Source organism: Arabidopsis lyrata (assembly GCF_000004255.2).
Source record: "Arabidopsis lyrata subsp. lyrata unplaced genomic scaffold ARALYscaffold_3, whole genome shotgun sequence".
Lineage (NCBI taxonomy): Eukaryota > Viridiplantae > Streptophyta > Magnoliopsida > Brassicales > Brassicaceae > Arabidopsis > Arabidopsis lyrata.
This window is the reverse complement of record NW_003302553.1, coordinates 8,696,701-8,763,849: the sequence shown is the minus strand read 5'-3', so window position 1 is coordinate 8,763,849 and position 67,149 is coordinate 8,696,701. Positions and strand designations below refer to the sequence as shown.

General features: G+C 35.4%; 11 protein-coding genes, 1 long non-coding RNA gene and 1 pseudogene across 18 annotated transcripts in view; 2 read left to right on the top strand and 11 right to left on the bottom strand.

Moving 5' to 3' along the window:
* The window catches only part of LOC9321420 (hexokinase-4), a 3,478-nt gene extending 3,062 nt beyond the window's left edge, over window positions 1-416 (bottom strand). The window contains exon 1 of the mRNA XM_021030618.1: window positions 1-416. This exon is cut by the window's left edge and continues 392 nt beyond it. The gene's annotated coding sequence lies outside the window, so the exon portion shown is untranslated.
* Window positions 417-3,820: 3,404 nt separating this feature from the next.
* Window positions 3,821-7,530, bottom strand: LOC9319291 (beta-glucosidase 24). Its single transcript, XM_021032949.1, is given in 13 exon segments — window positions 3,821-4,195; window positions 4,284-4,392; window positions 4,474-4,576; window positions 4,659-4,693; window positions 4,795-5,012; window positions 5,087-5,202; window positions 5,292-5,562; window positions 5,657-5,744; window positions 5,854-5,890; window positions 6,024-6,101; window positions 6,995-7,050; window positions 7,173-7,242; window positions 7,347-7,530. Coding segments are annotated over 13 exon segments (1,563 nt in total). The 5' UTR covers window positions 7,521-7,530; the 3' UTR covers window positions 3,821-3,987.
* Window positions 7,531-11,267: 3,737 nt separating this feature from the next.
* LOC9321419 lies at window positions 11,268-12,629 on the bottom strand (annotated as a pseudogene).
* A 1,375-nt stretch (window positions 12,630-14,004) lies between these two features.
* Window positions 14,005-15,512, bottom strand: LOC110230309 (putative F-box protein At3g20030). 2 transcript variants are annotated; one of them, XM_021032852.1, is made up of 2 exons: window positions 15,106-15,512; window positions 14,005-14,834 (listed from the first exon to the last, which is right to left on the bottom strand). In XM_021032852.1, exons 1-2 carry the CDS (start codon window positions 15,475-15,477, stop codon window positions 14,028-14,030), a joined length of 1,179 nt encoding a protein of 392 aa, XP_020888511.1. In that variant the 5' UTR covers window positions 15,478-15,512; the 3' UTR covers window positions 14,005-14,027. The 2 variants fall into 2 exon arrangements, with proteins under 2 accessions (XP_020888511.1, XP_020888510.1); XM_021032851.1 differs by having other exon boundaries at window positions 14,005-14,837; window positions 15,109-15,512.
* Window positions 15,513-16,143: 631 nt separating this feature from the next.
* On the top strand, window positions 16,144-20,772 carry LOC9321418 (probable protein arginine N-methyltransferase 6). Its single transcript, XM_021033378.1, has 13 exons — window positions 16,144-16,598; window positions 16,927-16,992; window positions 17,161-17,229; window positions 17,450-17,485; window positions 18,139-18,204; window positions 18,469-18,537; window positions 18,665-18,742; window positions 18,847-18,925; window positions 19,377-19,471; window positions 19,555-19,639; window positions 19,745-19,953; window positions 20,179-20,297; window positions 20,374-20,772. The coding sequence occupies exons 1-13, from the start codon at window positions 16,305-16,307 to the stop codon at window positions 20,414-20,416; spliced, it is 1,308 nt and encodes a 435-aa protein (XP_020889037.1). The 5' UTR covers window positions 16,144-16,304; the 3' UTR covers window positions 20,417-20,772.
* A 4,502-nt stretch (window positions 20,773-25,274) lies between these two features.
* LOC9319290 (protein ASPARTIC PROTEASE IN GUARD CELL 2) lies at window positions 25,275-27,301 on the top strand. The gene has a single exon (XM_002885305.2). The coding sequence runs from the start codon at window positions 25,634-25,636 to the stop codon at window positions 27,047-27,049; it is 1,416 nt and encodes a 471-aa protein (XP_002885351.1). The 5' UTR covers window positions 25,275-25,633; the 3' UTR covers window positions 27,050-27,301.
* Window positions 27,302-28,956: 1,655 nt separating this feature from the next.
* LOC9319289 (helicase-like transcription factor CHR27) lies at window positions 28,957-35,023 on the bottom strand. Of its 3 annotated transcripts, none has more exons than XM_021032926.1 (12): window positions 34,947-35,023; window positions 34,777-34,868; window positions 34,168-34,340; window positions 33,371-34,062; window positions 32,786-32,857; window positions 32,634-32,711; window positions 31,558-32,536; window positions 31,054-31,184; window positions 30,588-30,809; window positions 29,904-30,467; window positions 29,571-29,780; window positions 28,957-29,398 (listed from the first exon to the last, which is right to left on the bottom strand). In XM_021032926.1, exons 3-12 carry the CDS (start codon window positions 34,268-34,270, stop codon window positions 29,294-29,296), a joined length of 3,156 nt encoding a protein of 1,051 aa, XP_020888585.1. In that variant the 5' UTR covers window positions 34,271-34,340; window positions 34,777-34,868; window positions 34,947-35,023; the 3' UTR covers window positions 28,957-29,293. The 3 variants fall into 3 exon arrangements, with proteins under 3 accessions (XP_020888585.1, XP_020888586.1, XP_020888584.1); XM_021032927.1 differs by having other exon boundaries at window positions 34,777-34,831; window positions 34,947-35,012; XM_021032925.1 differs by lacking the exon at window positions 34,947-35,023 and having other exon boundaries at window positions 34,777-34,914.
* Window positions 35,024-35,074: 51 nt separating this feature from the next.
* On the bottom strand, window positions 35,075-38,481 carry LOC9319288 (mitochondrial import receptor subunit TOM40-1). Its single transcript, XM_021032929.1, has 11 exons — window positions 38,164-38,481; window positions 37,526-37,607; window positions 37,342-37,441; window positions 37,167-37,262; window positions 37,008-37,058; window positions 36,831-36,896; window positions 36,105-36,206; window positions 35,903-35,971; window positions 35,734-35,817; window positions 35,532-35,627; window positions 35,075-35,447 (listed from the first exon to the last, which is right to left on the bottom strand). The coding sequence occupies exons 1-11, from the start codon at window positions 38,288-38,290 to the stop codon at window positions 35,394-35,396; spliced, it is 927 nt and encodes a 308-aa protein (XP_020888588.1). The 5' UTR covers window positions 38,291-38,481; the 3' UTR covers window positions 35,075-35,393.
* A 493-nt stretch (window positions 38,482-38,974) lies between these two features.
* Window positions 38,975-40,713, bottom strand: LOC9319287. The gene is made up of 2 exons (XM_002883174.2): window positions 39,730-40,713; window positions 38,975-39,495 (listed from the first exon to the last, which is right to left on the bottom strand). The coding sequence occupies exons 1-2, from the start codon at window positions 40,636-40,638 to the stop codon at window positions 39,127-39,129; spliced, it is 1,278 nt and encodes a 425-aa protein (XP_002883220.1). The 5' UTR covers window positions 40,639-40,713; the 3' UTR covers window positions 38,975-39,126.
* Window positions 40,714-42,241: 1,528 nt separating this feature from the next.
* On the bottom strand, window positions 42,242-45,774 carry LOC9319286 (phytochrome-associated serine/threonine-protein phosphatase 3). Its single transcript, XM_021031758.1, has 10 exons — window positions 45,415-45,774; window positions 44,991-45,137; window positions 44,834-44,901; window positions 44,375-44,432; window positions 43,790-43,900; window positions 43,653-43,703; window positions 43,403-43,546; window positions 43,217-43,312; window positions 43,051-43,122; window positions 42,242-42,684 (listed from the first exon to the last, which is right to left on the bottom strand). The coding sequence occupies exons 1-10, from the start codon at window positions 45,493-45,495 to the stop codon at window positions 42,601-42,603; spliced, it is 912 nt and encodes a 303-aa protein (XP_020887417.1). The 5' UTR covers window positions 45,496-45,774; the 3' UTR covers window positions 42,242-42,600.
* Window positions 45,775-45,849: 75 nt separating this feature from the next.
* On the bottom strand, window positions 45,850-48,861 carry LOC9319285 (transmembrane protein 53). Of its 3 annotated transcripts, none has more exons than XM_021031755.1 (6): window positions 48,672-48,861; window positions 48,007-48,111; window positions 47,099-47,902; window positions 46,903-47,008; window positions 46,499-46,707; window positions 45,850-46,398 (listed from the first exon to the last, which is right to left on the bottom strand). In XM_021031755.1, the coding sequence occupies exons 3-6, from the start codon at window positions 47,833-47,835 to the stop codon at window positions 46,128-46,130; spliced, it is 1,323 nt and encodes a 440-aa protein (XP_020887414.1). In that variant the 5' UTR covers window positions 47,836-47,902; window positions 48,007-48,111; window positions 48,672-48,861; the 3' UTR covers window positions 45,850-46,127. The 3 variants fall into 3 exon arrangements, with proteins under 3 accessions (XP_020887414.1, XP_020887416.1, XP_020887415.1); XM_021031757.1 differs by having other exon boundaries at window positions 48,007-48,106; window positions 48,672-48,687; XM_021031756.1 differs by lacking the exon at window positions 48,672-48,861 and adding an exon at window positions 48,393-48,657.
* Window positions 48,862-49,605: 744 nt separating this feature from the next.
* Window positions 49,606-57,952, bottom strand: LOC9319284 (myosin-1). 2 transcript variants are annotated; one of them, XM_021031704.1, is made up of 24 exons: window positions 57,612-57,952; window positions 56,551-56,893; window positions 56,279-56,380; window positions 56,053-56,196; window positions 55,781-55,931; window positions 55,649-55,676; window positions 55,244-55,409; window positions 55,061-55,124; window positions 54,954-54,967; window positions 54,767-54,851; window positions 54,300-54,403; window positions 54,060-54,198; window positions 53,679-53,797; window positions 53,196-53,348; window positions 52,908-52,997; window positions 52,694-52,771; window positions 52,371-52,529; window positions 51,979-52,185; window positions 51,534-51,739; window positions 51,311-51,446; window positions 51,105-51,234; window positions 50,846-50,992; window positions 50,670-50,737; window positions 49,606-50,565 (listed from the first exon to the last, which is right to left on the bottom strand). In XM_021031704.1, exons 2-24 carry the CDS (start codon window positions 56,887-56,889, stop codon window positions 49,894-49,896), a joined length of 3,501 nt encoding a protein of 1,166 aa, XP_020887363.1. In that variant the 5' UTR covers window positions 56,890-56,893; window positions 57,612-57,952; the 3' UTR covers window positions 49,606-49,893. The 2 variants fall into 2 exon arrangements, with proteins under 2 accessions (XP_020887363.1, XP_020887364.1); XM_021031705.1 differs by lacking the exon at window positions 57,612-57,952 and having other exon boundaries at window positions 56,279-56,393; window positions 56,551-56,641.
* Window positions 57,953-62,827: 4,875 nt separating this feature from the next.
* Window positions 62,828-63,738, bottom strand: LOC110230375. Its single transcript, XR_002333472.1, has 2 exons — window positions 63,240-63,738; window positions 62,828-63,145 (listed from the first exon to the last, which is right to left on the bottom strand). It is a non-coding gene; the product is annotated as an uncharacterized LOC110230375 (long non-coding RNA).
* Window positions 63,739-67,149: the final 3,411 nt, after the last annotated feature.

Here is a 67,149-nt window from a genome sequence, read left to right as displayed (position 1 = left end):
TAACACGAAATGCAAATGACAAAGCTTCAACCACCGATCAGAATAACTCTCTACGGCTCCATTTCAACGCATATTCCTTTCTATAACCACAGATACAAATTAAACCGTCTCAGCATAAAGGGTCTCTCTTTTTGTTTTTTTGCTCCTCCGTGACTCCAAATTCTTCCGATTAAATAGCCTTGCGCTCGAAGGTCCGTTGTAGACGACAAATCCCGGCGAAAGTTATGTACTTCCGGCGAAAAGGCGCGGCGAGAGAGAGATTGATGAATTTTGGTAAATGTCAGAAGAAGAACGCTGGAAAGGCCAAACGAATCGATGAATAATACATGAATATTGATGAAATGACATTTATACCCTCGTGTACTTTTAGAGTATGGACGGTTTCGATTCGCTTGTTTTTATTTGTTTTTTGGTTGACTCGTTTATTCATGTATATTGTTTGATTAATTATTATTATTATTATTAGGGAACTCCCATAACTCAAACTACTTAATGACGTTTTTTACTAACAACATATTTGAGAAGCAATGACGTTTATGAATTATATAGTAAGAAGATGTGATTAGACTAATAATATAAATATTCAACCAGCTGATTATAGAAAGAACTGGCGGTTTTGTCGGCGATTTTATTATTTTACGTAGAATTAGACATGTTAATTTTTTCCCTTTTTTTTGTCATCACATGTTATTTTTTTCTGTTTTTATATTCTGAGAAAACACCTTACAAGTCTGAAAAAAAACAATCACACCCTCATTCACTCTATTTTGCTCATATTACATGGAGTCATAATTTACAAAATCAACCATTGCTATATATATGATCCGACACATTTTCAAGTTCATGACTTTTACGAAAACAAAACTTCTCATCATCATTCATCAATACATGAAATAAATAAGATTACAACAAGAGACTTACATACATTGGTGGATGATACAACAACTACTTACTGGGACGGGAGGACTCGCAAAGTTCATCGATAACTTGGGATAGTACTTGTTGTTGGTGCATACTTGTTTTAATAATCACACGCAATTACGATAACTAGATTCTCAAACCATCAAATAAACTAAGAAATTATACTAAGTACTATAATATCTAAACCTCACGCAAAACTCTCCAACCATAAAATGAATCATTGCAAGATTGAACCCAAATATTCAAGCAGATCATGTCAAAACATATATCAAAGTAAAGATAGTTTATGCATAATATATACTAAATATAAAAGTAAAACCTCATACATAAAGTAAAACTAATAATTAAGCACATAATCATGTGCTACTATCATTTTTTCATCTAATCGTCAATGACTCTGTAGTGAACAAGAGCCAACCGACCATATATGTACTAATACAAAACAATAAATAAATAAAAAACTAGTTAAAGAAACAATATAATATATAATATAGCAATCATTGAATAAATCAATGGATTCCGTCATGCCCACGGAATATCCGTTATGGCTTATGGGACTCCTCGGTCCTAGTTTGTTTACGCCGAGTTACTGCTACAAACTAATTGAAAAATATTAATAAATGAATTTGTAAATATTGTATAATAATAAATAAAAAGAAAAAAGTGTTTACCCACGATCGCGATAGGTAGGAATGTCGTATAGGTATAATCTGGCAGTGAGTGGAGATCGACAACCAATAGTAATAAGCCAATATCAAACTAACCACTTCGGCGTTAAGCCACTTAATCATTTAATCTACGATGAAGGACTCATAATTTCTACATGTAAAATCAACAAACAAAATCACCACTAAATATCTATAACAAGTTTTTGACAAATTAATAACCACTATAAATTTACAGTTTTTTTATGATTTCAAGTTGGACGAGTAAAATATTTAACATAATTTGATAAAATAGTAAGATAATAGTTTTTTTAAAAAAACTCTGTAAAGAAATGGTGGGTTATTTACGTATCATTCTAATAATGTGATTAATATACTTAGTTGTTAATTTAAATCGATATATCTCAAGAACGATATTGATGTAAATGCCTTTTTCATCTTACATCGTCACATGGCTGAATTACGGTGACATGGTTCTAATTTTGCACAACTAATCGTATGACAATGCGTCTTAAACAATTGACTCTTTTTTTTCATCGCGTCTTAAACAATTGACTATACATTATCATTATGCATAACTATTCATATGGACAATTGCTTTGTTTTTAAAAATTTAATTTAGTGAATTTTTTCTTTCAATTCCAATTTATTATAAATGTTACATGCAAGTAAGGTGTTAGTCGGATAGTAGATATTTATGCAAGGTGTATACGGTGGATGTGTATTTTTATGTGAAATATATACAATGAATATATTTTACGAAAATATATAAGAACAATACTATTTACAAGTATAATAGTACACGTATTTTGAGGAAATCTGAATTAAACATAACTCAATATTGTATGTAAAGTTCTGTAGAACCTAGAAAAAAATAAGCCAATTCAACTTTTTACTAATCCAAATTATATAAATCAATAATGGTCCATATTAAAAACGAATGAGAAACCAATAAGGTAACAATCAGGAGAAAATTATCGAAACTCTATCAATTTCCTAGATTACAGTCACACTTTAGTGCTTGAAGCTAATGTCTTTGCTTCCTATGCGAAATCATTTTCATATAGAACTGTGGATATTACTATCTTGTTGTGGCTGAAGGTGGAATGAAGTTGGATAGAGGATCGGTGTTGAAGGAGAAAGGAGTGAATGAGAGTTTAGGGATGGTTGTTTTGGTCGTTAGGCCGCCGAGTGATGATGATGATGATGATTGGCAGATAAATGATGAAGATTGGGATTAGAATTCAATTATAGGAATAGTTAGTAACTTTCCATGAACAAATACTTTGTATGCTTTTGGTTTTGGCAATTATGAAATTTTTTGTTTGATTGCTTCTTATCTCATTAATGTTTCTTTCATTGTTGTGTTAGAGTCTAGCTAAATCAAGATTCTCACCATAGTTATGTAATGTGTATGGGAGTTTGTGAAGAGGAAAGAGGGAGTAGTAGTTGGGGAGCTCAGTTTGTGTCAAATTTGTTTGAAGTGCATAATGGGAAATGGTTTGTAAGCATTTACCATGCTTCTCATGTTGATATTTGATCAAAGAACCAGAGAAAACGTGATATAAGATCGGGAGCTGACATACCGGCTGACGTACCAGCTCTATGATCAATGCCATCGACCATCAAAACTTTGAATCTTTGCTTCCGTTTGATTAAATCATTGGGTGGATTCCCGTGTTTGCATCAAACCAGTACACAAAATCAAAGCATTTTCATTAATGTGCGTTTGGAGTGGTGGTGTGATGTAATATTGGCAGTTGCTTAATGCTTATGAGTGATGAAGCATTGTTTTAATTTTTATGGTTGGCGATTCGTACCGAAAACGTTAGGCAAACAAGAAGTGGCATAAGATAACAAAAGTTAGATAATTTTTATTTATTTTATAACCTTTGAAAAAAATGAACTGCCATTGTTTCTACTTTCTATTAATCGCTTGCTAATATGTAAGTTGTTAGATACCATAGAAGAATTTGTCATATGGTCTGATCTAACTTTGTATGTGTAGAGGTTAATCAGTATTTCCGTTCTTAAAGGTTGATATATTCTTCTACTATCATTTTCGAAACACTCTTTTTGAAAACTATATTTTTGTTTTTGTTTTTGCTTTTAGTTATAGAATGCAATTGTTCTTCACGTTTTCAGAAATGAAAAACAACACTTTTATTATTCGAACCAAGACATAGCTAATCTTGGTTATAGTCACATATACTAAACATAAAAAAGGAAACATTGAAACGAATTCAAATCCTCCAAATATAGCACAAAGCTTATCACTGATCTTGATCATGGAAGGACGAACGTTTTTATTATCCTAACCAAGACCTAATGAATCTTGGTCAGTCACACACTAAGCATAAGAAATAAACATTGAAACGAAACCAAACCCTCCAAATATAGCTCAAAGCTCATCCTTCTTGATCGCGGATGGACGAACACCTTGACTAAGAAATTCTCTATAATACTTGCCTGAAACTTTCTCATGACGTGTGAGGTTGTTTTTGAAGTCAATGTAATATAGTCCAAATCTGGTTTTAAAGCCTTCTTGCCACTCGAAGTTATCCAGCAATGACCATACAAAATATCCTGTAACATTCACCTTGTCTTCGCTGAAGATTTTACACATTTTTAATTAATTAATTAGATTTTTAATACAATTGTTACTCCACCATATATATTAGAAAAAATATGACTTACCAAATAGCTTCGTACATACTCAAAAGATGCCTCTTAAGATAAGTTTCTCTGTTGTAATCAGCAGTACCAACTGCAACTGTATCGTTGTCTCCAAGTTTCTCTCCATATCCTAAACAACAACATCAAGATTTGATTTAAAACAAAAGGTAAAATAAAAGACAAAAAATTGTTAAAATTAATCTTTAGTTACCATTTTCCATGATGATAATTTCTGGATTTGCGTATTTATCCTTGACGTACTTCAAAACTTTTCTAAAGCCTCTAGAATAAACCGCCAGCTCAGCGGTCGCAGGCTGAAATACAACAAAGCCGAAATGGTTACATAATATAAAATTTATCGAATAACATTGTTTTTACTCTAGTTCAAATTCATACCTTGCTACCAATACTGACTTCGTTTATATTTTTATCTGTAAAGAAGATATAGTAATAAATTAGTACCAACTAGAAGTACCAAAGACAAAAAAAAAAAAATTGGTTTTGAGGTAAGTACGTATAACGAAAAACTTACCTTTCCATTCAACAAGAGAATCTTGTTTAAATCTTAGTTCTGCATGATTTGGCTTCTCCATATGGTTTGAAAATGTGGAAGTATAGTAGTTGATCCCTACGAAATCAGCTGAGTTTCTCAGTTTTGCTTTCTGCTCAGTGGTAAACTTAGGTAATCTATGTCCAACAATGTCTTTCATTATTTAAGGATAATCCCCAAACATAGTTGTGTCCAGATGCCTAAAAAAAAAATTTCAATTAAATTCAGATTCCAACTTTTTCAAAACATTTCAATATACTTATTAATTACTCACCATCCCATTATAAAGTCAAGTGCACGGTCAACGGTCGCACCATTTTGTGCATCCTTAAAGTCATGTGGTTCAAACCAAGCCGGACTATGTGCGATTCCGATCTTCCCACCTTTACACTATGGCCATAAATATATCACAAAACAAACTATTTTCAGATTCGGAAGACGATAAAATAGCTATGATGATTTATATATTACAAACATACTTTTTCGCATTGTCGAAAAGCTTCAACGGCTTCTGCGTGAGCGTTGAGCAGGTTGTGACTGACTAGATAAGCCTCATAACCTGATCTTCCACCTAGGCATTCTCCCTTGACGGTTCTTTCCTTGGCGTAAGGAGAACAACGTCCTGGAGCTTTCTTACCCACGTCATAACCGGCGTGTGCGAAAACCCATGGCTCGTTAAAAGTGATCCAATGCTTCACTTTTCCACCATACTCTTGGAAAACATACTCAGCATACTCCCGAAAATCTTTCCTATTTTGGCAAAAGGATATTACATTTATTTAAATCACGTTATATTATGGTTATATACTTTATATTGAAAAAAAAAAAAACCTTTTTTACTTACACAATGTTTGCGCTTAAGAAGCCGCCATATTCATTTTCTAGAGATTGTGGAGTGTCCCAATGAAAAACAGTCACAAACGGAATTATACCTAATTATACAATATTAAACAATGAACTTAATTAGTTAGGGGTAAACAATATATATATGTAAAGGTAAATAATATGTATATGTTTGTCGCTAATTAATCTGTATATAACTATTTCTGTTGAGCTCGTCGATTAAACTCCAGTTTCCCTCCAAATCAAAAGTTCGAAACCTTGGTCCCCAAAATTTTGAATTTCGTGGTTTATCTGTATTTGGAATTATATACATAAATTAAACACACTAAACTTTATTCACACTAAATCAATCTAAAGCACATATACACACGAGGAAAAATTCTCGTCCACGAGATAGATAATCTGAAGGCGTCTGTGTTGAGATTCTTCATTAATTGGACATCTTCCTACACACATATTTCAGTAAAGACAAAATTGCAACATCACGTATTAGTAGACTCATTAACGGGATATAAATTTAGATTTAGTAGATATACGTGGTAATTGTATTGTCTTCTCGTTTCGTTTTTTCAAAAATTAAATAAATTCTTTTTCAAAAAAAAGTTAAAAAGTATCATTTCAAGCCTTGAAACCATTTTAAGATATAAATCGATTTCTGGATATATTAATTCACATCGGATCAAGATGAGTTTGTCGATATTTAACAACACTAATTGTTATCTTTATATTAAAAGAAAATTAGAATTTCTATTTACATAATAAGTAATATTTTTCTAATCAAAGTATATTATGTTTCTCTTTTGCATATTGTTTAGTTTTAAAATACTTGATATCTTTTATTAGTTATATATATATATATATATATATATATATATATATATATACAGAAAAAAAAAAAATATATATATATATATATATATATAAATTTCATTATCTGTAAATACATGTATTAAATTTTAATAGATTAATAATGAGATATCTATCATTATGTAAGATAAATAATTCCACCTTAACTTACAAAATAAGCACTTTCATATGTATCCAATTACGATTATAAAATCCAATCAATTTTTAATTATTAACTGTGTTTAAAATAAAGGAAAGAAATTATTGTAGCTTCGTTGTAGAATTTTTGAGTAATTTTATGTGAGAAGTCAAAAAGTTTTGCACGATTTTTTATAAGTTGATTGTTTCTAATGGAACATCAAAAACATGTCATGTTTTCACTTTTCAAGATGATTATGAGAGTCAACGTAGGTTTGAATAATGGTAAACTATTTTTTCACTATTATTTCTCAAGTAAATTATACTAAGAGATTTTATTTAAGTTACTATATACCTTATAACGATAGAAGAACTCAACGGCCTGAGTACCGTTATCGCCATTGCATTTTTCTGTAATTTGCAATGAATGCAAAAATACATTTTGATTAAAAAAATTCATCATGGTCACTAATTTGTTAAAAAAAATTCTAAATTAATTTAAGATTTAAAAGAGTAAATGTAGAGACACTCACCTGGATATTTCTTACAATAGATATCCCACACGGACGGTCCACGACAAGTTTCATTAACTGCACCTTCAACCTAATGACATAACGAAAATAGTTTAAATGTTTAGCAAATATTCATACCAATGACCTCAAATATTAGATATAAAATATTTTGAGCTATAATGTAACATATTGTACCTGATATGCCGCAGTCGCTGTGCCAAATAAGAAACCTTCAGGAAAATGTGCCCGGCTTAGTTTGTTGGACGGTGTCGGTGGGCAAACCGGTCCATCGGCATTTACCGGAGAACCGACGATGATTAGGAGCAAAAGGAGCCCAATGGACATGAGAGGTAACTTTTGCAATGCCATTTTGCTTTAAGTTTTTTTTTTGTTTGTCTTCTTCAGTAGAACAAGTTTAGGATGGCTCTTTATATAGTGATTATGATTCACTGATTGGTCTCATATTATGTTTTTTTAATGTGCTAACCAATTCTAGTTAGACATGTTTTAATTTTTACATTATCAATCTTAATTACCACATGCATGGACGTTAAACTATTATTATTTTTTATTTTTTATTGTTAAATAAACTTTTATTTTATGAATATGATTGATGATTCACGAATGCACTATATCAACATATCGTTGTGCTATTATTTAATGATTTATTCAAAATTTGGAACATAGACGCGTGTATAATGTGCAACATATATTAAAATGTTACTTTGAATAAGTCGTTAGCAAAACGAGTAACAATATTAATAAATATGTGTAATGTAAGCTTGAATGTAAAACCAAAAAAGGAAGAGAAAAATGTAATCTTGAATTGTAACTACAAAAAATGAAGTTTCGGTCTAATGTGATATATATGGTTTTTACTAATTGCTCCTTGTGCTGAAACATCTTATTCAGTACATAAATGGTTTGTTTATATAATTTTAAGATTTAATTCAAATTTGAACAAACGTGTGCAATACATTTTAAAAATATTTATTTACATTTTATCTAGAGTGAATTTGAATTAATGCTACCTGCAAGAACAGTTATTAATTTGATAATTAGGAATGGGTGAAACTATAGTGATGTAAAAGCACATTGCTATAACATAATTTTCATGTAGTCATGAATGATTTTAAAATTTGAGTAAAATTTAATGTCGGTGGATAGAACGCCGTTAAGTGACCGCTTATTTTAACGTTTTAAATCGGTCCCAAAATGGTGTATTCTACTTTTTTGTAGTGATTAAATTTAAATTTAAACAAAATTAATTATATTATCAAAATTAACAAGCAGACTTATTTTACGTTTCAGAAAAATTTAATTGAATTTTTTTTAGAGAGTATAATGAGTAATTTGACAAAATCTCAAGTTTGAATATCATTAAAAAAAAAATGATTTAAAAAAATATTTGAAACATTCTAATTTGATTCACAAATATTAATATATAAACAAGTTTTTATTTTCTGTTCCTAATTTTTTGTCCTTATGCGGATATGCTGTAAAATCGGAGTTCAAAAAGTATTTTTGATTTGTTTGAAAATTGATTACCATTAGTTTTATTTCCAAAGCTTTAAGTAGTTAGTATTAGATTGATGAGAGTTTTGTGCTCAAGCAAGTTAAGGCTCAAACGGACCAGGTTATTACGAGAAGGGCATCTAAAAAAAGCCTAAAAAGCTCGCGAAATCATTTTGATTCTTTACGAGACCATTCATATATATGAATGGAGGCTGAAACGGAATCTTTATTATCTTCGATACAACAGGCTTGGTCTAGAGATTTCAGTTCAGTTTAGTTTGAAAGAGATTGTGAAGTTCTAATCAATATCATCAATAGCGTTACTGTAGATGTCTTTGTTGAAGGATTATGCCAAAACGTTTTTAATTGGAGAGCTAAATTTAGACATATCCGCGTTCTTGTAATGAAATAACACATATCATAGCGAGAAAAGTATGTATGCATTCCTTTTTTAAAAGGATGTGTTGAACCGCCGATTTGGTTATTTTGAACTCTTGTATTATGACCATTATTATTCAATCTAAATTAATTTCGCTGGAAAATAAAATGGATGATTTTGATTCTTCATTTCTAAATATAAAAGAAGTTGACCCCTTTTAGACCAAAAAAAAGAGAAAGAAGTTGGTTGAATCCCCGTAAAATAGGAGCAATGAAAATGAGAATTTGGAAACTACGTTTTTCTCTAAAAAAAATAGATAGGTAGGTTTGCTTTATTATTATGCATGATAGACCTTTGTAGCCGTACGTGTCAATCAAATATGGAGATGATACGTGAACAGGATATGGACATTAATCTACTGTTGTCTCTTTCGTTTTAGTGTTTTCAATAATGAGTGAAAAGTATAACCGTTTAGTAAATTTAATTATATATGTAGGATGATTCATGCACTACTACGTATTATTTTTTACTTCAATTTTCAATATTTAGAACATAGTGTATTTGTACGTGTCGAAATTCTAGTGTGCAACATATATATTTAAATGTGACTTTGTTAGCATAACTCATATAGGCAGTAGTGCATGAATCATCCTACATACAAAAAGAAGTAAACAAATAAAGATTTTGCTACGTGTAAAAAAAACATTATATATATGAAAAGTATATATTTTTAAATTGTTTCTGATATAATTTGTTTGTTTAAAGAAAAAATATGAATAAACATTAATTGTTTCCAAGAAACCAAGTAACCAACCATTGAAGTTGTTTAGTATTAGACTGATGAGAGGTTTTAATGCGTAGAACATTATTATTGTACGTCCTCTTTAGCCTTCCCGTTTTTGTGTGTGTCCCTCGGAGAAGCTGTAGGTGATCTTTTGTGAGGTTTGAGGGCTTGCCTAAGGAAGAGGTTGCTCGTGGCAACGATGATGAGAACTCGAGTTTTTAGGAGCTGAAGCAATCACACGAATGTCCGAGCTTCTCAGTTCGGAATTGGTGTTTTTTCTCGGTTCTCTACTCGATGGATTGTCGCTTTTTTATTTGTAGTTGTTCGTTTCTCTCGTTTGGTTTTCGGTCTTTCTGCTACTAGGAAAAATAACAAAACAAAAATGAGTAAAAGAAGTATATAGACCCATGAAAAATTAGTCTTCGCCGTCGCTAAATTATGGTAGTGAGGAAGTAGACACTGTTTCTCTACTTCCTTCTCCTAGTTTCAAATTCGTTTTGTATTCCAACCAATCAGAATCCTTTCTCTGTTAGTTGCGTGAAGTTTTCTTTTGCAAAACGTTGAAACAGTAAGGAGAAGGACATGACCTCATTAAAAGAAAGTGAATCGCATCTTAAATTACAGAAACTGCAGATTGAGAGTAATGGAGGAGGAAGAGAAACGGCCGAAGGTGAATCGAGAGTGGCGTATGTAATGCAAAGCAGTGTGATTGGTTTGCAAGAAAAAAAGGGAAAAAAAAAAAAGCTCTTGACACATGGCATTCTCTACCTTGTTGACGTGTCAGAAATCTAGAGAGATCCAGCCTTCTTTCATATATATGATTTGAGAAATCATTTTTATATGGGTTGCACGCTCTTACTAAGCGATTTTAGTAACTTCACCATGAATGCAATTTTATTATTTGGATATAATGATAAGAAGATGTAGTATAGTTCTTTCTATCGCTCCTGAAATAAAAGGATTCGTATATATTACAGCAACATGCTTACATTGTGACAATCAAACAACAACAAAAAAACTTTAAAATTCCAAAAAACCTTCTATATATCAAGCAAAAACACACAACAGTCAAGAATTTAAAATGCAATAACCAATTAAATCCTGGTATGTCATTTTATCTTCCACACATTGCTACATCATGTCACCAAAATCCCATTAAAAAACTAAAAGAAATATATTTTAAAAACACTAATCAACAAGCATTAATTGGGATATGTAAAAAATCTTACCCATCAGAAAGATCATGAGCAACATTTTAAGCTTAGATCATCCTTCAGAGTCCAGAGACCAAACCAAATTTGCACCAACACTGTCACCACAGAACAAGCCACCACCGCCACCAAAAGCCTCCCCATCCCAATATCTACGAATGTCTATACAACTAGCTAGGAGAGATAAATGACTAAAAACTGTCGGATGGAATTTGGCAAAGTGGGAATAAGAACGATGAATACATTTGTATCCTTTTTGATCAGCTAAACTGTGTAACCAAATTAGAAACAAAATAATGATAACTAATTGGTCTTGTTCACAGGACATTGCAAAAGAAAAGCAAAACCAAACTAATGAAAAGAAACGCAAGAAAAAAAATAAGCTATCAATTATATAAGTCTTCTTCTTTGTGCTCGTTAGTTCGCTTCCTCTTCATCTCTCTTTCCTTTTCGAATCCTGTAATTTGGTTGATTTGTGCTAAACTTGGAACATAAGAGCTACAACACACAAGTGGGCAACAATACTTGAAGTTGAGAGATCCTCCTTGATTCGCAGGAGCTTCTCCTAGACGCACTTTTTTAACGTACCCATTCTTTCCAATGATGTAAGCTGCGTCCTCGTAGCGGGTCATTTCAGATGCGTCAAAATGAATAACAACACCGACTTTCTCCTCCTCGTCAATGAAGAAACTGCCACCGTCATAGTGAAAATGAAAACCAAAACTACAATGTGGTTTCATATCAACTTTTAAAAAAGGATTCCACGACACTGCATTGGGCTCTGAAATAATGCCGCGAGTTTCTCGTCTCCACGAGAAGAGAGAGCTCCAGCATCGTAAAGATAGTGCTCAAACGGCAGAGGAAGAAACTGTCCAAAGCTCTCCGTCGTAAAATCAAAACAGAGTAAATAATCTGGCGGCTCTGGATACTCTCCATCCTCTTCGAATATTATTTTTTCCTTGGCAATAAAGTAAGTGTTTCCTTTCAAAGACGCACCACGTTGATAAGACTCTATTTCCCAACCGGGAGTGATATCAAGAACCCTCCATGAATTAGAGCTAAAATCGTATATTTCGTACTCGAGAAATTTGTGCTTAACTTTAGAGTCGTAAAAATCCACAAACCTCAAGATTTTGTGATTTCGGTTATTGTCGTATCCGATAGCATAGCTGTCTGTGGTAAGTGTTGTTGAATTCGATCCACCTGATTTGACCCAAATAAGGGTTCCATACCACGAGCCTAGTGTTGTCCTCTTTGGTCATGCATAACAATAACCCGTCGCATTGAAAAACTCTAGATATCTTGACTTGATTAAATAAATTACCTAACTCCTTTATAGATGGATACACGAATTCGTTAGCTCCTTCTTCGTTGAAGGTTCCATGAAGATTGAACAAAGCTTATACTTCTTCATCATGAACCCTAGAAACTGATGCCTTGCTTCTTCTGATTTACAGAGAATCAGATCTTTGGATAATGCGTTCCATCCTTTGCAAGTGGATCTCACTGTTCACTGAGAAGTTATCGGAACCCTACACAGTATCTCCTCTACCAAATCCTGCGAAAGAAAGATCACTCATCATCGTCATTGTTTTCAGTTGGAAAAAATTAGGGTTATCTAACTTTGCTTGCCGACTCTATAAGCTTCAGAAAAAAAAAAAAAAAAAAAAAAAAGAGAAAAAAAGTATTTATACACCAGTCGTCAGTCGAGCCCTAAATTTTTTTTTTTTCTATTGGGTTTGTAAAATTGTTTCGTTTTGGGCTTCTATGATTCTTTGGACTAGCCCATAATATTAAAATTAATTTGGAAAAACATTTATAAAATCTCATAAACTAACCGAAATAACATGCAAATCCAAATTTTGCGTACACGGTACATCATCATGTCACTACTAGACTCTAAACTAGTGGTATTTTTTATTAGGAAAATATTTGAGCAATGGCGTTTTTGAATTATTATGACCCTACTCTAGTTAAAAAATACTACCTCTATTTTTAGATATTCGATGTTCCAGAGTTTTAGTTTGTTCCACAAAATTTGATTTTTTAGGTTTTTATTTTATTTTTTATTAATTAAATTAATATATCGTAAACTTTAAAAAGTAATGATTAACTGTTTTCTAATACTATTAGTTCAAAGTTATTAAAAATATTTAGTATAAAAAAATAATTGACAAATAATTAAACAATGATTGCTTTTTAATATATGTGAAAACTCTAGATCATCAATCTTCTAGGAACATAGAGAATATGATTATCGACTAATCTGCAGCAGGGTAATGTTACAAACATAAATATTTGGTTAATCAAAGAACCGGCGGTTTTGTCGGCTGTATTATTTTTATTTATAAGACATTTATTTTTCTATATCCACATAAACATCTTACAAACTCCCCTATATTTTTTTTTTTTGGACAAACAAACTCCCCTATATCTCAAATGAAAAAAACACAAATGAACAAGCTTTGAGATATGTAAAAATCTCACCCATTAGGAAGATCATCAACGAAAGTAGAGAAACATTTTTTACGCTTTCAGGGACCAAACCATCTTTGCAAATCTCTCCAGTGCTATGGCATACTCACACCTTACTCCACTTCCTCCTCTGTTTCATCCTCCTTACCATCATCGTGGCCACTGAACAAGCCACCACCTCCACCCAAAGCTAGCCTCCCCCTCCCAATATCTACAAATGTCTATACAACTAGGAGAGATAAATGACAACAAATGTAGGATGGAATTTGGCAGAGTCCGAATAAATAAGAACACTTGTATATTTTCTGATCAAGCTAAAACTGTGTAACTAAACAAAATAGAAAGAAAATAATGATAATTGATTGGTCTTGTTCACAAGGACACTGCAAAAAGAAAGAAAAACAAAACAAAACAGAATGAAAAGAGATGCAACCAAGCCCAAGAGCTTATTAATTAATGCTTCTTTTTTGTGCTTGTTAACTGGTTGGCCTCCTCCTCTGCTCCTCTTTCCTTTATGAATCCTGCAGAGCAGTTTGGTTGATCTGCACTAAACTAGGAACATAAGAGCAAGAAGTCACAAGTGGGCAGCAATTCTGAAAGTGGCTGAAGTCGAGAGCTCCTGGTATGTGAGGCACAGCTTCTCCAAGATGCACTTTTTTAACGTAGCCATTATCTCCGATGATGTAAGCTGCGTCCTCGTGGCGGGTCACTTCAGATTCGTCAAAGTGAATAACCACGGCGACTTTCTTCTCCTCGTCAATGAAGAAACTGCCACCGTCACAGCGAAACATAAAATCAAAACCGTAGTGAGGTTCCATATCAACTTTTAAGAAAGGGATCCACAACACTGCATTGGGCTCAATCATAGTTGTAACCCAAATCTCCACCTCTGATCTATGTTCGCTCTGATATAACGCGGCGAGTTTCTCGTCTCTAAGAGAAGAGAGAGCTCCAGCATCGTGAGGATAGTGGTGAAACGGCAGAGGAAGAAACTGTCCGAAGCTCTCCTTTGTAAAATCAAAACAGAGTAAATTGTCTGGCGGCACTGCAGGATACTCTCCATCGTCTTGGTACACTATTTTTTCCTTGGCCATAAAGTAAGTGTTTCCTTTCAAAGAGGCACCGCGTTGATAAGGCATATCAAAGTTGGGAGTGATATCATCAAGAACCCTCCACGAATTAGAGCTTAAATCATAGATTTCGTGCCCAAAAATCTCGTCTATCTCATGATCATCCACAAACCTCAAGATTTTGTGTTTACCGTTGTTGTCGTATCCGATAGCATAGATGTCAAATCTGTGGTAAGCGCTTCGGGGTTGGATCTGTCAAATATTATAGAATAGAATATATTATTGAGTTGTCCCTAATATGAGAATATAAGATACATATATATAGTGTCAACATTAACATAATGCTAACACCCACATAATGTAAACTTTCCTAAACACATAAGTAAATAGCTTGTACAAGAAGTAATATAGAGATTTAGAATATTCTTCGGTTTAGGCTTCACAGGCTTCACTTCATAATGGACTTTAACGGTCCATATTACTTGGTCCGCAAGATACACATCTTGCTTATCTCCAATAGGATCCACCTGGTTTGACCCAAATAAGGGTTCCAAAGCACGAGCTTGGTGTTGTCCCTTGTGGAGCATAACAATAACCCGTCACATTGAAAAACTTTTGAGACCTCCTCAGGAAAATCACCCAACTCCTTTACAGATGGATCCACGAATTCGCGTTCGTTGTCGAAGAGATCGAACCTCACTGAACAAAGCTTATACTTCTTCATTATGAACCCCACAAACTGATGCCTTGTTTCGGCTTTACATAGAATCCGAACTTTGGATAAAGCGTTCCATCCTTTGCAAGTGCATCTCACCGCTCCAAGACAAGTTATCGGAACCATAGACAATATCTTCCCTACCAAATTCCTTGGAAGATCAGAGATCGTCGTCATTGTTCCGAATAGAAAGAAATGAGGGTTTTCTAACTTCCCCACTCTTTTTGCAGCCCTTATAAAAAGACATACAAATATACGTATATGTAGGTTTCAAATACGGATGGGAACAAATTGTTGCTACTAACTAAATTAATGAGAGTCAACAGTTCTCCAAAAACAATCAACAAGAACAAAAATATGTGGTTTAATTATAATAATTCTCCCTATAATCTTCAAACAAAACCCTAGATCTAGGAGCTCATTTAGCAAGTTTTGACTCTAATTGCCTATTCTTTCACAATATCATGTGTAGTTTTTATTTAACCCTTGTTTTAGCTTTCCAGTTTTTCTTAATTTAATGCGCTTAGAATTTGAACCTTCTTTTTTTCTTTTTTTTTTTTTGAGCAAAGAACCTGGTCTTAATCAACATACAACCCCGCGCTGGGCGCGGGGACCTCCCCTAGTTTTATTTATTTGAAGTCTTGCCGGAGCTTCTGTTTCCATTTTCTTGTAACCCGCTAGAAGTTGTATTGGCCCATTACCAAGCCCAATTGGGTGGATTATTAATAATAATAAAAAATTAACCATTCTTAATTTGCCTAATCACGTGTCACGGTTTTAATTGTGTGTTAGTCGAAGAAAAAGTATGATTCTTCTATTCAACACCAAAACCTTAAGAAAATTACATAATTACCAAAGAAAAAAAAAACAAATTTTTTAGGGGATTAGTTAGGAAAAAAAAAAAGAGAAAAATTGGAGGCTCCTTTGGAACTAGTTTTACAACAGTCGTCGTCGTCAAGCGGCGTCAGAGAAAGTCTCTCTCTCTCTGTGTTTAACTGAAAAAAATGCAATCTGGCGGCGATTTCAGCAATGGTTTCCACGGCGACCAACACCGCGAGCTTGAATTGGAAGACAAGCAAGTCCCCGGTCTCAGCTCTTTTGGCCGAGCCAAAAGGCGCAGTCACGCCGGAGCTCGTGACCCTAGAGGCGGTCTCGCCAATGTGCTTAGGGTTTCTGACCAGCTTGGGGAGCAGAAGTCATTGGAGACTTCGGAATCTTCTCCTCCGCCTTGTACTGACTTCGACGTTGCCTACTTTCATTCCTATGCTCACGTTGGGATTCACGAAGAGATGATCAAGGTACTCTTCTTCTTCTTCTTCTTCTTCTTCCTTATCATTCGTCTTGTATGTGATTATACTTTAGCCTTTGATTTTGGGGAGTATTGGATTGTCTAGTCAATTTTCGAACTTGCTTCTTCTTGAACCAATTTGGATTTTACAGTTCAATATTTCTCTGTTGCTCAAAAAGAAAACGTCAATGTCTGCAGAATCTGGCTGACAATTTGTTCAGATATAACCATTTAGGATGTTTTGTGTCTTTACCTTCTTTAAGCATTCATGTTTTTCATTTAGTCTGATTTTCCCTGGGATTTCTCACTTCTTTGCGGAATGTTATTGGTTGATATAGGACCGGGCAAGGACGGAAACTTATAGGGAAGCCATAATGCAGCACCAGAGCTTAATTCAAGGCAAGGTAATACTCTCGTTGCTGTAGTTTCTGAACTATACTCTTAAATCTTCTCAATTGATATTTGAACAAGATTCAAATTGGGACCATTGTTTACTTTTTGCTTTGTGTTAATAACGTCGTAGTTTATTGTTTTGTTTGAAAGCCTAATGCTGCATTCAATGCTTGTAACAGGTCGTGGTGGACGTTGGCTGTGGAACAGGCATCCTTTCAATCTTCTGTGCCCAAGCAGGAGCAAAGCGGGTATGAGTTAGTTATGTGTATACACAACTTATATATTGATGTTGATTTCAAACCATCAACATCTCTTGTTTACAAAAACATATGAAACATTGTGAAGAATGTAGCTTGTATACAAAGGATATTAAGGTTGTTCTGTGTGTCTGTTGTCTTTATATTCCATAGACCACGGGGTAAACCAACACTGTTAATGTTTTCTTACAAAACTTCATTATGATTACAGGTATATGCTGTAGATGCAAGTGATATTGCTGTCCAGGTATTATTCCATTTACTTTTTTTTTTAGATTGCTCTTGATCTTCTTGCCCTTAGCTTCCACTTTCTGCATTTTCGTGAACTGATGAAATTGCCCATTTCTTATCATAAAATGTAAATGGGTTGGGGGATATTTTAATTTCACCAAAATATTTTTTCATAGGCTAAAATGTGAACTTAGAATCGAGAAGGATTTTTTCGATATAATGTGTTGTATGTTGCCTTTGGTGGGATTTGGGACTTGGGAGCATATTCAGGGTATGATGACTATTTGTCTTATTGTCTAAAGTGAGGCCCTAGCTTGAAATGTTCACAGTTAAGTTGACCTAGGCTTCGTTTATATCATTTAGTTTTAATCTAAAATCTAAGTCACTGAATTGCTTCATGGTTTGATTACCCTTTTTTTTTTTTTTGTCAAATAGTTTGATTACCCTTGACTCAATTAAATCAATGAAGAGATTCCGGCAAATGTTTCTGATATATTTGGTCCTGTCGAAGCTAATCCAACGAAGAGAGAATTTATTATGAATCTGGTGCTTTAGCTCTGCATGTAATTTTCATTTGGTTTTTGTTCCCTATCAAAATAAAATTGGTTGGTGAAATCTTAGTTTGGGCAAAGGATTCTAGTCACTCTTTTTTTTTGTTAACACTAACAGGCAAAGGAAGTTGTGAAAGCCAACGGTTTATCCGAGAAGGTCATTGTCTTGCATGGGAGAGTGGAGGTAATATATTGTCTATGATAAATGCGGAGTTGGTCCTTCATGTTATATCCTACATTGTTAAAATTGATATTTAAATCATTTGCAAAAACAAAAATTGGTGACGTTATTTAGAAAGGTGCGATTTAAAATGAATGTAATGGAGAACTCGGGATAATCTTTACTTCTGCACCGGTATTGAGATAGATTGGTTGGGTGAAACATCCAAGTCCGTATGTAAGCCCTCCTCTTCTGTAGTAACTCTTCTTGTGTTGTAATGTTCTTCAGGATGTTGAAATCGACGAGGAGGTTGATGTTATAATTTCAGAGTGGATGGGTTACATGCTCTTGTATGAGGTTATTCCCTTATCTTGTATATAGATAATTTTATGTTGATGTCGAAATGATAACCTACCAAATTATTATTTTTCCTTAATCCTCCCTAATCTCTCATTCCCATACTATGTTTTTTGATGTGATGTAGAGCATGCTGGGAAGTGTTATTACAGCTAGAGATCGCTGGTTGAAGCCTGGAGGTTTAATTCTCCCATCACATGCAACAGTATGATTATAATCCCTTTAAATATTATATCACAGTATGCTCAAATGATGGCTTTGGGAGAGAAGGCAATATTTGATATGTTGCTGTTTACCGTCTGTTGACAGTTATACATGGCACCTGTTTCACACCCTGACAGATACAGTCACAGCATTGATTTTTGGCGCAATGTTTATGGAATCGATAGTAAGTATTATATCAACTTGAACTTTGGGACAATCATCGCATTAAATTTGATTGGTATACTGGTAGAACTGAAACTGTGTTATGATTTCTGCAATTTTATGTGGATTTGATGTTTCTGATAAGCTGGTAAAAATTTCAAGATATTAGCTTGCCATATCCCACATACTGATAGGGGAGGGAGTTTGGTCATTTCCTAGACAGATCAGATTAACAAAAATAGGTTAATGTGATAGCATTTATTGCTTTGATAGTCCTGGTCCTTTACTTCAGGGCGTAAACTTGTCGAATTACTTAGTCATAACTTCAAGGGTCAATTTAAATGTCGTTTCTCAGTAACCTTCACGTTGGGAAACTTGTACTCAAAATTCCAATAAATATTCAAGTTTTATAAAGTGCAAAAAGAAGCACCTCGCAATAAGGTTTCAGTAATGATATTTGATGTTGTTTGCAGTGTCTGCCATGATGCAATTAGCTAAACAGTGTGCGTTTGAAGAACCCAGTGTAGAGTCCATATCAGGCGAGAACGTTCTAACATGGCCAGAAGTGGTATTTCCTCGTTCTCTGAGTACTCATTACCTCCAATCTCTTTGAGCTCCCACAATATTTATGTAAGAGCATTTGAAATGCAGGTTAAACATATAGACTGTCAAACTATAAAAATCCAAGAGCTAGACTCTGTCACTGCAAGATATAAATTCAACTCAATGATGAGAGGTTTTTCACTTTCTCTTTATCAACTATTTGTGTATTGTGTGCATCTTAGGGAGAAGTTAGCCTTGATTCCTTTCTGTGTTGAGTCTTTTTCTTTTCTTGTTGTAGCTCCTATGCATGGTTTTGCATTTTGGTTCGACGTTGAATTCAGCGGACCGACCTCTTTGCCTGCCAAAAATACTAGTGAAACTAGTGTTGCTAGTGGTTCTTCTTCGATAAGTCCTTCTGGAGAAGTAAATCAGAAGAAGCGGACTAATCCGAGTGATGCACTCGTGTTGTCCACCTCTCCCGAGGCTCCTCCAACGCATTGGCAGCAAGTAAGTCCCCATGTTTTTGCATATCCTTCCCGATTTCTTCAACATTCTATCAGTTTTACTTTTCAGTGAAGAACCTAAATTGGTAAAGATCAGAGGGAGTTGGTCTTATATTAAGAAGATCAAGGAAATTATTTAATTTAAACTAGATCTCTGTCTCTGCTTATGTTATTCAGAAAGTAGCATACATTTTCTGACTGTTTGGTGTTGAACCACTTTTTTGGACAGACGATTGTATATTTCTATGACCCTATAGACGTAGAGCAAGACCAAGTCATTGAAGGTTCCGTGACACTTTCTCAAAGCAAAGAGAACCGGAGATTCATGAACATCCACCTCGAATATTCGTTAGTAGCCAACGCACTGTTTCACCCTTATCAATTTATTTAGTTTCCACCAGTGCTTACATTGCGGTTTTTGCAGCTCGGCCGGCCGTTCCTTTGTAAAAGAGTCAGTAATGCGTTAAGGAGGCGATTCACTGACAAATCCGTCCTTACCTTTAGAAGCCCTGTAAGGTGTTAGTCTCTTCTGCTAAAGCAATTATTAGTCCAGAAATTGCGGAACCAACAATTGAAGACATTGACAAACACAAGCTATTTTTAGTCTGCGAAAACACCAGTTCTTGTAAGATTATTTAGGTTTTAGATCAGATGGAAGCAATTTTAGGACATTGTTCTTGACGCTATTCTTAGCTTGTTACTAGCCAACCACTCAGCAGACACTTCTCTTTGAGTGCTTATATATGTCATGCATATTTTATTGGTAATTTGTATAACCTAATTCATCAAGATCAATTTATTCAATTTAGTGTTGTTTTAAATAGTTTTCTGCTATTTTTTTGTTTGTCGGATAAAAGTTTTCTGCTATTTGATTATGAAGTTTAAAATTTCTCTTCACATATAGTGTAATTGGTTATGTTATTTTTTTTTTGTCGTCTAGATTTATTATTAATTGCAAATTATGAGAACTGTTTTTTTTTTATCCTATTAAGTATTAAAAGTGTTTAATATGATTTTCAATTAAAAGGGTTGAGAAATTATGAGAAGTACCATTAGAAAGAAACTTAAATATGGTTTTTTTTTTGCTAAGTCAGTAAATATCATTAGATGAAAGATGTGGTTTTACAAAGTATAAGACCTCAAAGAGATGAACCTTGCCAAAAAAATAATACAAAACAAGGAAACATCAAAGAAAAGCAAATCTCAGAAAAAGAAAGCTATGGATCCATCAGTGAGGCCAAAAGGCCATGAGGCCTCTGAATTTCTTCATTGTCCTCCTGGCAGTGATAGAGTTGATAATCAGCCGGTCAATGTCTCGAAAGATTGTAAGCGGCGGGATAGCAGTTTGGTTGTGAATAAGATTATTCCTTTGTCGCCAAACACAATAAACCAGAGCATGGATGAGTAAAAGTCGAAGTGTAGTGGGTGAAGAAGCATTCCTGACAGTTGCCCAAGTCAACATAGAAGACCAAGAGAGAAACGGTGAAGAAGGCAGTCTCAACCTAAGCATAATTGATTTCCAAGGGCAGTGTAGAAACAAGTGATCTCTAATTTCTGCAGCACCAGAACAGAGGCAACAGTCAGTAGATACATGTAGTCCCCAGGAGACCACTCTCGCCATGGTAGGCAGCCTGTCCAAGTTTGCGATCCACATTTGGAATGCATGTTTAGGAGTTGGTCCTTTGAACCAGATAAGATCAGCCCAAGTTTTTTCAGTAGCTCTCGGCCTTAGTACTTCCCAAGTTTTGCTTGAAGAGAAACCACCAGAAAGATTGTTGTCTAAAACCCACTCACAAGCATCAGCGACAATTGTGGCACTTGGTAACTGAATAGTAGACAAGAACACATGGAGAGCAAGAGCCTAGTTGGATTTATGGGAAGCTAGTCGCCAGCCTACTTCATTACACGCTTGAGAGACTCTTGCGTTTCTGGGATACCTAAAGACTCTCGGGCCATCATCACCAAGGAAGCTTAAGAGTGGACCAAACGGAGTCCAGTTGTCATGCCAGAACCAAGTAATAGTGCCACTACCAATTGTGCTCTTAATAAACCTCTTAGCCAAATGACGAATCTTAAGAAGGCACTTCCAGTACCAAGAGTCATTGCTTTTTGGCTGAATATCCCAGAAGCTAAGAGAATGTAGGTGAAAAATACTGCTGAAAAAAAAACTAAATTTTAGTTCGAAATATACTACTCTTTTGATAAATTTATTACAAAATTTAGATTTAGGAAGGATCTTAAAAGTGTATTAAGGCTACTAATTAATCATTTAGGGGCTCTTCATAAACTTTTAGGAGCCTAGATTTTGTAGTATTTTCAGGATTTTACTAATCATTTGGGACATTCTCTCTCTCAAAGAAGACAAAGTAATTAAAACGGCTACATTTCGTTTCGAAAGTTCAAAGGTTATGTAATTTATACACATTTTCATGCATTATTTATAAAGATATCTTATGTTATGTAAACATGTATACAAGTTTATGTTATGTACGTAACCGGGTTGAATGATTATATTCTAGAATTCTCGAAACTCTTTTCTCATTCATGGTGTGTGGAACTACGCGTAGTCGAATTATTTCAAGATTACAAGATATCTTTGGATTATAAAATGTTAGCAACTTTTAGGTGTAATAATTGTTCAATTATTGGTAAGTGGTGCATGTCTTATGTAATACCCAACTCTAATGTTTTCGTGAGAATGCATGACCATTTAATTTAATTTATTATCCGTTCGACCTTGTGGTGCATAAGATACATATATTGTCTCTTTTTTGCTTAATTATTTGTAGTTGGTGTTGTCGTACTTGTATTACATGCTATAGCAATAGCCATCGAAAATATAATTTTCTATAATCTCCATATCTTTAAAACTTTTGGGCACGCCCACAAATGTATGAATCACATAGCACCATTTCTTTTCATAAAATATTTTCTTTCCACGATTTATAATTTATTATTCAATTAGATTGTATGTTTGTAAACATATCAAATCGTGTGTTAAATTGATTATGATTCAGATCATTTGATATCTCAAATCCTTCTTTTTTTTGCTGAATTTAAGTTTTACAACCAACGATATTTCCATGGAACTTTCACAATGACTAAATCCTTATTGAATATACTTTTCAAATATCTGGTGAAATCCAATCCAACTATGAGCAATGTATTATTTTGGTGTAGTTCAAGAAGATTGGATGATGATACAAATATGCCAAAAAAGATGAGCTAAGAAACCATATAATCAATAGTTGCAACCAACATTTGCTTTCGAACTACTCTTGCACTACGTCCAATCTAAATGTGTCTTATTTTGGCGTTAGTTCTAAGAAAATCAAAGATAATATTATCAATTTAATCATGTTTTTGGCTCATACGACGAACTTTGTCCTTGATTGTGAAATACTATGTAGTAGTGGCTTTCATCATATACCAATAGCCAGTCTTGACATACAATTGTAGTTCTTATATTCATTATATAGAATTTCGATGTTGGCAATAGAGACTGAATATAAGAGTCTTTTAATTTATTTGTCGTTGTTGTGGATCGAATGCACTTTCGGCTATTTTTTCCACGGAGATTTATCACCATTTGCTTTCATTAGGTACTTGCAATAACTAGTTCCGATCATCAGTTTTGTTTCAAATCTTTGTATTTTGTATAACATGGAATATATCAATACTTCTTCTAAGACGTAGTTTGTCTAATTCGATGTATATATAGGTTTTGGGGTTTATCTCTATGTAAAAGTTTCCCATTCTACTAAGCGTCGTTAGCTCAACGGGTAAAGATTCTAGGCAAACTTAGAGGTCGCCAGTTCGAGTGACGTTTGGGACGAAACTAATATTAGTTGAAGTAGAAAATATGTCAATGGCGTTATTATTGAGAACATTGAACAGTGATATATGTAACGTACTGGCACATGTCACGAATGTGTTTGTGTATTCGTGGATCTTAATTACTTTGAGCTTCTTCATTTTATTCTAGAGTTAAAAATATTCAAAATTATTGAGTGAAATATATATATCATTTTTGATTATTAATTTGACAATAAAAAAATTAGGTAAATGACAAAAATTAAAATAAGTATTCCATGTAATCCATTTTAACTTGTTTAGTTGCAAAAAAAAAATATGAATGGTTTTTTTCCTACAACATGTTAATTTTGATATGAACAATTAATTTATCGAAATTATGGTTCAAAATTTTAAGTGTATACTTTAGTTTTGTTTAGACGTACGCTATATAGTGAATTAGATGTTCACATAAGAAAACAAAAACATGTTGTCGAAACAAAGATACATGTCATATTGATGTTTTATAGAAACCATTTAGTACTATTGATTATTTGATATAAAGTTCCATGACAAATTTTGTAACTAAACTAGAAAACAAAATTTTGTTTGATATTTGTTTTCTCTGACTTTTCAAGCAAAAAGATATTTATGTCAAATTCTCTGCATCGTTGATTTATGTCAAATTCTCTGCATCGTTGATTTCCAAGTTCCCAAGTATTTAGAACATTGCCAAAAACTTACAAGATCATTGACACGAGTTTCTTGTAGATAGATAGATAGATAGATAAACAAAGATGATGATGTCTTCACCGAAAGGTCTTACACAAATGCATGCTTCAGCATACCTCCCTCATGACTTACATATCCACTTTCAAAAGGCAACACCGCAAAAAAAAATTGTTATACGAGTTCATATGACACATTAAAAAAAAAAAAAATGGATCACGATTTAAAATACTTTTATCTGAGTTGTTAATTTAACAGATTAATATGAAAAGATCAAAGCTAAGTTAAACTAATCATGTAGAGACTTCTGTTTTGTGAAAATGCATTCTCTATCCATATTTGTATGGATTGAAGTATTGTTTGGGACGAATTTACCAAACAAGTCAACTGGAATGAATGTTTTCTATTTTTCGTGAATCAGTTTTTGTAGATTTTACGAAACTTTAAAAGTGGTTTGGCATGAGGACTGTTATACTTTCATATCATTTTTAATGCTCAAACGGGTTTCGCTTGGAATATCTTGCATGATGGAGTCTGACGAACAAACATGTAATGGATATGAGAACCATGTTACTAGCTAGCATTTGAGTAAAAGTTCAATATATCTCCTAAAAAGTTTTAGGAGAAGCAAACATGACACTTTGCATATATATACTCCAATTTTTTCCAATTTCTATGAATGAAGGATGTATAATAGTATATATCAAGATAAAATGAAAGTTTATTAAGTGGATATAATGGAAGTATAACCTCGTATAATTTAGTTGTCATAGAAATGGACAAGATTTTAAGAAAATCTATATGTAACTCTCAAAGTCGCAAACCAAACAATACTAGAAGAGAGTAGAGAAAGGATGTCGACGTGCAATATAGAGGACCCCACAAAACACACAAAAAAAATCCACGTAAGCAAAAATGATAGCAATAAGAGATATCGACCCATCACTTCCCAAATCACAAGTCTCAAGTGGTGGTCTCTCTCTCTCTCTATAAAATCTCACAAATAAATAAACAAATCTCAAAAAAATCCCAACTTTGAGAGAGGAGAAGAAGAAGAAGCAAGACACCAAAAACTTAGTCTGACATCAAAACCCAAAATCCAAGAAGAAAGAGAGAGTCTTCACTTCACGCTCACACTTGCTTTGGCTCTGGCGTTGTAAACAATGCTCCTCCCTCTCTTCTTCTTCTTCTTCTTCCTCCTCCATCTCCATCTTTCTTCTTCCTCAATCTCCTTCCCTGATTTTCAAAGCATCGACGTTTTACAACCTCCTCTCACCGTCACTGAAACTCTTCCCGATTTCAACAACACCCATTTCTCCGATGATTCCAATTCTAAATACACTCTTCGTCTTCTCCACCGCGACAGATTCCCTTCCGTCACTTACCGTAACCACCACCACCGTCTCCATGCTCGTATGCGCAGAGATACAGACAGAGTCTCCGCCATTCTCCGCCGCATTTCTGGGAAAGTTGTTGTAGCTTCTTCCGATTCTAGATACGAGGTTAACGATTTTGGGTCCGATGTTGTTTCCGGTATGGATCAAGGAAGTGGTGAGTATTTCGTCAGAATCGGCGTCGGAAGTCCTCCGAGAGATCAGTACATGGTCATTGATTCCGGTAGTGATATGGTTTGGGTTCAGTGCCAGCCTTGTAAGCTCTGTTACAAACAATCCGACCCGGTTTTTGACCCGGCTAAATCCGGGTCTTACACTGGAGTCTCTTGTGGCTCTTCCGTATGTGACCGGATTGAAAACTCCGGCTGTCACTCCGGTGGATGCCGTTACGAGGTCATGTACGGAGACGGTTCTTACACGAAAGGGACGTTAGCTCTCGAAACGCTGACGTTTGCTAAGACGGTGGTTAGAAACGTTGCGATGGGATGTGGTCACCGGAACAGAGGAATGTTTATCGGAGCTGCTGGGTTATTGGGTATTGGAGGCGGTTCAATGTCTTTTGTGGGTCAATTGAGCGGTCAAACCGGTGGTGCGTTCGGTTATTGTTTAGTGAGTCGAGGCACAGACTCGACCGGCTCATTGGTATTCGGGCGGGAAGCTTTGCCCGTTGGTGCCTCGTGGGTACCGTTGGTCCGGAACCCACGGGCTCCGAGTTTTTACTATGTTGGGCTCAAGGGCCTCGGGGTCGGAGGCGTCCGGATTCCTTTACCGGATGGTGTCTTTGACCTGACGGAAACCGGTGACGGCGGTGTGGTTATGGATACCGGAACCGCCGTCACAAGGCTTCCTACGGGGGCTTATGCCGCATTTCGAGATGGATTCAAGTCGCAGACTGCGAATTTGCCGCGGGCTTCCGGTGTATCGATATTCGACACGTGTTATGATCTGTCAGGGTTTGTCTCGGTACGAGTCCCGACCGTGTCGTTCTATTTCACGGAAGGTCCTGTTTTGACATTACCGGCGAGGAATTTTCTGATGCCGGTGGATGATTCGGGGACATATTGTTTTGCGTTTGCGGCGTCTCCGACGGGTTTGTCGATAATAGGGAACATACAACAAGAAGGGATTCAAGTATCTTTCGACGGAGCCAATGGCTTTGTTGGTTTTGGCCCCAACGTTTGCTAGCGGTTAAAATAGAGAGAAATTACGATTTTTGTTTGCTAGTAAGTAAAAAACTTTTGTCTCAAAACTATATGTATTTGTCTTTGTTTTCTTTTATTAGTTTGGTTTGAGTTTTAATAAATCTGATTAGTATAGAGAGATTACAAAAATGTATATGTTTTGACCAAATTTGCCTTTTAATTTCTGATTGGTTTGGAATCTATTATTTTGTTTCACTGTTTGATTTGTGGTATAAAATGCAGTGAAACACCTTTTAGAGCACCAAGTCAAAAAGTACTAACACAGGAAAAGGTTAAAAATATTGGCAACACTTTGTGGTGAAGCGTGAGGACATTGGGGAGTGAACCTTTTCTATTTTACCGATGTTCACATTAACAGTAACTAAAGTTTTACTAATTACTTAATTAGCAGCACATGCTCCGAGGTTTTTCCAAGCTTAGAAATGGCCATTTGACTGAAGTTATGAATTTCTTTTAGGGACATTTACAAGTAAAAAATTCCACACCTAAATTGATAGGAAAAGTTCCATAACGCTTTCAAATTTTGCAAGAGTGTGATTTTTTACATAAGCTGATTAGTATGTTCTAACCCAAAAAAGTTTGTGATGGATGGAAGAAGCAGGCCTGCCTTATGGGCACATTATCTCGTGCCAGTCTTTAAGCTTTGTACATATTGAGTACCTGAGCGAGAAAGACCCACAAAAGCTGGAAATTTTATGATTGAAAAAGTGATATGAATGAATCATTTAAAGCAAACTTAATAATCTCTTGTCACAATCGTGAATCACTTGGGCTAACACCTCTTCAATTCATCACTTCCCGTGATACTTTTTCAATTTTTCCAAGTCCCGTTTTCACTTTTTGTGTCAAAATATTGAGATATCCTGAAGTGGGTTTCATGATAACTACAACAGACTCGAAACCAAGGACCCAAATTTAGTTGAATCATGGATGAAAAAGCCCAGAATTGTACCTTTTAACATTGTCAGAAAAATTTCCCTTTTCCTTTTTTTTTTCTTTTCTTTATGGTATTTACTTAGCCGTTGCATACCTTGAAAACATAACAAACACAGTCAATTCTTTTCACACTGTAACTTGATAAAAAAAAACAAGAGATCAAAATTAGCAGAGCACTAACCGACGAGAAGCACGTGCATTCATATACCAATGAATCAATTATCAACCTCTAGTGAAAAATTAAACCAACCTCTGGTGAAAAATGGAAAAATGAGAAATGACTAAAGGGCAAAAGAAAAGAGAAAGAAAGTCATACATAAAAAAAAAGGGGTCCCATTGTCTTCTATGTTGTCCCCTTCATAGGGCATTTAATCAACAAAAAAGTTCAACCACTGTATAATTCTAATGATTCATCATCTTGAATCCCAAAGCTATTTCTTACACACAACCAAACTTTCACTTTCTTTGCAGTTTCCACTCATCTTTTCTTATTTGTGTATGTATCCCTATATCTATAACCTGGTTTCTCACTAATCAGTCACATTGGTTTCGTCCCTAATCTCCCACCTATTCATTTGTTCTAAACCGTCGACCTATGAGTGTATCTACCTCTTCAAGAAAAAAAAGGAGTTCAGCATATTTTTCAACTTATATACCTTCCTCTAAACAGCTAGGTGTATCTATCCTAATCCGTAAAACCATACCTAGGCCCAGTCCATTTCTCCAATCATCGGCTTCAAACAATGCACCATGAAGGAACAAGCTATGTACATACAGTGGATCTCTCACCTAATCCACATTGCTGGAAGAAGTTAGATCAATACAAAGATTGACCAAATTGTATGCTGGCCACAGTAACTAATGTTTCCAGAACATACATGAGCCTACAAGCGGTAGACAATGCGTGGAATGGCATGATATAAGAGAGACATGGAGATACACAACAAACTCTCATGACAAATAGAAAAGGTTGAAACTTTTAAGCCATAGATCCTTTACATTTAAGGTCAAACTCCTACGTGGTATATATACCAACCATGAACCGATTTTAGTTATTTACATATGGCCTGTTTCCAATCAATGCACACAAAAATGCATAGACTGGGTTCAAACCTCACAAAACCAAAACACGAAATCCTAGGATAGCCACAGTATTGGAAATTCATTACAAAAGCAGCTAGAGGTTTCTTCCTCATCAAAATTCTGGGCTTAATCTCCCATATATACTGTACTAAGCAACCTAGTTCAAGAGGCGATTAGAAGGCTACGCGTAGACCAGAAAACGAGTAGTCTACAACATAAACAGATATTTGAGATCGTCTACTGTTAGACGTGTTGCAGAGCTTCCACCATGTTCTTCACCAAAGGCAGATGCAACCATTGTCCTTTTATCTTCCTGATAAAAAAAAATGGTAAATGATCTGTTAGGTTGGACAAAATTCACAAGCCTTCATAGTCCACCACAAAAACTCTATTTAATAATAAAATTACTGTAAAGATAAATCTGAAAAGAAAACCAAGGGAACCCAAAACCCAGACACAATGAGCAGGTAGAGTTTAGAGAATACCTGAAGCGTCAAAATTCTATCCTCAACGGTGTCTTTTATAGTAATGCGAGTTACAGTAACTGGCCGAGTTTGTCCAATACGATGTGCACGATCAATCGCCTGATCTTCGGTAGTTGGATTCCACCAAAGATCCAAGAGAATAACATGACATGCAGCTACCATATTCAGCCCAAGGTTTCCAGCTTTTAGAGACATCAGCATCACCTTTACCTGTTAATAAACTTTGCGCTTTTAGAGAGCTTCAGGATCAATACTCCATGAACATTCCATGTTTCAGAGAAACAAATAGTACATTGTTTTAGAAAACATATCTAAGATATTCACATCACTTACATCTGGATTTTTACTGAATTCTTTTACCGCCCTGTCTCTTGCTGCTAGACTCATTGTGCCATCTAATCTTCTGAATTCAATACCACTTTCAAGAATACGCAGCTCAACCAAGTCAAGCATACCAGTCCACTGAGAAAATATTATCGTTTTTACTGCCCCCTGGCTAGGTGAAGATGAGTGAAGACGCATTGGCTCTACAATGGTAACATCATCGTCATCATACGGCCCTGAGGAAGATGGCATTTGACCATGCTGAGCTGAGTTTGGAGTGTCTTGTTTGGAAAGCGACTGCAGGATATCGAGGACAGCTTTGATTTTTGATGAACAAAACTCCCTTTTTTCAAAAACCGATCTATCAAGACCTTTATCATGCGAGGAACTACAGCCCAAATCATCAGAAATGCAATTTCTAAGCGAAGATTCAGAGAAAACAACATCACGCGCAAGCTGTTGTTTGCATCTGGGTACAGGGCACATGTTCTCATCCCCAGTTATGTATTCTAAAACACATTCATAGCAAAATACATGGCCACACAACGTAACAACAGGTTTTTCTGGTGGCTCCTGCGAATAAATATGAAGAAAAAAAATTAAAAGTAAAGATAGTCAGGACAAGATCTAAGAACTAGAGAATAGTGAGCCTGAGGAAATGCTATTTCTAGGTCTCATTTACTCTGCACTTACATTGCACTCATAGCAGATGGCAGATGATGACTCTAAGCGATTGATCAGTCTGCTTCGAGCCTCCCTAGGGAGTCTTCTAACTGCTGCTTCTGATTCTTTTCCAACGGGATCTGAGTTATATACTTTAACAAGTTGTGGGTGGTCACAAGCTTGGCGGAGTCGCAAAAGCATCAGAAGAATATTTGCGTAGTTTTGACTCAAAGTTCCCGCATCAGCATAGGCCTGCAGAGAAAATGAATTTATCATCCTATTGGGTACAGCTACTAGTTTGTGTTCTCTCACAGGAAGAAATAAAGACTAGCAAGAAACTCAGAAACATGGATCTCCAATAAAATTGCTGCATAACTACATGGTCACATTTATTAAGCATTTTGTTGCTATAAAGGTATCTTCTTTACCAAAAAAGTGCACATCAATTGTAAACCAAGTATGAACAGATACTTTGTGGAGGAAAAAATAGGAGAACCTTGAACTGTGAACGTGAATCCGCTTCAAGCTTCCTGTAGAAAGAGCGCTCTTCCACTGAAAAATCTACCGTGCTCAAATTAACTTTTTTTGGAGGTAGATTAATAATGGGTTTCCCATCAAGCAATGTTCCTAGATAGCAGAACAGTAGATATTTAGCACAAACCATCAAGTGCAGCACAACTACGTACGAACATAATAATAGGAGCAAAGTAAAAATCTACCATCAAACAGAAAAAGATCAAAATAAAAATGAACAGGAAAAATGTACAGAAGAGAAGACAAAATTGGTATTTCATTAACCATATGACCGGAGGACTAACTCAGGTGGCAGGTTCAATAAACTAACAGGTACTCTCATTATTGAGTACATTATAGATAAGCCGATAAAATCAGAAAGTGTCAAGATAACATAGATAATATTAATAGTAATCAGATTGCGAAGTCCTGGCGACATAAACAACTCAACCAATCATCAAAGAGAAGAAAGAGATGATCAGAGTACCTTTGGTGCGGCGCAGCATTATAGCCCTTAGAACAGCTTGAAGCTTCTTGTAACCTTGACAAGAATTTCTGGAAATTGGAACCTTGATTGTACTGTAAAATGACTTGTACGCCGCATATGGATCATATCTAAGAAACCTGAAATAGCTATATAAATCATCAATCGTATTTTGTATTGGTGTTCCAGACAAGCACCACCTCCTTTTGGCTCGAAGAGTGGAACAGGATCTTGCCACTTGTGTTCTATGGTTCTTTATTGTCTGAGCTTCATCTAGTACTATTCTGAACCACCCAACTTTTCCTAGAGCACCACAATCGGGCTCAGAAGAAGAATTATCAGTGCTTTTTCTACTTCTTTTTTTACTCTTCTTACTGGCACCCACCGCGACTTTCCGCTTCTTATTGTTGGAGAAGCCAGAGGCAAGACCATATTCGTCAGTACTTTTTTCATCGTTCTCATCCTCATCCACCAAGAATTTTTTGGGAGCTTCATTAGTAACAATAGCGTAAGTTGTCACAACCACATCGTATTCTGCTAATTCATTAGGATCTTTGGTCCTATTACTACCATGGTAGACTAACACAGAAAGTTTCCATTCTTCAGAAACCTTCTCATCAAGCTCTCTTGCCCACTGCCGTACAACACTCGCTGGGCAAACAATTAATGTACCAGCAGCTGGTCTCTTCCACTTAAATGCTCGTGTTGAAGAATTTGCTTCTTCATCTTTGGCTTTCTCCATATCTGAACTGTCATTCTCATCATTACCACTAGCACTCAGAACCGAGGTCTCACTGTTGCTTGAAACCTTGAGCTCTGGTTTTACATGACTACCATTTTCATGCTTTGCATTGTCTGACTCATCATCAGCATCCAGGACTAATGCCTCAGTTTCTTGCTTGCATGAATTTGCGGACTTCAGTTGTGACACAATCTTTTGCTTTAGGATAAGAGCAATCGTCGAGACCGTCTTACCAAGTCCCTGCAGAGTAGACGTTACATAGTTTGATGTAAATATCCAAGCAGCAGACTAACAGTATCACAGATATTTATTAGTCAAGAAATTAATCAAATGTGACCTGATCATCTGCTAGTATTCCTCCCGCACAGTTAAAACTTCTTGTTTCCTTCTGAAACATCCATGCCAATGCAATTTTCTGAAAACAAGTAGTATTTAATACACAAACCAATACTAACGGCCAATAAATGGAAATTTAAAACATGCTAATACCTGATGCCTCATAAGAGGAACTGAAAGAACACCAGGAGGTAGATCGCTTTCGGTAATGGGTTGATTCAAATCCTGCAGGATTAAAGTACTTGATTATCAAAACTGCACTTACCACACCGCTTCAAATCAGGTAGATTATGGAACAACACCGAGCTCTCAACACCTTTATAATGTACCAGAGTAAAATCGGAAAATAAATGCTACATCTATTGTCAATGATCCAAATTATCATTGTTTCTCATACATGAAGAAAACGAATGCATTATTAATTTAAGTTAGTCAGTATAAAATTGAGTTGATCCAGCATGGTAGTATGACCCAAGCATCAATGAGACATGCAAACGATTATAAAACGTTTAATGCACCATGGATCTTAAAAAAAAAATTAACCAAAAGAAAATGAGCCAGATTTAGAGTCAATTATTGCTCCATATTAACTACGACAATCATATTAAGAGATTCAAAAGAGCCCGCAAAATGTAAAGCTGGTACAAGGGGCAACGATAACTAGACATGCAAGCACAAAAGAAGAGCTACGTGTTGAAGTCCACTAATAAGAAAAAGGGTTGGGTTGAGGATGAATACCTGTAGTGCAGCCTGATAAACCAACCTCTCATCGTTATCAGGATTCCTATCTTCACCAGTACCAAGCCTGTGCATTGGATCACTTGAACCAGCATGATGCAAAACAGAAGCAGATGTTCCATGCGTCAGAGATGGAGGCAGGATCCTAACCCCATTCATGCCACGTTGAATTCCTATCTCAGCATGGGCTCCACTATAATGATCACCAAAGGTACTCTTGTTGCCTACAGCTGACACAGCTGGACGACTATAATCCGCACCAAAGCGACTCCCACTGGCATTACTTATATTGTTAGTGCCACTTCTGGAAGGAAGGGGAGGGGGATTAAAAGAGGGCGGAAGAGTTCTTTTCGGAGCTTGCTGAGACGACAGTCTCTCATGATCCGCACCAACGCGACTCCCACTAGCATTACTTATATTGTTAGCGCCACTTCTGGAAGGAAAGGGAGGCGAACTAAAGGAGGGTGGAAGAGTTCTTTTCGGAGCTTGCTCAGACGACAGTCTCTCATAATCAGCACCAGATCCACTGGAAATTCTCGAGTTTACAGTGTTCCCATTCCCTGTAAAAGGCTTAGAGACTCCAGGCCGAGAAGTATCATTCGAGGCACTATTGCGAGAAGCCTGATTTGTATGTTCAGCTCTAGCATGGCTATCCACTGTAGGCACAATCTCTCGAGGAAAAATTCTCCTGCCTGCAAGGAAAAATACACAGCATCAAAGTCGATCACTCCATAAAGCTACCAAAATTAACCTGACCAGAAAGACAGAAATTGACAAAGATATGTCAAAAACTATACCTAGCCATATGGGATCCGTCCTGGTTCGAATTTGTGGCCTAATGGGCTGTGGTAGTTCGTCATCACTATCACTACCTGAACTAATTTCAATAGCAGAATCCATCAAAATATCTCCGTCAACGTCAGTCTCCTGAGAAGAATCAGCAATAGGTCTTTTAAGAAACCGAATCAGCCTGCGAAGCAAAAGATTGGTGTTATTCTCCAAATGAAACCACTACAAAGCCACCATTTGAACTAACATTCGAAAACAAAGCATCCTAAGCAACAACAAAAATCAACAATCAGCACCACAAAATCAACAATCAGCACCACAAAATAAGTTGATTTTCGAAACGGTGTAAGGTTGATGACTAGGCATAAACCTCGAAATGGATTCGCTTAAATCGGAAACAAATTTAGCAACCCAGATAGCGAAAGAAAGCCATAAACAGAAGCAATCAAGCAATGGCGGGATATTAAAATCAATGGGCGGGATTTGGATATGTAAAACCCTACACGATGAGGTAAAAGTAAGAAAAGTAAAACACAAAAAGAGAAACAGTAGAAGAGGAAGACGAGAAAAAGCTCGAATCGGAAAAAATGGGGGAAATGGAGGGAAAGGAACAGTACCAAGGAAGAAGCGAGTTAGAGAAGAACGACGCCACTGTTCATTAGGGCTCAAAATCTGTCTCACAAATGTTGCGGTTACGACGGAGACAGAGCTGATGATGATTCGACTCGACGGGATGAGTAAATAAACCTATCGTACAATTTCAATTTCTTCCAAGTCAAAAACTCACATTTGCTCGGCCCACTGTGACGTCTCTCTCGGCCCATCTTATAATTCCACGTCCAAAGCAACATATCTCAGGTAATTCTATATTCCAATAAATATTTTAAACAAATCAGATTATTTTGCAACAAAAAAAATCAGACAACGAATTCTTTTTTTAATTGGAAGGAAATGAAATGATACACCTCTCTGGAAGTTCACGAGGTCTTAAAGCAAGGAAGTAAAACATTTGCTTCTTCTTTTTTTTTATAAAATGCTTCTTGGAAAACAAATCCTAAACCTCAAATAACAACACAACATCATTGCCCTTTGTTTTGTTCATCTTCCCAACTTCACCAAAAAGCCTAAACTGAAATCGAATAAATTTTAACCGAAATCCTGCAGCTGAAACCACTACTGCTGCAATCTGCTCTGTGCGCCAGGCTTATTGTGTGCCGGTTTTTATGCGGTCTTTTTAACCAACTGTTAATCCGAAACCAAACTTGTAGTCCTTCTTCTTATGATCCAGCTGGATGGAGCAAAACAAAACCAGAGTTATAAAGGAGAATCAATACAGGAACAGAGGAAATCTAAATAGAAGATCATTCTGTACCTCTGCAGAAAGAAGAAAATTGAGTCCCATACTCAATCTTTCTTCAAGGAGAGCGGATGCAACACCGTTGGAATCGATCTTTCCCCGCACACGAGCCTGAAACAAATCCCAGATTATTACAACTATACGGATTTACACTGTTCTTTTGTTGCTTGTTTTCGATTCACTTACAATCCAGAAAAAAAATGGCAATGTTACTTACCTGTCTAAGAATATAGTCGTAACCCACACTAGCTGTTACATCTCTTGAAAAGTAGTTGTACATGAAGTCAGTGGCAAGTGAAACCTGTGTGTCATCATTGAATGTGTCATTATTTATCTCTCAACTCTATAAGGTTTTAAGATGCAATCATATGAGAACGGTACATCACCTTATCTGAAATCTTCTGAACATAGTTCATAACAACGGCACCCGTGCTAGCAACTTGTGCAGAAGCAACCTGTTCATCAAGAAAAGTTCTTAATATGATGGGTATAAAAACTGAAAGTGTTCAAAATTCTGATCTACTTTTTACAAACTGAGTTTTTGAACCTCACAAATTGTCTAATTAACCAAATGAGAAGAAGCACTACCATTTTATCCGTCTCGTATCTAGCAGCATAGCCTATTCCCGATTTTCGAGGCACACCAGCCCAGAAAACTTCACCACCCAAGGATAAATGGTTTGTAACACTCTGTACCAAAAAATTATGATAATTTCATGAATAGAAAAAACCGATACATACCATACTTAAAAGTTTAACTATTACTGATCAAAGAAAAGACTGCCCACGGATAAAAGACAAAATTTTAACTATGACCACAGAAACTAAGCATGACCATAATCACAGTCTAATAGAACGACTTAAGGTTCATCTCTCATCTATGTCACAGCTAGACGAAAAGGCAAACACTAGAAGATTTAAAAACTCAGAGATGGGTAGTAACCTTTCCCTGTCTATTTGACTACACATGGAAATCTACAAAGTTGCAGCTGTAGCAATGGACAAGTCCAACTTGTACTTTGCTACAGCTGCAACTTTAACAACTACTGATCAAAGAAAGACTCCCCACGGATAAAAGATAAAATTTTAATTATGACCACAGAAACTAAGCATGACCAATTGACCATAATCACAAAGTTCAATAGAACGACTTAAGGTTTGTCTCTCATCTATGTCACAGCTAGACGAATCAAAGCAAACTACAAGTACAAGGTTAAACACTCAGAGATGGGTATTAACCTTTCCCTGTCTATTTGACTACACATGGAGAAATCTACAAAGTTGCTGCAGTAGCACGGGACAAGTCCAACTTACCTGGATATAAGTTGCTCCAATTAGGGCACTCTGTCCAAGTTGAAGCTGAGCTCTGTAGTCTGATCCCTACATAAATGTGAGAAAAAAAAACAGTTAAAAAAACTCAATGAACCAAATACTGTATAAAAAGGTACATCACAAGGATAAGAAATCATTAAATACAGAGACTTTTCTTACCATGTAATCAAAGTTGAACATTGCTTGTGACTGATGTTGCTCATTTGTTATCTGGTAAAGAAAGTAAACAAAGATGACAAACATAATGTTATAGAGAGAATGAGTGTAATATCCAGCTACACCTAGAATAAATATATTGTCTAAAGTTGCGGTATTTACCTGAGCATTCGCCTTCACAACTAACTTCTCAGTTAAATCTGCTTTCACTCTCGCACTTAGTCTACCATCAGTCATTACCCTTCCGATGAGCAACAACTGCATATTTACTTTGCCATTTTCATATCTTTTTCATGACAATAAGAATATGAAAACAGCTGATTACCAAAAATATTACCTTTGGGTCATAATAATTGGCACCAAACTCATAATGGGCAGTTGGAATTTTGATAGTTTCAGATGACTGAGAGGGAATTTCGGTTGGCCCCATCATCACACTGTTTAAACATCACTATACATGCTTAGTGAAGAACAAAACATAAATGGATGGCACACCAATAATTAAAAACATAATCTACTACCTATGACTGAGAGAAAACTTCTGATTCAGCGCCCTGGTAAAGTCAAAGCGTAAACCCTCAAAATTGTCCGACCTTAAAGACACTGCAAAGCAAAATCAAAGCAGTTAAAAAACAAAGAAAAGCAAAATCTAAATGCTTCACCACACATACTAAAACCTGACATGAAAACAGTAAGAAACCATTAAAATAAGTATGAACAAGTTTAGGAGCAGCTATTAAGACATCAGGAACTTTATGTGGCCACAAGCCGTTGTCATCTTCTAGTTGTGTCTGAGAAATGAATTTTGACTAACTCTGACGCAGGCAAAATCAAAGAACAGAATCTAAAACCAGATCAATTGAACAATCTTAATCATATTATATCATTTCCACTGAATGTAAATCTCCTAAGACCACGAAATGATACATGGACAACAATCAGAAACGACTAAAGTACTCTACTTTACCCAATTCAAACAGAAGAGAGCTAAATCTCAAAAAGGACAATACAATGCACTCAAAGCCACACTCATTTGATCTCCAGATCAAGAAACCCACAAATTGAGATATCAAAGAATACAATTTAAGTAAAAATGGAAGCAAAAGAAAGAAGACGATTAAGAAACTAGATCGGAAAATGGATTTAGAAAATACTGAACTGAGAGCTTCACGGTGGAGTTCCTCATAGGGAACAGGACAAGGGAGGTTCGAATAATCGACTTTCTCATCGACTTTAATCTTTGCATCGACTTGTGCCGCCGTAAGAGGTGGGAAAATATCCGCCATCGCCGCCGCTACCGCTTTTGAATATCCTTTACGGCGACAAAATGGGAAGCAAATGGAAGAAGAGTAAGCGAAGTAAGGGTTTTCTTCAGCTTGGCAAGGGTTTTGTAATTGTACCACTTCTGGTTTTTTCCGGTTTGGTCTTAATCTCGAACCGTGTCGGGCCCCCCTCGTTCGCCGGTCTTGCACCTAAATTAATAATAGTTGTTTAGAAAATAAATAAATGCAATGAAAGTGGTTTATCATTTTCTTTGTTTCCTCCTTATGTTCATTTCCAATGAAGTAAGCTTTTTAATCGGTTATCACACTAGCCTCACAACAAATGAGAAGATAAGCTTTTCATTTGTGGCCTTGAATTGGCAAACAAATTCTCCTAACAAGAGATTTGGAAATATGATCTAGATTTATTTGTGTACTAAGATAATGACAGTCTTCCACCCTTTGATCGCCTTGTGTACGCTGTTTGCTGATTGGTTTAGAGGCTGCCACTAAAAGAGCACGAAAGGCAGCTTAGGCAGCTTAGGCAGCACAGCATAATGCAAAAAAAGATTAGGAGAACTCACAAACCAATATAATTGCAAAGATGACAATGACTAGAACCAAGAGACCCTTGAGGCCTTGACGATGTCTTTCTCCCATTAGCTAGTTTCTTTATCTTTGTTGAGATGGATAAGGGATTCTGATGACTTTTGTGGGTGAAACAATACTCTTAAAAGCGACTGAAAGGTTTAATAATATTTCACACATACCTACATACATGGATTCCTTTATTAATCTCTTACTAAACATTATCTCTGTGATTATTAAGGATGTAGAAGTTGTGAACATTCACAATCTTATTAGCGCACAAGACCCAAGTTCAAGATACCCCAAGAAACATCAGGCCAAGATTGATCCTGTGACTTCATGAGAAGCACCCTAACCCAAGCAATCCAACCTTCCCATGACATCCTCTTGTCCCAAGGACTTCCCCATTGCAAGAGCAGAAGAAGCCCTTTCTCTGCCTCTCTCTCTGCTTCATTGAATCTCTTCTTTCCCAAGTACACTTGACTCAACAACACATGTGGCTCTCCCACAAATGGGTTCTTCTCAATACACCCCAACAATCTCTCCTCTGCTCTCTCCAAGTACCCTTCTTTGCTTGTGTCACTGCTCACAACTTCCCAGTACATCTCCCTTGCTTCTATCTGCTCTTTGGCATCCAATACCTGGTCCATTACATATGTGGCTATCAAGACACTCTAAAAGCTTAACTCTGTCTTTGATAACAACTGAAACTCTTGAGACAACTGTTCTTTGATAATCAAGTTACCAACCAAGAAGAGTGAAAGCTACTAAATTAAAGAAGATACAATCCTAGACACAACAACAACGATGATCATGACATGAAACAGAACCAATTTAGCTAACTAAGAACAGCACTTCTAGTATCTGAATCATACCTTGGTGCAGAAGCTGAAAACTGGAGGCACAACGAGCTCTATGTCCTCATCTCTCTCCTTTCTCACTTCAAACCCAGAACCAAAAGCCCTTCTCCTCTCCTCCATCAAAATCTCCTCTTCTCTCACAATCAAACTATAAATCGCTCCCATCCTCGAATTCGAATTCAACCACAGTCCAGGTTTCCCATTCCCAGGCCACAACGCAGTCACGTTGTTCCCTCTAAACTCAAGTCTCCCATCATGATTACAGAACAGCTCATCTTGAAACCCAAAAAGCTGATCACTAAAATCCGCCATTGTCATGAACAAGAAAACACCAACAACTCTCCTCGAAACAACGATTTCTTCACCTGTCTTGATATGCTTCACAACAGCACCATTCTCAGGAACCAAACCATTAATCTTCTTCCTCCACTCTTCATCTCCATCAAAGACCCCTTTCTCCTTGGCGTTCCTCAACGAAACCTCAGAACAATCAAGATGCTCAACGAGCTCACAATCAGAGTACTTAAACAAAAGATCGTCGTGAATCAGAGTTTGTCTCGGTACAACGCAAAAGAGATGGATCAACGACTCAGCAGCTTCACCGACATGATCACGAACGACTTCACGGCCAGTGGAAGGATCGAAAATAGCTAAATTGACATAAGAATTGGAGTAAGCAGAGTGAAATAAACCACAGAGGCAGACAGATTCAGGAGCTTTCCATAGCTTGAGGATCTTGTAGATATCGATCAAGTGATCTAGGAAGCTTCCGTGTTTGTGCCAACACTCGCCGGCACCGACGCTTTTGAGGACGGCGATCAACGACGGAAGTTTGGGGTCGATCTTCTCGAGCTCTCCTCGGAGAAAGGGCCGGGCTGATTCAAGTACGGCGTCGTTTGGGGATGGAGATGATGATGAACCCATTTTGTCTATCACTCTCTTTCTTGTTGATGATGAATTGATGATCGCTTCTCCAGCATGGACCAAGGAGGATAAACCTTTTTTTTATTTAAAGGAAAAATAAAATAAAAAACATAACAAAAATGACTAAACAATGACTTCTAAAAAAAACCAGTGACCAGGTTAATATTTTATGATTGATTCGATGACCCAGCAACATTGATTTTGAGCCGTTGATTTGTTGTTCATCAACAAACAGAAGTTACAGAACAACAACTTCCCCACTTCTCTTTTAAGTGTTTTGTAATAAAAAGAGTTCATGTTGTAAACTTATTGTTTTTCCATATATTAATGAATGAAGTTCGTTACATATATATACATAATGAGAGGAGACAAATCCTCATTGGGTTAGTAAACCCTAAAGCCCAAAAGCCCACTAAGCATAAAATGGATCCTAAAAGGAGAATCTTCTAGAACATGGGCATGGGCCTTCTAGGACATGGACACGGGCCTTCTAGAATATGCATAAGGCCCACGGTTATGGAGTCCATCCAACATGTGGTTTATAACACTCCCCCTTGGATGACATAACCGGGTAGATGCCAAAAAATCTCAGCAATACGCTTGGGGGATGCTTATGAATAAGCACATTAATGTCTTATTAGGGGTGGGCATTCGGGTATGCGGGTCGGGTTCGGGTAAAATCCGATCGGGTACGGGTCTTTCGGGTAGAGGAGTTTAGGACCCAATAGAGTAAATCTAAAATATCGGTTCGGTTTCGGTTCGGGTCTAATCGGGTTCGGGTCGGTTCGGGTTTAGATTTTTAGAACCGCTAAATATCCGAAAAAATCGGGCACCCATCGGATTCGGATATTTTATACCAAATACCCAAAATTTTACCAAATACCCAAATTTTACCCGAAATTTTACTCTAATATCCAAATTTTATCCGCAATTTTACTCAAATATCCGAGTTTCACCCAAAAATTTATCCGAATAACCGGAATTTTGTCCAAATATTTAAAAAATTTACAATCATCTCGCGTATAAATATATTTAGTCTTAAATATATAAATATAAGTGCATTTAATTTTTGGTAATTACTCTCGGATATTTGGATATAAATGTATTTAGCTCAAATATTACATATATATAAAGTTTTTATATGTATAAGTATAAGTAATTTTGGGTAATCGGGTACCCGTTCGGGTATCGGGTTCGGATCGGGTTTTACCCTATACCCACGGGTACGACAATACAAGACCCAATAGGGTAAATAGCTAATACCCGTACCCGCCCCGAACCGGTTTTTTCGGGTCGGTTTCAGTTCGGGTACTCGGGTACGGTTTTTTTGCCCAGGCCTATGTCTTATCATGAAATTTCTAGTATTTATTAAACGGTAAAAAAAAAACATCTTAAGCTTAATTAACTGATAATTACAAATTAAAACTCGCAATTCTTTTTACCACATTCATGACTGCATATAGTAACTTTTTTTTAAAGTACTACTCTCTCAATTACTTAAAACAACAAATATGATCTGAAAGGTATCACACCAAAAGCCGAATGAAATGATTAAATAGCTTGAGACCAACAGGTATTCATTTATTGTTGCGATACTGTCCCATTTTTAACGATGTTTGATTATTTTAGAATTAATGTCATCTTCACAACAACAGAAAATAGAGGAAACAGTGCAAGTGAACAATGAAAAAAAAAACATTACAGAAGAAAGATTGGGGGGAAAAGAAAGAAAGCAGAGAATCATGAGTAGAGATACTCAAAATGACTAAAACTATTACCAAAAGTGTTTTTGACTTATAACTTTCACAAGGAAAACGTAACCTAAAGGACAAAAATAATGATAGTAAGTGAAACCCATCAGTAGATAATATATATAATTATATATTAACCTTTTCAACACTGAACATATTGCCAATGGCAGCAATGGCTTCATCATCACAGCAAATATAATAGTGTGATTCTTCATAGGAAATACGGAACTCCAGTCCTTGGCCCTCTCATTTGATTGTTCTCTTCTGTCTCTGTGAAGAACTTCACTTCCCTTTCCTGGTAATACAAACATTTCAATCGATTTCATCACTAACCCATGCAGGATCCTAATAGCACAAAGAGCTTGAATCTATGGTCAATGAAAATCCACTACAAATGCAGAAACATAATCTATGGCTAACACAGATATTCAAACCTCTCATTGCACATGGCTTACTTTATCTAAATTCTCTAAATTACTTTCTATAATCTTCCTAGATCCATTACGTCAAACAGCACATAGCAAATCAACAAGTGTGTACATGTTTTGATAGAGAGCAAAATCTTAAAAGAAATTATTAAAATCACTGAAGGAATAGAATCTCTTCTTGTTGACAGAGAAGATTAGGGTAATCATTTAGGAAACACTAAGAGATGGCTCACCATGTTGTCATTGAAACTCAATATAGATGCGACATTCCCACAGCGGTAACAGTAATTAGGTGCAGACCATACCTTCACAAACAAAACAAAATTAACAATCACTAAGCAGAGTTTCAAAACGCCCATTATAATAAAATTATCAATTCATTAGAAGCAGGACACTCACAGTTACAAGGCCTTTATCTTGGAACATGTACTTAAGACCTTCTTGTACAAGCTGGTGCGCGCGGCATACTAGATCAAGCTTGTTGATATGGTTAAACTGCACAAGAAGCCAAAACCAAAGATCAGAGATGCGAAATTAATTTCTGAGTTACAGTATCAATTCCAGCTTTTGAGAAAGAAAACATACCTCAGTGGTAACCCTGGATCCGAAAAGCCAACCAGCTCCACGTGGACTAACCGCCCATGTTTCAATATCTTCAGGATCGCTCCACATAAGATCGCAAAAGGGCCCTTCATGAGGAATTTCGCAATTTCGCTCGATCAGTCTTATCTAAAGCCCACAGTCAATCTATGTGAGTGGAGGACCTTAATAACATGCCAAGCTAGAAGCATACTTGACAGGGTGAAAACCACAAGCAATAAAAGCAGAGTTTAACCTGATCAATTTTCCGAACATCCGGGGAAAGGCCCCCGTGAACACATAGAACCTAGACAAAGTAAATACTATTTTAGTATAAAATACAGCTATATTTGTTCTCATCAACAATGCCAAGTTGCTAAAGAAATTACTTACTGTGCCATCTATAATAGCTGACAGGGTAAGATAGTCAAAAACATCTGTGCAATATCGCCACGCATTAGCGTTACCATACTTCCTCTGGCATTCGTCATAGAAACCATACACCTTCAAAAACATTAAATCAAATGGTTCTGTGTTACAAAGGAATTTCCAAAGTTGAGAATCCATGTAAAAATTTGATCATCTTGTCCGCAGACTCAAGTAATACGTAGTTGAATTGCATTAAAAGGTATAATTGCAGACTAGGTCTTAGTAAAGGTTTGCCAGGAGTGCGTTAAATACAAAACTATCACTACACTTTCTTCCTTAAAAGCCTATGTATCAACTAGAGCGCTAAGGATAACACACATGCTAAAATGGAGACTGGTACTATATGAAGCACCTTCTGAAATTAGCTTTCCAATACTCGATTCACATAAAATGCATCTTAGCTAACATCGATGTCTACATCTGACATGTACAAAATCAGAACTTTCAAAAACCTACTATAACAACGAGAAGATAATCAACATAGCTTACCTCCTAAGAACAGCGTGAAAAGCACAATAATAGATATAAGTGGAACAGAATAACACATACCTGCGTTAGCTGCCTACTTTCATGATTTCCACGCAAAAGTGTAATATTGGCTGGATATCTACATATTAGAATATTAAAAAAAAACACTTCATTACCAGAACAAAAAAGCTAGAAATATAAATTCCCCACCATCTTCGAGAAGAACAATGGATTCTACACCTTAAGTATCATTCTCAAGACAGCTAATATATACAGAGTGAACGAGCATAGAAATCGTTTAGTAGCTTTCCAAAATTTAAGAACAAAGAAACATGAGATGCTTGAGAAACAATCTCATTCTCGTTTGGACTAATTTTGAATGCAATACGTTACTGGGACTATTTCTTACAAAGAAAGATAAATAATTGTCAAGATAAATTGCTTAATAAACAATAAGTTCATATTAAGCACGAACAAAAGAATCTTAAAGGCAAGATTCAATGATGACAGGAATCTCCAGAACATTTATGAACAACTTACCTAGCTTTAAGAAGTAAAAGAATAGTGAAGACTTCAAGGCTGTTGTAACCTCTATCCACAAAGTCCCCCTGCGAATTTCCCACAGCCGATTATGATGTATTCATAATTTCATATCAATAAGTCATACAAGACACCACATAAAAAAAAAACTCTGTACCATAAAAATGTAATTGGTGTCGGGAACATGACCTCCAGTCTGAAAAAGCTTCATAAGATCATGAAACTGGCCATGGATATCACCACACACGGTGACAGGACTGTTTACAGGCTGTACGTTAGACTCCTCAATCAGAAGCTCTTTCACCTGTATAACATTATAAACATCTTCTTGTTAACCATGAAATGGTATCTAAACTACAAAATTGATACAGCCATAGTTGAAAAGAAAGAAAACCCCTAAAATCACTATACAGCCATAGGGTAGACACCAAATTCGAAGTCATGTTCCACCAAGATACATACACATAAAACCAAGAAGAGAACATCACAAGAAGCTCCTAAACCTCAATCGACCCAGAGAAGAAATCATTTATTCAGAGTAGAAATCAAGTAAGAAGAAGAAGAAGAAGAAGAAGGCGTACGTATTCGCAGAGAAGCTGAAGCTCGTCTTCGGAGAGATGCTGACCATCTTTAACCTTGGAAATCCATTGATCCAAATCCATAACCCTATCTATATACCTCTGACTGGTAAAAAACTAAACCTCTTTCGTTCGATTTCAATAGCGACTTTTCTGGGAAAAAAGAAGAATCGAATCGAATCAAGATAGATCTACCAGAGAATCTTCGACTTCGTTAGGGTTACGTAAGCGGAGGAGATGAAAGAGAGAATAATGAGAGGTTCGAGTTCCACAAAATGACATACGGCAAAAGAAAAAATGAAAAAAGATCTCGACCCAAATCCCAGATCGATCTCTGCCGCTTCAAACGCAAATCACACTTTTGCGTTTGTCAAACGCAATCGTTGACGAACTAGCGTCTATTGGTAAAAGTCCCTCATAATTGTGAAAATTACGAAAAGTGCCAAATACTTTATGATTGGGGTCTTAACAACCCTCTCTGAACATATAACAAAGGACCCAAATTTCCAATACAAAGGACAAGAACCGTCACTTTCTTGAATCTTCTCATTCTCCTAAATGTACAATATCCAACAATATACAAAGGAATGAATTTGAATCTATAGACCTATCCAAACCAAAAAGAATCATCAATCAGTAACTTTTTTCTTTTTTTTTTGTATAGAGTTAAAAATGACCCCAAAAAAGGTTAGCGACAACAACATTTGTGGAAGTCGCTATGAAGAACGGTTGCAGCAAGAAAGGACAAAGTTGTCCATGAAATGGTTGAGCTCAGCTGTATACAGTTCTGGGTTACTCCGGAAATGGTCTACATGAGGTGAAGATATGAAGTTGCAAGCACGGACCTCGTGTCCAGCTTTCCTCTGTTCTACAATGAATGATTCAACTTGTTCTGCGGGTATAACTCTATCTGCAGAGCTGTATATGTATAGCTGTGGACATCTTGGTTGTGCTGATGATAAAGTGTCTAGAACATCGGCAAGTCTCCTGTAATGATATGATAACACAAGTTTGTTAAAGTGAAATCATGGGATTTGGGTTTAGGAATGTTTGACGAAAGGAAGGTTTATTTGTTTTGAGAGCTTACCTGTTTACTTTCGGAAGATTTAGAATCACCGCGAAGAACTTTTCAAGAACCAAAAGCAGAGCTGTTTCTGTTGCACCGGGTTTAGGCTGGGAGAAGTTTATACCGTTATTTCTTGCTCCTATGTTTGACTCATTTGACGAGCTCGCAGATCCTTTAGTGGCTACGCTGTTTTTCTTCAAGAACGCTGCTGAGAAACCTGATGCCCATACCTGTTTTTACAAGCCAAATTAGTACCCAGAAAGTTCAAAAGAATAGAAATCTATGAAAAGAATATCCCCGTCAGTGTCATATAAATCAGAGATCCAAGCCTAATGCTTTAGCACAAGTCAAGTTCCTTAACAAATCTTCTTTGACGGCTAAATGACCGTATAAAAATAGCTATGAATGCAAGAAGCATCGCTTACCGTAGGATCTGCATCAGCAACAGGAGCTGAGTCCACTATGCAACCTTTAACCCTTCCCATCAATGATGAATCTTGCTTCTGAAACTTTTCCAAAATAGCTCCATATCTGCATTTGCACAAAAATGGGAAATTCGCTGAGTGAAATGTGAAACCACATTACGTAAACACATGAAAAAAACGGAGATATAGAACTCACGTTAACCACCCGGTGTTGCTGAAGGTGTGAAAGACCAGATTTTTCTTTTGCTCTTCATCCAACCAATCAGCCAAGTGATTAACCAATGACTCGATGTTCTTCTCTGCTTTTCCTCCAACTTGATAACTCATAATTTCATTCATGGGAAGAGTAAATGTAATGACATGATAACCCCTAGAAGTGTACCAATCAGCATATTTCTTCAGATGCTTCTGCTTTGATCCAAGCCATCCAAGCAAAACCACAACAGTTCTATTCTTCTCAGACACACAACTCGAGGAACCAGACAAATCGATTGCATTGGGCTCAGGTAAATGCCATCTGTAGGAAATATCAGGAACCACAAGCGAGGCCCTGATTGTGAATGCCGATGGTTTTGATGCTTTAGCCAATTCAGCAGACTGATAAACACAACGAAGAGCGGACAGAGAAGTAACAGAAGTAGCGAGACTACAGCTCGGATTAGAAGCTAAGAGATCAACACTTGGTACAGGAACACGAATCCTCGACACAAAAGATAAATCCGAGAGCTTGGAGGCCGAGACCTGAGAAACCCACAAGGACCTTTCGTCCTGAACTGAACCGGGCACCGAAGGAGCAATCTGCTCCGAATCAGAACCTCGAACTAGTGATCTGAGAGATGAGAACCTCTCAGAGACATCTGCAGACACAGAAGCGGCAATAACAGCAGCAGCAGCAACAAGTGGCCGCTGAAGGATCCCAGACAAAGAACCCATGATAACCACAATCTAATCCAATATACTCCAAATTTAGCATACCAATCTCATTAATAGAAAAAGAGTCCTGTTATATAAGAAGAGATAGATTTGTAACAAGTCAAACACACACACACACATGTTTAAAACGCGTGTAAGACTCCAAGAATGTAGGGACAATCTGTAAATTACCTGGCAGCTTCTAACTCGGGCTGTCAAAACTTGACAGCCCGACCTCAATGGACTAATAACTTGTCAGAATAAAATCTCTCTTTCTCTCCCACCAAAAAAGCTTCTCTGCAAGAAATCGTTTCAAATCAAACATCATGTAGACCTCACCTATGAAGAGCTAAATACTAAAAGAAAAGACTTCTTATGATGTTGACACAAAGGAGAAAAGAAAAAAACTTTTCTCTTCTCTTGTATTTTTTTTCTCTAAAATCATGAAGATCTCACCTCAAACAATGGAAAAAAGATGATTTTTAGATGGAATTAATTGAGAAAAAAACGATGAACAATGAAAACATTGACACCAAATTGTTGTTATTAGTTGCCCAAAGAATTTGCAAAGGACCCACCACGAGAATTCTCCCACAAAATTAAGAAAAGCTTCTTAATGAATCGCATAGATCTCTCCCGAAAAGAAATGCAACACGACGTGGCGATGGCGACCTTCCCATTCTACGGGAGAGGAGGCATCCAATAAGACAATGATTAACCGACCGAAACCAAAAACTCATTTTTAAAAAAACCTCAGAAAAAAAACTGGGTGTGATAAATAATCGAATTCTAGAAGAGTAATCAATGTGGAATTGAGAGAAAATATGAATCGGAGAAAGGAGAGAAGAAAAACTCACCAGACAGAGAGAGACGGGAAGAGGGAAAAGAGAGATGAAATTTTGGTTTAGGGTAAGAAAAGAATTCTAATGTATGACCCCAAAAAAAAAAAACAGAATTGATAATGTTTATATATGTACTGCCTTCAAATAAAGAACTAGACAAAGCCAAAACCTTTTGAGTTTTGAGTATGGGTTCAAATTGTGACAACTTATATGCGGACAAACAAAAGAAAAGAAAACTTTTTTTCTTTTGCTGTCATAAGGACATTTTTTTCTTATCTTGATTTATTTCTTGTGTATATTTAATGTTTTGTATAAACTTGTGACTGTTTTAGTATTTTTCATTTAGGGGATTTGATTTCTAAAGAATATGACATTTTTTGAAGAAGAAGAATTATGCACCAAATTAAATATTCCAACACCGTGTGTGATTCATACCACTTGGATGTGGAACATAAGACACTAGAGTTTCGAAAAAGAGAGTTTACGATACGAATTTTCTTGTGGCTGGAAAAAAACAGAACTCATGTGTGGACGGTGCAAAGAACTTTTGAACGTAAAAAAAAGAATATTCGACCCATTTGGAAATCCAATAAGATAATTAGTTATGACAGAATCTTGGTTTTACATTACGCCAAGTTGTCCCCACCACCATTTCCATTTTCTCCATGGTTTTCGGATTTGTAATAATGGTTTATTCCTAAACTGTCTTAATCCTCTCTAAAGTTACCTTCTTTATGATAAAACAAATCTATTTTCTTGATTCTTGAACTAAATTTCCAAATCGAATAGCCATTAGATTGCACAAAAGGAATCGAATTCTGATAGTATCATTATTCTAATACCCTGTTTAGATGTCAATTACTATTTTTCATTTGAGGACAAACATGGTTCTCAAAAATTGTTGAAGAAAATAGAATTTCGAAATTCTTCAAAATTAAAATCGCAACTCTTTTACCCCAAAATTTGACTAAATCTCTTAAGTTTTACATATCATGGCAAAATTATAACTCGCCAAATCGTGACTTTGGTTATATTTAAAGTTGGAAAAAAAAAACAAAATTTACATACTTAAATTAAGATTTGTTTTTGTTTTGTATAATCACATAATCCTTCATTGAGAGGCAAATACGAGGTTGTCTCAAGAACGTCATTAACTACTTAACCAGATAAAACCCGCCAAATCCTTAATTAGCAAACGACCTAAGTTTGCCTGTAAGAATAGTCTTCTTCTCCTTTATCAATACCTGGTGCTATTTCTTCTTCCCCACCACTTCCTCTTCACTTTCTCCATCGAACCGCTGCTCTCTTCGCTCCCGAGCTTGCTCAGTATCAGTTTCGTTTCCCGCAGTCTCCCTCCATAATCTTTTTTCCATGTCTCAAACATCTGTTTTAGCCTCCTCAGCTCTCTGTCTGGGTTCAAGTTTGCTTCCACCTGACCAGATTTCACTTCCACCAAGAACTTTGCATCATCACCAAACACTTGAGCTCTCTGCTCGAATTCTTCTGCTAACCGCCCTATCACGCTCAGCCCCGCGCTCATAGGCTGTAGTCTCGGCCCTCCTCCGTTGCTCGTTTGGCTCCTGAATTGATTACTGCTTGAATCCCAATCCGTTGCATCACTCGCATTGACAGATGCATCTGAGTTTCTCGCCGAGTCCTCAACCGCTAGGCTTTTCTTTGCTATGGAAAGACTGGATTGCAAAGACCTCATTTGCTTTTGCCAGATTTCTTCCATTGATTTCATCTTTGTCTCGTACTCTGACCACCGGTTCTCATACTGTTGAAGCCTCTGCTGAAGAATGTCGTTCTCTTCTTCTTTTTCACGCAGAGCAGCCTCCGCTTTAAGTACCCTGCGTTGAAGCTCGGAAAGTACTGATGCTTTCACTAGCACCTCACCTGACTCATTTGTCTGCACAGTTGTTAATACCGAAGCAAAAATAGTTCAGGTTAATGAGATGAAAGAAATAATTAGACACTGAGGAGATAGGAAGGTGAATATAATAACCCTTTTACCTTAGTGCCTCCAGATTTTAGCCATCCAATATCCCCTGAGCATCTTCTAACCAACCAACCACGAATTACTGCAAAAAGGTTAAAAGAATTCAGTATCAACGATGAAAATAAGCTTAAGATTCTTCTTAATGAGTAGATCAGCAACACCCAAGAAGTACAAAAATAAACCCTTTTACCTGATTGTATCAAAACCGATGCATCGGCTATGCCCTTATATTGTTTCCTAGCAATCTTGCTTTTAACTTGGCTTTGTATAGTAGCAGCAGCCCTATGCCTCCTTCGTAACTCAGCAAACTCTTTTCTTATCTTCTCTCCACGAACAACTGAAGAAAAAGAGGTGTGACGAGCCATATCTCAGCTTAAGCTCAAATATCTCCAATACAGTGAGATTAAGATGCAAAACCAGGGTAATGAATTGAGACAAAAGAGTTATACATGACTGGAGAATAGAAATTCCCATTTTAAGCTCCTTCAGGCGACAGCGTGCTTGGTATCCTCTAAAAGAACTTTGAACACGTAAAATGCCGTGGAGAGTACGGTTCCTTGTATCCTCAAGAACCCCAATCTGCAATGCACATCAGACTCTTATTCCTGCCCCTTATAAAAGAAAGTCTTTGACATCAGCCGACAAACTATTATACCTGGCCAGTTCTGAAAAACAGCTTTGTGTAGCCAACTTGATACATCTCCGGCAAGATATTAAACTGATGGAGAATTGCAACTGAAACACTTAGAGTATCTTTATCAGCAATGTTCTCCACCAGAAGAAAACCATACCTACAATATGATCAACTTGGTTAGAACTTAGGAAGAAAAGCTTGTAAGGTCCCTTGCATAACTACTAATGATGAATGGCATTGTCACCTTCGGGAAAATTTCTGATGAGACATTCTTGTAGGAAATCCAGACCGTGAAATTCGAACCACTTCTAGGACCCCACAACATCTTAGCTGCTGTAATACAAGCCCTTGCTCATACACCCCAGGAGACTGAATGTTATTTGGCTTGATACAGCGGATGAAATGTGGGGTAGTGTTTCCTAAACGTTGCATCAATTGGAAGAGTTGACTCTGGAAAAAAAATCAAGGTAAGATCATCCATAATCAAATATCATAGAGGATGAGATGTTTGCTTTTTTCTTCATAGCGTAAGCATGGAGGCAAAATTTGGTAATCTTGACACAAACCACAACAAGATTTAAAATCTGTATACTTCTCAATCACATCTATGCAGATTATGAGCTTTAAAGTAAAGCAGGTAGCCAAAACGAGGCAACATCAGGTTTGAGGTTAAGGCCAAAACACCCCACCTTAAATTTAGTAGCTACACTCAACCGCTGGGAATCAGCACCACCTGCTTTGTATAAAGGACCGACAACAGGTTTTTCAGATTGAATCAGCATGCTAGAAGCAAATGCTTGAGGAAGGAGGCAAGAACAAGAGGACAAAAGTTGAATAGAATCCGAATGCAACAAGTCTCTATTCTTCTCTAGAAAACCAGTTGTCTCGTATGTAACCTGATTCAGAGAAGCAATTAAAAAAGCAAAATGTCAAAAAGCATTCAAGACCGAGACTGGGTTCCTGTTTTCTTTCGAATAATGCACAACTGTGAAAGAGCCCACAGATCCCACTATAAAATGCCTTTTTTTTTTTCTGGAAATGCCCTGGAAATTGGTGTCACTGAGGTTTCAAGAGCTATTACCTCTCCTGCATAATGCACAACTGTGAAAAGCTTCCCTTTATCTCCTCTGAAACATGAATTAGAGTGTAGATGCTGTTTTAGCTTGTTTGCAAGTGTCAAATCTGTGCCATTCGGAAATGTTGATTCCTCATCCAAAAGAGAGAGCAGCCCTAATGGTTTCTGCACAGACAACAGAGGTAATTGCCTTAAAAAATGTTTCAGGCTATAAGTAAGCATTTCACCAAATAAACTACGGTTTTCTAGAGTGTAAAAAGTTGAACTCTATTATGTTCTTATTACGGTGTCCATCTTGCTTCCTAGTCTATTGTCTTCTTATTATATACCTTTTCAAAGAGACTAAGACAATCTTGGTTGTCCTCAAAATCAACCCTTGTCCAGTCAATGCCATCCTGGATATATTCCTGAAACAGTAGAAAGAACATTAATAACTAGGATTAGAGAAAGTTGAGCTTTTAGATTGTAGTTCTATGCGAATGCGCGACTTAGTAGATTTAATACATGTGCCCGTGTAGTTCATTCAGAAAGGGGCAACTTTACCTCTTGCTCCAGCTTGAATAGATGACGGTTAAAGTGTTGCTGCAATCTCTCATTTGCATAATTTATACAGAACTGCTCGAAGCTATTTTTCTGCAGAGGAATGAAGGTTGTTTAGCATATTGTAAAGCACATAAAACAGGAAATGGACACACAAAAGCGCATAGATATAGAGTTCTAATATTTGTCACTGTTTAGGGATGTCATTGCAAACTGAAGGTCTAATGATAGCTAGTAGCAATTGTAATTTTTTTTCTGGAGAAAGCATAGAGAGACAGAGCAGAAACATACATCAAATGATTCAAAGCCGTATATATCAAGAATACTGATAGATCTGCCGGTTCGCCTCTTTCCAACAGCAAGAGATTTGTTGATCTGTTCAACCAGCCAGTCAAACAGGCACGAGTAGATTGATTTTGCTAAAGCATCTCTTGCATCAATGGCCTGAAAGAAAATAAGAAAGAATTTCAGCAAAATGTAAAATGTAAAGAAAAATAAGGACAGGGCTAAAAGTGCAGTCATTGTCTACGGAGGGGTTAAAAGTCTGCTGTGAGACTTGATGCGAAACCAGATTCAAAGCATTGATTCCATATTAATGTGAAGCATGGATCCAAATAACAACACAAAATTCAAGAATGTAGACATAAACCAGAGAAGAAAAATTCCAACCTCTCATTTTACTAAGTTGCCTTTCTATATTGACTCTACACACCCCTACTTCAAGTCTAATTATACACAAAGAAAATGTAAGCAAATATTGTGTAAGGCATATACCTGCGGTAGTGTTAGCTTCTGTACAATGGTATCATTCCTAACTCTCATGTTACGTTTCGATAAAGTTAGTGTAAGCTCATTGATGGTGCACCCAATCAAGTTAGCAACAGTTGACAAACCTGAAAAAAAACAAATACAGCACGTAAGTAATCTCCCTGCCGGATGAGGCATACATATTAAGCAGCAAACACTCTTGTTTCCAACAGCAAGACCCAAGAGAATGAAACAAAAAACATAAAAGAAATATCAGAACATATAGAAGAAATCAGTAAGCAACAACATAGAAAAACCTAGTGGGCATGCAAATTCAACGTTCATGAACACGAAACATATTAACTCAAATAATGTAGGCATCACTAATTAGGGACTGAAGAGGCTTACTTTCATCTGCTACAGGTTCAACATGGTTTTCATTGTCAATAACGGTGAAGGAAACATTTCCCAGCCATAATACTGCAGCAAGCATTGCAAATACACTTTCTTGATCTTCTTTACTAACATGCACAATGTCCAGAGCTTCCTGCAACAACGAAAACTTTTAAATCAATAAACAAAACAATAAAGGTCTGAAATGAGTGGAGAGGAGGAGGAAGAAAGTATCTCGCTGAAAGAGGGAATTACCTTAACAGTGTGAAACCGTTCAGCATCGTCAACTCCATTAATTGAATAACAATTACTCTGTCCCAAATATTTATACTCGTGTGCGCTTGTCAGATTTAGCTTCTCTGCATTCAAATGATGAATGGGGAAAAAAAAGAACATAAATCAATAACTGTCCACAAGTTACAATATCATATGTACCACTAAAAATTACGATAATTGACTTTAAAAACTGATAGTTGACACAATTTATTTCACTTATGGAAGATGCGAGCGACAATATATTAAGCACACAAAGCTAATCCAAGTCCATCAAAAGCTAATCTTAAAACCAACATAAGACAATTTACAGACTTGATAACTGTCAGCAGCAAATAGGTTGAATGCTTAAAAAATGATTGTTTTAGCTGTCAAATACACTTTATATTCTTCTATTTTAAATCTTCTTCATAAGACTATTTATAGGATTTCATTATTCCTAACAATACCTTTAAGTGCAGGTGAAGCCCCAGCACAAAGTTGATAAAATATATGATATGACCTTTCCCCTTCAGCACATTGGACCACTCTAGACTGTTAAAATATGTCAGCGTACAAAAAAAAAAATGTCAATGTTAATGAATCATGTTTAAAAAGGAAAGGAATCAAGCAGGGAAAATTTCCCAAAGAAGCTACCTTTTCTAGTAAAACTGCAAAATTTGAAGAACAAGCAGAAAAAAGAAGCTAAGTTAGCTTTGTAGAAATGAACAAACAAAGTGAAGTTGCGCAATGATTACACTTACAGGTTTGAATTTGAGCACCCGATATCTTTCCACTTTCACTAAAATGAATCTCTATTAGCTTCCCCTGTAAATTGTAATATCATAACAACATTGTGAGACATACGAAGACCTAAAACTCTCAACGACTTAGTAGCATAAGAGAATTAAAAATATATTAAAAAATCGCAATGATGAAGGGCTTACAAAACGACTAGAGTTATCATTTCTCAATGTTTTTGCATTTCCAAATGCTTCCAAAATGGGATTAGTCTTAAGTATTTCATATTCGATCCCGCTTCCGCCTCCAAGAGCAGCCAAGTATTGCATAGCTATCTTAGCAGTCTCAGTTTTCCCTGCTCCACTCTCGCCGCTGGAAGAAGAAATAGAATCGTGTGATAAGAATACACCACAAAATACACAAACTGGAAGCACCTCTTCATTCAACAGATCCACTAGTCCCAGTGTCTCACAACTAATGCATCTTTACAGGTCATGAATAAAAATGCATCTTTAGTCCCAAAAAAAGTACCCTCATGCTAGTGCCATATGAAATCCAATAGGCATGAAAATTAGCAAAAACTCAGCATAAAAGAGGACATTTGTACTAACCTGATAATGATAGATTGGTTAACTTCATCTGGATTGGAAGAGATAAAATAGTGTGAGAAATGAAATATTTTTTCAGCTCATGAGAATTGCAATAACGCTCAACAGTTAACAAAAATTGAAGCATGAACCCACCGCGTATCATTTCGCGAATTGCTGTATCTGCAATTGCATACACATGAGGACTCTCATTTGATCTCTTCCTGTATGCTTCAATGTAGCGGTTTCCGTATAAAGGAACCTCCTTGAAAGGATTCACAGCCACCAAAACTGGCCCTGCTTTTGTCTAGCACCATAAAGGAAAAAGGTTAGCCAGGCAAGAATAAATGCTAAAAGATATATGGTAACAGATTCAGGGGAAAGACTACTAATCTGATGAGCAAAAAATATCAAAACAAAAGACTTACATATATCATGTCTTGGTTGTACCTATAGTTGAGGTTGTACAACACTGATGGCTCATTTAAGTAACTAAGCTGCATAAGATCGTCCACTCCATCAAGAATATCAGGATTTGCAGGTACTAGAGTCTCTGATATGACTTTTATAACCTGTTTCAAGTGCGGAAGTAGTATCTGATCAAACACTTGAAATATTAACCTGGCTACCTTAGGAATACAAAAAGCCACTTACTTTTCCTTCGGGCAAAGATATAACAGACTCCTCTCCTGAATTTGACAATATTTTCCCAAGCTCCCAGTTACCATTTGGAAGTTGAATCCAAGATTGCAGTATCTAAAGTCAAAAACTGTCAAAATTTCACCCCATATTCTTATATCTTTAGTAGCAATAAGTTTGTTCTCAATTTAGCTAGAAGTCCACCACAGCCATGAAATGTATGACTACGCCACAAAATTCAAAACCCTCAAGCCTCGAGAATCACAAAAGGTAAATCTAAGGAATACCTTCTTTCGAGCATATGCGCTAGTATCGCTCCACCGGCGTTCATCACTCTGAGGCAAGGGCATTGTAGCAGCTCCAGAATCCACATCATCGGCTAAAGACTGCTCTTCAACAAAAACACCGTGCCCGCTATATGGTGAATCCTCACTATCCCCAACAGCAGTATCAGTTCGACTAACACCATTCCTTAAGCCACCTTTTCTTGGAACATGCGAATTGGTCAAGCGAACACTTGCGCCAGAAGAATTTTCAAGGCGATCAGAGACTGGTGAACCATCAAATCTATAGTCTGCCGGCAAAGATTTAAGTGACTGCATGGATGGAGTAAGCTTTTGAGACATATTCCTGCAAGAAAGAACGAAGCTAATCAGCTCAAATGGTAAGAAGAAAAAAGAAAACAATCTAGTCATACATGACCATCTATTTATGGTTTCCATCAAGCTTTTGAAGAAGAACCCCACTCAAAAGACCTATCTAATTTCATGAACATAATGGCGGGGACCATACTTTAGGACATAGACTGAAATGCTTTTTCTCAAAATCTTCAGTCACTGTTTCGAAGTTCCTCAATCAAAATGGAGAAGGAAATGAGCAATGTTATTAGGCCAATCTCGAGACTTTGCAAGATGAAACGTTTAACTTGGTGGAGTAAACAATACAAATATCTCATGAAACGAAATTCATTAAAGAGGTTGATGAAATCTTGACTCTAGAGAATGAGATAAATAAAGAGAGTCACATGAAAATAAACAAAGGAGAAACAAAAATATCTATGGCTTGCTCGCCTGGTTGACATTTAACAGCATGAAACTTTCAACAATCAAAAATTAATCAGATATTCACAAAAGGCAAACAAATTTAGCTCAAATCTTGAGATACAAAGACTATTTCCTATGTTACACTACACACAAACCAAGTACAAGACGGTACGAAATTTCTCAATTTGATCAGAATTCAGAAAAAGAGAAACACACAACAAAAGCAGAAATTTTTCAAATTAGTTCGATTTAAGAGTTAAAACTTAAAACCCATTATAACTACAAGACCCTTCAAATTCAAATACCTTCCAAAATTAGAGCAAAGCCAATCAGCAGCACCTTGAGGAGAAAAACTTCAGATTCTCTCAGAAAAGATTCAACTTTTTCTGGAGATAGATCTCAGACACACGAAATCCACCGAAGAGAAGAAACTTCTGATTCTATAAACTCCGGAAATGAGAGAAAAAGGGGTAAGCTAGAACAGAGACACAAATGCGGTGGAAGTGAAAATACAAAAGAAAGAGTGTAAATCTACAAGTAGCAATGGAGACTGCTTGAGAGATTTCAATTTACTGATAAAAATTTTGGAGAGAATATCGCAAAAAGTAGGAGTGAAGATGATACAACTTTTTCTCTGCTTCACAAGAAAAAAAAGGAGGAAGAAAAGAAAAAGAAACTGATGTTTATTACTATTATTATAATTTTAATTTCTTTTCTTTTTCCTTTTTTTCTCTGTCTCAGAAGAATTAACAGTTATGTTTTTGTGATTTTAAAAAATTAAAAAACTTATCCGACAATTTTGAATGTCTTTGGGTTTTTGCCACCAACTGAATTTTGAAAAGATGAATTTTCAGCACCTCACGTGGTTTTGAAATGACGATTATGCCCTTGTTTTATATCTGATGTTTTTTTTTTTTTTGAGTTTCAAATTTATATGATCACAGGTTTTAATGCTGATATTTTCGTCTTTTAATGTTCTTAATTCGAATTACACATACGTATCAATATTTGAAATTTTCAGAAATATTCTCTCACAAATTTTGGTCTCTTTCAAACTCTATTATAGTTTTTTTTACGTATCCGCTAAACGAATGTCAAATAGAGATTAGTTGATAGATCTTGTGTTTTGAGTAAACTATCTCCTTTACTATTTATATTACTAGTATTCTTTCCCGTACTGCGTACGGAAAAATTAATTTATGAAGTTAAGGTAAAAAAATATGAATTATAGCAAAAGTGATAACCGGAATTCATGCTAATATTCAATGTAGTGTCATATTTTCGTAGACAACAAATCAAATTTGTTTGATATATATACATACACACACTTGAGTTATATTACAATATTACAATGACTAGGATATGACCCGCGGTACACCGCGGGTTAATTATTTGATTTTTTTATTTTTATAAATTGATGAATTTATTGTGTATAATATTTTTTTTTTGTATACCGCGGGTCACATGCGTTGTATTTAAAATAAAAAATTTTAAGTTGTATTTGTTTTGTTTAGTGTTTAAGATTGTATAATTGTATTTTGATTTGTTATTTATAGGATTTCACCTGTGGTATATTGTCTCGTATTAATATTGACCCAAACCCGTCCAACCATATAATCTAAAATGAAATTAAACATCATTTTGTTATTTTTTTAATAACACTTTTATTTAAATGTCATATAATTCGAGTTAATTTGAAAGTTGCTTTCAAATAGTTTCCATGTATATTTTTAAATTAGTGTGTGTTTTTGGACCAACCCGTAAAAACAATTTATAATTGTATCTTAAAATACTAATTAGGATTTCACCCGTGATATACTGTCCCATTTTAGATAATTGTAAAAATTAAAGAAAGATCTGAATGACTCAATTTCGGGTCTGAATAAAATAACGACATGATTAAATGCTCAATTTGTTCTTAAAAATGTTAATATAGATTACACACATATTTTTATTCATCGATTGAGTAATATATGTCCGTTTTAAAAAATTTGAATTGTAACATATGCAGAAAAAAAAAACTAAAATTTACTAACTATTTATATATTTTATAATAATTTAAAATAATATAAATATAAGATCAAATAAAAGTGAAATAAGAATCATATATTTATGTTTAAATTAGGTAGAGAGGTTTTAGGAAATTAGTGCAAATTTGTTATATTAGCATTAAATCATCATATTTGATTTCTTTATCTATAAAAATCGTGGAGAATATACCATAAATAAAGCGTTTAAATATAGTAATTAGTTGAGAAAGTATATATATTTTAGATTTTATTAATTATTTTCATTTTTTAATTTTGCCAAAATTTAAGGAAAGATCCGATTGAAGATTTCTGGGTCAAAATTAAACAAATTTGACCCGATTTGGGTACCCCAAAAACTGCTGCAAAAATGTATAGTAGATTACTAATCTTTTTCTCAAATTCATTTTACTTGGGTGGAAGATTTATGTAGCTATAGATATCACTATATTTATTAGTTACCTCTTGTTATGTTTCTTTTATAACAATTTTGACTATAGTGATCAATGTGCTTAAATATGCAGAAGTTAACTAATAAATTATAAGAAATTACTCATTCTGATATTATAGACATTCAAAACCGATAAGCTTAAACCAAGCAACAATATTGGATTTTCAGCTCAACCATTGTATACTTACTGCTAGACAAATACAAAACTGTATGGTCTAAAACTCTAATGATATACGCTTTTTGTGGTTCTTGCAGCAAAACATTACTATAAGATGGAAAATCCAATTGCTCTCCAGTTCTGAAGAATTTTTCTAGTTTGGACTGCAAATATTTCACACAATTATATATGACTTCGTTAGAACACACCGAGCGTAATTGGACTATGAAAATTTCAATTATTATGTGCCAATAGTGAAATATGCTTTTATTTTGTTAAAATATTTATTACAAAAAAACAATTCCAGTTTTTCTACGTAGATATATAATAATCCAATAAACATATACTCCCTCCGTATTTTAATAAGTGTCGTTTTAGAATTTTTACTTTTTTGAATTGGATGTCGTTTTCAAATTTCTATGCAAATTTTTTTACTTTTTAATGTTTTATGATGTCATAAAACATTAAAAAGTAAAAAATTTTGCATAGAAATTTGAAAACGACATCTAATTTTTAAAAAAAGAAAATCCTAAAACGACACTTATTAAAATACGGAGAGAGTAGTTGCTATGTAGGTAGCAATGATACAAAACAGACATAAACCAAAAGAGGACAACCATGCAAAATAAAAATAAGAATAAGAATACACATTAGAAGTAGGAAGAAAATTAATCTGATAAGATAATAAAATACAATACTCACGTGAACTTCTTCCATGTATCATCTATAAAACCAAAAAAAAAAAAATATGCCATGGCTCATGTATGATCCATTGCTTGTTTTTTGTTCCTTCGTTCTTGATTTCTGTTATACAAAATAATAAAATAAAGATTTTTAGAGAGTAACCTGAGAGATAAAAGAAAAAGTTCGATATATTCCATTTCTATTTTGATAAAAATAATAATAAGAATACACATTAGAAGTAGGAAGAAAATTAATCTAATAAAATAATAAAATACAATACTTACGTGAAATTCAATGTATACACATCTAGCTTGAATCTTTTGTCTCTCATGCTTTCAGATTTTTTGAAAGAGAAGTAAACCCTACGTTCTTCCAAGATAAATCTTGCATGTGAGCAAGGCTTGATAAACAGAGGCCATAGTAAAAAAAGTTGAGAATAGTGTGAAATCCCGAAAATTTGAGCAATAGAAACAAAGGAATGTTAAATGGATAAGCTATTTAACTCGGAGAAGAGACGTTGCATGCCAACATCGGGTTTGTGGATTTTAGGAGAAAAACTGCTATTTTTTCTTTTGTGTGGAGCAATCGACAGACAACATCACACATATATAGATGATAGAATAGAGATAGTTATTAAGAAATTGTTAGTGAATGGTGATCGTGGAGGTGTGAGAAAGATAGTGGATTTTGTTTCGTAAACCTTTTATTTTTCGCAAAAGGGTTGAAAAAATCTGGGAAGTTAACACATATCTAGGAGGTTGTTAAGAACGTGGGTAGTGTTTTTCTTTTTTACGTTTTTCGAAAATTTTATTTTAATTTTTTAATTAAAAAGTAAAATCTATGTGGCAAAGTCTTATTGGCCAAGTGACTTGTGATTTATAAGATAAAAGATGTACTACATCTTTTAATTTTATTTATGTAATTTCTAACATGAATTAGGTAACTTCAAATTTCGTTAGTTTTGATATATAGATTGCACATTGTTTTTTTGACAGATGATGATATCAATGATTATCAGTTTTCATAACACATAGAATTGATTGTATATTTAATGATTTTCTCTTTGATAAAATTTAAATAATTTAAATCCAACTGTAACATTAACAAGTTGCTATCTACGGCCATCGAAATATCAAGAAGCTAATTAATGTGAAAGTACATAAATAAGAGATTAGAATCGGTCCATATGTTTTCGTCAGCTCTTTGAAAAACAATAAAAATTGGTCTGCATAATAGAAGTATACTACTAAATTTCATTTTCTATAATTAAGTCAACCATATACATTAATTAACAAAACGGGAATATTTTAGATTCGTTAATAGAAAGGTACAAAACATCCTTTCAAAAAGTCACACACATTAGAGTGCTATTTGATGGAAAATATTATTAAAGACATAAAACAATTTTAAAAGCTTTTAAAACAAATTTGATTACCTTCATGTTTATGTTCATGTATGACTGTTACCTACTGTTACAAATTTGATAACACGATGATTTCTTCTTATTCGTTTTGTCGTCGTTGGTTATGCAATTATTTCTGACAACATGTTTCATAAACTGGTGAACGATTAAAATTTTCCACGGATAAAAATATTAGTGTTTTAATCGTTCGCCAGTTTATGAAACACAATTTAATTGTTGATTGATTGCCTAGTTAGTGAATGCAGAACGAACGCAAAATATTTGATAGTTCACATATGACATATCAAAATATAGCTGTGACGTTTTTTTTTCTCTTCAGCTGTGACGTTTATCAATTTATGGTTGAATGATTTGAATTATTGACTCGTATAATAGATTACTTTTTAGCGATGAATAAATGACTTATATATTTTCAAGATGATAGTTTAACGTTTACAAAAAATAAGGTTATGCATATGTTTCAAGTATATATTAACCCTTTAAAGTATGTTCCAAGTTCCAACATTAATACTAATGTAAGATTCTTTAAAAGTAATTAAGTAACGAAGTACCACAAGTTTTATACATACTTAAATCATAATGAACCTATAAGCAAATAATTACACATATTTCACTGAATTCCACGAATATTGTTACTTTTTCGTATATGAAAACATGTTGCGACCATGTGATTAAGTATGACTTTCGAAATCAATTGTTTTTTATGTCGACCACATTATAATGTCACTTCAAAAGCAGTGGTGTGGCAAATCGTGATTGCGAAGTTCCTACTATGTGTATAAATCCTAAAACCATTTTCAGTTTCTCACACTCATCCCCCAAAATATTAAAGTAAACAAAAAAGTTGAATTCATATGATGAAAAGGTACCAAAAGGACTTGAGAATTTATCGCCAGGGATTGTTTATCTGATATATCTCCTTTTAGATATTATCAGCTTTGTTTGCCACTTTCTACGTTTCGTCGTGTCCCATCTTTATCGATGTTTAGATTTCATGTCCGAATCAAAATGCAGAACAAAAGAGAAATCTCTCACTGTCCCATTGCGTTGTGGCCACTGTTGCATTGAATCGTGGAAATTAACGCCAATGCGTCTTCCTTACATATAAGATTAAGATTAGACAAATAACTTGGAATTAGACAATAATTATTGTAGGTATCAATGATCTGTGTTGGAAATAAAGCTTACAACCAGAATTGACAAAGAACGAAAGTCGCAGAGCCGTAGAGAATCTACTGCACTTGAGCGAAAAACCGCCTAATCCCGGTGTGCAAGATAACCAAGACGGCTCACTCCAGGGTTCACTCTGCTCTCAATTGTGTTGTGCACTCAACCCAAAAGAGATGAAGCTCTCAAACTCAAACTCAGAAATATAGAAGAAGAAGAAGAAGAAAATAGAAGAGAGAGATGTAATCTCCATGATGAAATTGAAGACTAGACTCTCCTTTAAATAGGCACAAGATCGAGCTTCTCATCAAAGATTTTAGCCATAACATCCGAGATCCAATGACCTATCTCTCCTCACCGTTGCAAACCAAACAGAGAGAACTGCGGCGTGGTCACGTTCTTTGACTTATTCTTTTAAGAAGAAGAGTTTCGTCAAAATACAATTTCTCAAAACGTCAAAATAAACTTGGGCAATGAAGCCCATTTATTTATTCACAAAAGCCCAATTTAAGAAACATACCCAACAATCTGTCCCAAACCTTAAATTATCGGCCCCCTTTTTTAGGTGGAACGTGGGACAAACAATGTTGATTGTCCCATAAATTTTAAAATTATAACACTGAAACAGTACACAATGAAAAGCTTAGGACATGCAAAGTAGTTAAAAAATGGCCATTCACATATGTTATATGTATGGAACACCATGCGATCATACTCTCTAGTTAGTTACTTCAACAACAACAACAAAAAAACAATACCGACTTGGATTCACCTTCTCGCAAATACTCTCTATACATTCATAATTGAAGTCTATCAATCAAAATCACACAATCCCATCAACAAGATTTGGAGGGAAGCGAAAGAAAAAGAATTATCATAAAGTTTCTATTAATTATGCCCACTCTCAACAATTCCAAAGCTATAAGGGAGAAAAAAAAATACATAGCCAGTCATCAATCTTCTTCTTTTTAAAGTGCTATAACAAACCAAAAGTTAAACCGGGTTCCCAATAACGTTGGTTGACCCGTCTGGTTTTTCTCAAAAGAATAACTCTTCACAGAATTAAGCTATTATTATTATGGATCATTACATCAACTACGGTCATTATTTGGCGAGAGAGTTATCTGTTGACCTAGAGAAGCTTCCTTGGGCACCAAGGAACATCCCACGTCCTTGAACTGTCTCTACCTACGTACGTGCCTCTTGACAATCTCACTTTGTAAGATTTTTTTTTTGAAAAAATCTCACTTTGTAAGATCTGATTAAAATTAAATTAATGTCTTTGAACTATCTCTATGTGCCTCTTGTTTATGGAAACAGATCTTCATCAACTTATCAAAGATAAAATACACATGTTTAAACCTGATAACATATTCCACATGTACATTTTTGTGAGTTATAAAAGTTTCATATGTGATACTAATAGAGTAATAGTAAAATATAAGATGCATTCAATTATACAATTTTACCTATAACACAATTACATATTTCAATCACTTTCACCAAAGAAAATATATACGTTGCATTTGATTAAGTTTGTGTGCCTTTTAAAATCACATTCCGTTGCTTGTCCGCATGGTAATTCTCATTTAAGAAGAAAGAGGCGATTAGGAGATCACAGATTGCAAACTTGCGACTAACGTATATAGACTAGTAAATAATAGATAAGTTAGAAAACTAAAAGCTGTAAAGTCATATTCATGAAAAGGTCAAAGAAACATACCAAAAGCTGTAAAGTCATATTCATGAAAAGGTCAAAGAAACATACCACAAGGGACTGTTTATTTGATATCTCTCTAGGCCTGGGCATTCGGGTACCCGTTCGGATTCGGTTCTTTTTTTCGGGTATCGGATCTATTCGGGTAGAGGGTCGAGACCTATTCGGGTATTCTAAAAATTCGGTTCGGGTTTGGTTCGGGTATTTTAATAAAAAAGCAAAATACCCGAAAATAACCAAAAAATACCCGAAATATTTTCGGGTTCGAGTCGGGTTCGGGTTTTTTACTCGTATATACCCAAATCTAACCGAAATACCCGATTTCTCAAAAATTCATTGGTTACTCTTTGCCCAAATATAACAAAAAATATCTAAAAATACTAAAATTACCCAAAAGAAAACTACATCATTAGTTACTTTTTAACCAAATATATCCAAATGTATCCGAATTACTCAAAAATACCTAGTATATTCGGATTTATGATTGTAATTTTAGGTATTTCGGATATTATAAGTATAAATATAACTAATGTTTTTAGGTTGGCCTAGGAGTTCGGTTTTGGGTTTGGACGTTTATTCGGATTTCGGGTTATTCGGATAGAACTGTTTAGAATCCGAATGGTATTCGGTTCGGATTCGGTTTGGGTTTAATTGAGTTCAGATCGATTATGTAAAATTATTTTTAACTCGAGAATAAACCAAAATTTTTATTGATGGGATCCAGTTCGGTTCGGGTTAATAATTCGAATTAACCCGAAATAAACCGAATTAACCCTAAATAACCCTAAAAACTCAAAAATAATTTTGAAATTACCTAAATTGCAAATGTAAATCCGAGACATGTTGAAGTTCAATCTTACAAAGTCCAAACATTAAACACTTAAAGTCATAACACATAATGAAAGATAATAATGTCTAAAAACCAAATTCAAACATTAAATACTTAAAGTCTTAAACTTGAAACTTGAAGTTAAGGTTACTAAAAACCTGCACCACATAACATCTGGTCCAAATATCAATCTCCCACCAAGGACAAATTTATGAAAAAGAAGAAAGGCAATAGCAAATTACATTAACTAAAAAAACAGATCAGCTCTAAACAGACTTAACATTACTCTCACACAACCGAACAAACCTAAATTACTCTTTGTTAAAGATGATCATAATCTTTCTTATACCTAAAAGAAGTTCAGTACTCATGCAAACTCATTCATGTTTAGTTCAGTTATAAATATTTATTATACAAACAGTTAAAATCATTTTAAACTAAGTGTATTGAACAATGAATTTAGATTTTAGAGTGATTTGAGTTTTAATGAGTTTTGAAATGATTTTGGTGAATTAGGAAATTTGTTATTAAAATTTCATAAAATCTTACCTAAAACCATGTGATTTAGATCTTTTTATTTTTAACTAAAAAATCCCCTAAATCTCACTTAAATCATTCAAATCCACTAAATGTTTTACGTAACAGTGGATTTGATTATTCATTTTCAAATCACTAATCCAATAACATTTAGTTTTAACATACATATTATAATTTATGTTTGAATAACATAGGATTTGTCATTTAAATAAAAATCACTCCAAATCTATCTTTTAATACACCTCAATTTATTGCCAAAAGGCAAAAGACAATCACATTTTAATAGATATATGCATGACTCAGATTTCAGAATTTGCCTATATAAGAAGCTTCAAATTTCTAGAACTACTTCAAAAACATCCACACTTCACAAGATATTAGTGATTAAAAAAAAAATTCAAAGAAACAACTAATGGATATTCGAAGATCTCCATATTCTTTCATTGCGGTTTCTATCGTTTTAATGTTCTTGATCACTCGTTTGTCAGTTACATAAATAAGATTAAATGTTTATACTTACGATATAATATACATTATCCACTGTTAATTTTCAAAATTTTTACAAGCATCACGAACGAATGTTCGTTGATTCTTTCTCTTCCCACAAAAAAAAACTCATTGTGACTTATTTAAAAAAATTATAATATGCATTTAGAGATATTAATTGCAGCATATATATTTATAATAATGTATGCTTGGTTTTTGGTTTACAATTACAGGAGCAAAATCAGAGATAAAGGATATTTGTCGAGACAGAGGCTGAGATGCCCTTATAAGGGAAAAGAAAATCTCAAAACTCTTTCAATGGTAAAAAGACAAAATTACCCTTAATGAAGTTTGTTTTCGGGTGT

Excerpts from the sequence above, each read along its gene's own strand:
- LOC9319286 (XM_021031758.1), bottom strand. The coding sequence starts at position 45,495 with ATGGATTTGGATCAATGGATTTCCAAGGTTAAAGATGGTCAGCATCTC. Across the intron at positions 43,901-44,374 it reads AAAGTAGGCAGCTAACGCAG|GTGTATGGTTTCTATGACGA; the intron begins GTATGTGTTATT and ends ATGTTTTTGAAG. Across the intron at positions 43,704-43,789 it reads CAGCTATTATAGATGGCACA|GTTCTATGTGTTCACGGGGG; the intron begins GTAAGTAATTTC and ends TACTTTGTCTAG.
- LOC9319284 (XM_021031704.1), bottom strand. The coding sequence starts at position 56,889 with ATGTCTCAAAAGCTTACTCCATCCATGCAGTCACTTAAATCTTTGCCG. Across the intron at positions 54,404-54,766 it reads GGCTTCACCTGCACTTAAAG|AGAAGCTAAATCTGACAAGC; the intron begins GTATTGTTAGGA and ends ATTTGAATGCAG. Across the intron at positions 50,993-51,104 it reads AATTTCTATTCTCCAGTCAT|TTGTTCGTGGAGAGAAGATA; the intron begins GTATAACTCTTT and ends CTTTTTCTTCAG.
- LOC110230309 (XM_021032852.1), bottom strand. The coding sequence starts at position 15,477 with ATGACGACGATCTCTGATCTTCCAAGGAATTTGGTAGGGAAGATATTG. Across the intron at positions 14,835-15,105 it reads TGGGTCAAACCAGGTGGATC|CAACCCCGAAGCGCTTACCA; the intron begins CTATTGGAGATA and ends ATTTGACAGATC.
- LOC9321418 (XM_021033378.1), top strand. The coding sequence starts at position 16,305 with ATGCAATCTGGCGGCGATTTCAGCAATGGTTTCCACGGCGACCAACAC. Across the intron at positions 16,599-16,926 it reads TTCACGAAGAGATGATCAAG|GACCGGGCAAGGACGGAAAC; the intron begins GTACTCTTCTTC and ends TGGTTGATATAG. Across the intron at positions 18,926-19,376 it reads CAATGTTTATGGAATCGATA|TGTCTGCCATGATGCAATTA; the intron begins GTAAGTATTATA and ends TGTTGTTTGCAG.
- LOC9319290 (XM_002885305.2), top strand. The coding sequence starts at position 25,634 with ATGCTCCTCCCTCTCTTCTTCTTCTTCTTCTTCCTCCTCCATCTCCAT.
- LOC9319289 (XM_021032926.1), bottom strand. The coding sequence starts at position 34,270 with ATGGATTCTGCTATTGAAATTAGTTCAGGTAGTGATAGTGATGACGAA. Across the intron at positions 30,468-30,587 it reads CCATCTGCTATGAGTGCAAT|GAGCCACCAGAAAAACCTGT; the intron begins GTAAGTGCAGAG and ends ATTTATTCGCAG. Across the intron at positions 29,399-29,570 it reads ATAGAATTTTGACGCTTCAG|GAAGATAAAAGGACAATGGT; the intron begins GTATTCTCTAAA and ends TTTTTTTATCAG.
- LOC9319288 (XM_021032929.1), bottom strand. The coding sequence starts at position 38,290 with ATGGCGGATATTTTCCCACCTCTTACGGCGGCACAAGTCGATGCAAAG. Across the intron at positions 36,897-37,007 it reads TGTTCAACTTTGATTACATG|GGATCAGACTACAGAGCTCA; the intron begins GTAAGAAAAGTC and ends ACATTTATGTAG. Across the intron at positions 35,818-35,902 it reads TTCAGAAGATTTCAGATAAG|GTTTCACTTGCCACTGACTT; the intron begins GTGATGTACCGT and ends GATGACACACAG.
- LOC9319285 (XM_021031755.1), bottom strand. The coding sequence starts at position 47,835 with ATGGGTTCTTTGTCTGGGATCCTTCAGCGGCCACTTGTTGCTGCTGCT. Across the intron at positions 46,708-46,902 it reads TTGCTGATGCAGATCCTACG|GTATGGGCATCAGGTTTCTC; the intron begins GTAAGCGATGCT and ends TTGTAAAAACAG. Across the intron at positions 46,399-46,498 it reads AATCTTCCGAAAGTAAACAG|GAGACTTGCCGATGTTCTAG; the intron begins GTAAGCTCTCAA and ends ATATCATTACAG.
- LOC9319287 (XM_002883174.2), bottom strand. The coding sequence starts at position 40,638 with ATGGGTTCATCATCATCTCCATCCCCAAACGACGCCGTACTTGAATCA. Across the intron at positions 39,496-39,729 it reads TTTTCAGCTTCTGCACCAAG|GTATTGGATGCCAAAGAGCA; the intron begins GTATGATTCAGA and ends GTAATGGACCAG.